General features: G+C 42.5%; 1 protein-coding gene and 1 pseudogene across 1 annotated transcript; both read left to right on the top strand.

Moving 5' to 3' along the window:
- The first annotated feature begins 22,944 nt into the window (after positions 1-22,944).
- On the top strand, positions 22,945-28,387 carry Gm17026 (predicted gene 17026). The gene is made up of 5 exons (NM_001378714.1): positions 22,945-23,152; positions 24,107-24,269; positions 25,525-25,656; positions 26,310-26,493; positions 27,638-28,387. The coding sequence occupies exons 1-5, from the start codon at positions 23,002-23,004 to the stop codon at positions 27,641-27,643; spliced, it is 636 nt and encodes a 211-aa protein (NP_001365643.1). The 5' UTR covers positions 22,945-23,001; the 3' UTR covers positions 27,644-28,387.
- Positions 28,388-50,628: 22,241 nt separating this feature from the next.
- Positions 50,629-55,871, top strand: Gm46449 (annotated as a pseudogene).
- Positions 55,872-72,089: the final 16,218 nt, after the last annotated feature.

Here is a 72,089-nt window from a genome sequence, read left to right as displayed (position 1 = left end):
GGGAAAGATCCTGTTTTGGGGCTTCATCTTCGGCCAGGAGGAGGTCCAAACACCAGATAACTGTGCACCTTCCCTGAAAGAGGAAAGCTTGCCTGCAGAGACTGCTCTGACCACTGAAACTCAGAGGAGAGAGCTAGTCTCCCACGTCTGCTGATAGAGGGTAACAAAATCACCAGAGGAACAATCTCTAAACAGAGACAACTATAACAACTAACTCCAGAGATTGCCAGATGGCGAAATGTAAACATAAGAATCCTACTAACAGAAACCAGGACCACTCACCATCATCAGAACCCAGCACACCCACTTCGCCCAGTCCAGGGCACCCCAACACACCTGAAAAAATAGACCTAGATTTAAAAGCATATCTCATGATGACGGTAGAGGACATCAAGAAGGACTTTAATAACACTCTTAAAGAAATACAGGAGAACACTGCTAAAGAGTTACAAGTCCTTATAGAAAAACAGGAAAACACATCCAAACAGGTGATGGAAATGAACAAAACCATACTAGACCTAAAAAGGGAAGTAGGCACAATAAAGAAAACCCAAAGTGAGGCAACGCTGGAGATAGAAACCCTAGGAAAGAAATCTGGAACCATAGATGCCAGCATCAGCAACAGAATACAAGAGATGGAAGAGAGAATCTCAGGTGCAGAAGATTCCACAGAGAACATCGGCACAACAATCAAAGAAAATGGAAAATGCAAAAAGATCCTAACTCAAAACATCCAGGAAATCCAGGACACAATGAGAAGACCAAACCTAAGGATAATAGAAGTGGATGAGAATGAAGATTTTCAACTCAAACGACCAGCAAACATCTTCAACAAAATTATTGAAGAAAACTTCCCAAATCTAAAGAAAGAGATGCCCATGAACATGCAAGAAGCCTACAGAACTCCAAATAGACTGGACCAGAAAAGAAATTCCTCCCTACACATAATAATCAGAACATCAAATGCACTAAATAAAGATAGAATACTAAAAGCAGTAAGGGAAAAAGGTCAAGTAACATATAAAGGCAAGCCTATCAGAATTACACCAGATTTTTCACCAGAGACTATGAAAGCCAGAAGAGCCTGGACAGATGTTATACAGACACTAAGAGAACACAAATTGCAGCCCAGGCTACTATACCCAGCCAAACTCTCAATTACCATAGATGGAGAAACCAAAGTATTCCACGACAAAACTAAATTCACCCATTATCTCTCCACAAATCCAGACCTTCAAAGGATAATAACAGAGAAAAACCAATACAAGGACGGGAACCACGCCCTAGAAAAAAACAAGAAGATAATCCCTCAACAAAACTAAAAGAAGACAGCCACAAGAACAGAATGCCAACTTTAACAACAAAAATAACAGGAAGCAACAATTACTTTTCCTTAATATCTCTTAATATCAATGGACTCAACTCCCCAATAAAAAGACATAGACTAACAAACTGGCTACACAAACAAGACCCAACATTTTGCTGCTTACAGGAAACTCATCTCAGAGAAAAAGATAGACACTACCTCAGAATGAAAGGCTGGAAAACAATTTTCCAAGCAAATGGTCTGAAGAAACAAGCTGGAGTAGCCATCCTAATATCTGATAAGGTTGACTTCCAACACAAAGTCATCAAAAAAGACAAGGAGGGGCACTTCGTTCTCATCAAAGGTAAAATCCTCCAAGAGGAACTCTCAATTCTGAATATCTATGCTCCAAATACAAGGGCAGCCACATTCATTAAAGAAACTTTAGTAAAGCTCAAAGCACACATTGCACCTCACACAATAATAGTGGGAGACTTCAACACACCACTTTCACCAATGGATAGATCATGGAAACAGAAACTAAACAGGGACAGTGAAACTAACAGAAGTGATGAAACAAATGGACTTAACAGATATCTACAGAACATTTTATCCTAAAACAAAGGATATACCTTCTTCTCAGCACCTCATGGTACCTTCTCCAAAATTGACCACATAATTGGTCACAATACAAGCCTCAACATATATAAAAATATTGAAATTGTCCCATGCATCCTATCAGATCACCGTGGACTAAAGCTGATCTTCAATAACAAAGTAAATAATAGAAAGTCAACATTCATGTGGAAACTGAACAACACTCTTCTCAATGATACCTTGGTCAAGGAAGGAATAAAGAAAGAAATTAAGGAGTTTTTGGAGTTTAATGAAAACGAAGCCACAACATACCCAAACTTATGGGACACAATGAAAGCATTTCTAAGAGGAAAACTCATAGCTCTGAGTGCCTCCAAAAAGAAACTAGAGAGAGCACACATTAGCAGCTTGACAACACACCTGTAGTGGCTATTCCTGGTTGTCAACTTGACAATATTTGGAATGAACTACAATCCGGAATTGGAAGGCTCACCAGTGACCCTTATCTGGAGGCTTGGAGATCCTTATCTGGATCTTGGTTTGAAGATCTTGAGCCACAGTGGCTATGGATTCCAGAAGATTGAATCTCCGAGTTTAAGGAACACACCTTTAATCTGGGCTACGCCTTTCATCTGGGATTAAAGGTGTGGTGGAACACACCTTTAATCTGGGCTACACCTTCTGCTGGAGACAATATAAGGACATTGGAAGAAGGGAGTCTAGCTCTTGCTCCTTTGCCTGCTTGCTGCGTGAGACTGAGTAACTGCTAGATCCTTGGACTTCCATTCACAGCTGCGACTGAACAATTGTTGGGAATTGGGCTGCTGACTGTAAGTCATCAATAAATTCCTTTACTATCTAGAGACTATCCATAAGTTCTGTGACTCTAGAGAACCCTGACTAATACAGAAGTTGGTACCAGGAGTGGTTCTAGAGTAACAGAAGTACAAGGATGAATCTTTTAAAATACTGGAATTGGCTTGTTGATCCACCAGCACTTTCAACTATTGAAACCTCTCCAGATTCTCTCCCTCCTGGGAGCTCAGAGAATTTTGAAGACCCATGGTTGAAACTATATTCCGAACTTAAAGAAGCTAATGCCCTTGATTTTCTTAATGAATTAGGTGATTCAGTGCACAAAGCTTTCTACAAGATGGGGAAAAATTTGGAAAATGATTTTACTGGCTGGCTGCTCTTAGTATCTGTGGAAAAAATGATGAATGAAAGGAAGGAGTTGTGTGATAAAATCGAAAGGCTCCAGACACAAGTAAATGATCTAAAAGTTGCTAAGTGTGTCCTTGAGGAGAATCTTCTCTCTTGTAGCAATAGAGCTCAAGTTGCAGAAAATCAAACAGAAACTCTCATTGTAAGGTTGGCTGAACTACAGCGAAAATTCAAGTCTCAGCCTCAGAGTGTGTCGACAGTTAAAGTAAGGGCTCTAATTGCCAAAGAATGGGATCCTACAACATGGGATGTGTGGGAAGACCATGTTGAAGCTGAGAATTTTGAATCTTCAGATTCTCAAGGGTTTGCCCCACCTGAGGAAGTAGTACCCTCAGCCCCACCCCTTGAAATAATGCCTTCCCCACATGAGGAAATTAATTTTGCAGAGTCTGATAAACCAGCAATGACTTTCACTACTGATGTTTCTCAAGGCCCACCAATAGTTTCTTCTAGACCTGTAACCAGACTCAAAGCAAAACAGGCTCCTAGAGGGGAGGTAGAAAGTGTAGTCCATGAGGAAATTTGCTACACTACTAAGGAGCTTAATGAGTTTGCTAATTCATTCAAGCAGAAACCTGGTGAATATGTGTGGGAATGGATTTTAAGGGTGTGGGATAAGGGTGGAAGGAACATAAAACTAGAGCAGGCTGAGTTTATTGACATGGGTCCTCTGAGTAGAGATTCTAAGTTTAATACGGAAGCTCGCATAGTTAAAAAAGGTGTCAAAATTTGTTTGAATGGTTGGCTGAGGTGTTTATCAAAAGATGGCCTACTGGAAATGACTTGGAGATGCCTGATATTCTGTGGCTTAGTGTTGATGAAGGGATTTTAAGACTTAGGGAAATTGCAATGCTAGAGTGGATATATTGTGTAAAGCATAATTGTCCACAATGGGAAGGTCCAGAAGATATGCCTTTCACCAGCTCTATAAGATGCAAATTGGTGAGAGGGGCACCAGCACATTTGAAGAGTTTTGTTCTTTCCCTTTTCCTTGTGCCAGATCTTAGCATTGGAGATGCTTCTGCTCAATTAGATGAATTAAATTCACTGGGTTTAGTTGGATTCCGAGGTAACAAGGGCCAGGTGGCAGCATTGAATCGCCGGAGACAAGGTGATTCTAGTTATTATAATGGACAGTGTAGACAAAAGAATGTTTATAATAACATACCCAGTTATGGTCAGCACAGGAGAGGTGAAATTTATAATGGCATGACTCGGTTGGACCTTTGGTACTGGCTAACCAATCATGGTGTTTCCAGGAATGAAATACATAGGAAGCCTACTGCATATTTGTTTGATCTGTATAAGCAGAAAAATTCTCAAACAAATGAAAGAAAGGCTACATTAGATCGTGGTAAACAGCAATCTCGGCCAGTGAATCAATTTCCAGACTTGAGACAGTTTGCAGATCTGGAACCCCTTGAATGAAGGGGTGGCCAGGTTCCGCTGAGGAAGGATCTTGATAAGACACCCAAAGGTTTTGCTGTTACCCTTTCTCCAGTTCTTCCCCAGAGGGACCTACGGCCTTTTCCAAGGGTAACTGTACACTGGGGAAAAGGAAATAATCAGACTTTTCGGGGTCTGCTGGATACTGGTTCTGAGTTGACACTGATCCCAGGGGATCCCAAGAAACATTGTGGCCCTCCAGTTAAAGTAGGAGCTTATGGAGGTCAGGTGATTAATGGAGTTTTGACTGATGTCCGACTCACAGTAGGTCCAGTAGGTCCCCGGACACATCCTGTGGTGATTTCCCCAGTTCCAGAATGTATAATTGGGATAGATATACTCAGAAATTGGCAGAATTCTCATATTGGTTCCCTGAACTGTAGAGTGAGGGCTATTATGGTTGGAAAGGCCAAATGGAAGCCTTTAGAGTTGCCTCTGCCAAAGAAAATAGTGAATCAAAAACAGTATCGTATTCCTGGAGGCATTGCAGAAATTACTGCCACTATCAAGGACTTGAAAGATGCAGGGGTGGTGGTTCCCACCACATCTCCGTTTAACTCTCCTATCTGGCCAGTGCAGAAAACAGATGGATCATGGAGAATGACAGTTGATTATCGAAAACTAAATCAGGTAGTAACTCCAATTGCAGCTGCTGTACCAGATGTAGTTTCGTTACTTGAGCAAATTAACACATCTCCTGGCACCTGGTATGCGGCGATTGATCTGGCAAATGCCTTATTCTCAGTACCTGTCCATAAGGACCACCAGAAGCAATTTGCTTTCAGTTGGCAAGGCCAACAGTATACCTTCACAGTTTTGCCTCAAGGATATATTAACTCTCCTGCCCTGTGTCATAATTTAGTTAGAAGGGATCTTGATCGTTTGGATCTTCCACAAAATATCACATTGGTGCACTATATTGATGACATTATGCTGATTGGACCAAGTGAGCAGGAAGTAGCAACCACTTTGGACTCATTGGTAACACATATGCGAATCAGAGGATGGGAAATAAACCCAACCAAAATTCAAGGACCATCTACCTCAGTGAAATTCTTAGGAGTCCAGTGGTGTGGGGCATGCAGAGATATTCCTTCTAAGGTGAAAGATAAGTTATTGCACCTAGCCCCTCCCACAACCAAGAAAGAAGCACAACATTTAGTGGGTCTATTTGGATTCTGGAGACAACACATCCCTCACTTGGGTGTGTTACTTAGGCCTATTTACCAAGTGACTCGGAAAGCTGCTAGCTTTGTGTGGGGCCTGGAACAGGAGAAGGCCCTTCAACAGGTCCAGGCTGCTGTGCAGGCTGGTCTACCACTTGGACCATATGACCCAGCAGACCCGATGGTACTTGAGGTGTCTGTGGCTGATAGAGATGCTGTTTGGAGCCTCTGGCAGGCCCCTGTAGGTGAATCACAGAAAAGACCTTTGGGATTTTGGAGCAAAGCTCTACCATCATCTGCAGACAACTATTCTCCCTTTGAAAAACAGCTCTTGGCCTGCTATTGGGCCTTAGTGGAAACTGAACGTTTGACAATAGGACACCAAGTTACTATGCGACCTGAATTACCCATCATGAGCTGGGTACTATCAGACCCTGCAAGTCATAAAGTGGGACGCGCACAGCAGCAGTCTATTATCAAATGGAAGTGGTATATATGTGATCGGGCCAGAGCAGGTCCTGAAGGCACAAGCAAGTTACATGAAGAAGTTGCTCAAATGCCTATGGTTTCTACTCCTGTTACAATGCCATCTGCTGCCAAACATGTGCCTATAGCCTCATGGGGTGTTCCCTATGATCGACTGACCGAAGAGGAGAAGACTAGGGCCTGGTTACTGATGGCTCTGCACGTTATGCAGGCACCACTCAGAAGTGGACAGCTGCAGCATTACAACCCCTTTCTGGGACAACCTTGAAAGACACAGGTGAAGGGAAATCTTCACAGTGGGCAGAACTTCGGGCAGTACACATGGTATTACAGTTTGTTTGCAAGAAGAAATTGCCAGATGTACGATTATTCACTGACTCATGGGCTGTAGCCAATGGATTGGCTGGATGGTCAGGGACTTGGAAAGATCACAATTGGAAAATTGGTGAGAAAGACATCTGGGGAAGAAGTATGTGGATAGATCTCTTCAAATGGGCAAAGGATGTGAAGATATTTGTGTCCCATGTAAATGCTCACCAAAAGGTGACTTCAGCTGAAGAGGAGTTCAATAATCAAGTGGATAAGATGACCCGTTCTGTGGACAGTCAGCCTCTCTCCCCAGCCATCCCTGTCATTGCTCAATGGGCACATGAACAAAGTGGCCATGGTGGTCGAGATGGAGGTTATGCTTGGGCTCAGCAACACGGGCTTCCACTCACCAAGGCTGACCTGGCTACAGCTGCTGCTGATTGCCAGATCTGCCAACAGCAGAAACCAACACTGAGACCCAGATATGGCACCATTCCTCGAGGTAACCAGCCAGCAACCTGGTGGCAGGTTGACTACATTGGACCACTTCCTTCATGGAAAGGACAGCGTTTTGTTCTTACTGGAGTAGATACTTATTCTGGTTATGGATTTGCCTTTCCTGCACGTAATGCCTCTGCTAAAACCACCATTCATGGACTGACAGAATGCCTTATCTATCGTCATGGTATTCCATACAGTATTGCTTCTGACCAAGGAACTCATTTCACAGCCAGAGAAGTACGACAGTGGGCCCACGATCATGGAATTCACTGGTCTTACCATGTTCCCCATCATCCTGAAGCAGCTGGTCTGATAGAAAGATGGAATGGCCTTTTGAAGACGCAGTTACAGCGCCAATTAGGTGGTAACAGCTTGGAAGGCTGGGGTAGAGTTCTTCAGAAGGCAGTATATGCTTTGAATCAGCGCTCGATATATGGTACAGTTTCACCCATAGCCAGGATTCATGGGTCCAGGAATCAAGGGGTGGAAAAGGGAATAGTTCCACTTACTATCACTCCTAGTGACCCTCTAGGAAAATTTTTGCTTCCTGTCCCCATAACTCTAGGTTCTGCTGGCTTAGAAGTTTTGGCTCCAGAGAGGGGAGTGCTCCTACCAGGAGCTACAACAAACATTCCATTGAACTGGAAGCTCAGACTTCCCCCTGGTCATTTTGGGCTTCTAATGCCCTTAAACCAACAGGCTAAAAAAGTAATAACAGTGTTAGGAGGGGTGATAGATCCAGATTACCATGGGGAAATTGGATTACCTCTTCACAATGGTGGTAAGCAAGATTATGTCTGGAGTGTAGGAGATCCCTTAGGGCGTCTCTTAGTACTACCATGTCCTGTGATTAAAGTCAATGGGAAACTACAACAGCCTAATCCAAGCAGGATGACAAAGGACGCAGACCCATCAGGAATGAAGGTATGGGTCAATCCTCCAGGAAAAGAGCCAAGACCTGCTGAGGTGCTGGCTGAAGGAGAAGGAAATACAGAATGGGTAGTAGAGGAAGGTAGTTATAAATACCAATTAAGGCCACGTAACCAGTTGCAGAAATGAGGATTATAAAGTAATATGAATGCCCATTGTAAATTTACTAATGTGTTTGCCATTGTACGAGGGATAGTTATATCATGTTAGGCATATTTACAACCTTGTTATTGTTTCATGTGAACATGAGATATTATTTGTGTCAAGTTGACAAGGGGTGGATTGTAGTGGCTATTCCTGGTTGTCAACTTGACAATATTTGGAATGAACTACAATCCGGAATTGGAAGGCTCACCAGTGACCCTTATCTGGAGGCTTGGAGATCCTTATCTGGATCTTGGTTTGAAGATCTTGAGCCACAGTGGCTATGGATTCCAGAAGATTGAATCTCCGAGTTTAAGGAACACACTTTAATCTGGGCTACGCCTTTCATCTGGGATTAAAGGTGTGGTAGAACACACCTTTAATCTGGGCTACACCTTCTGCTGGAGACAATATAAGGACATTGGAAGAAGGGAGTCTAGCTCTTGCTCCTTCGCCTGCTTGCTGCGTGAGACTGAGTAACTGCTAGATCCTTGGACTTCCATTCACAGCTGCGACTGAACAATTGTTGGGAATTGGGCTGCTGACTGTAAGTCATCAATAAATTCCTTTACTATCTAGAGACTATCCATAAGTTCTGTGACTCTAGAGAACCCTGACTAATACAACACCTAAAAGCTCTAGAACAAAAGGAAGCAAATTCACCCAAGAGGAGTAGAAGGCAGGAAATAATCAAACTCAGGGGTGAAATCAACCAAGTGGAAACAAGAAGAACTATTCAAAGAATCAACCAATCAATGGAGCTGGTTCTTTGAGAAAATCAACAAGATAGATAAACCCTTAGCCAGACTCACTAAAGAGCACAGGGAAAGCATCCTAATTAACAAAATCAGAAATGAACAGGGAAACATAACAACAGATCCTGAAGAAATCCAAAACACCATCAGATCCTTCTACAAAAGGCTATACTCAACAAAACTGGAAAACCTGGATGAAATGGACAAGTTTCTAGACAGATACCAGGTACCAAAGCTAAATCAAGATCAGGTTAATGATCTCAACAGTCCTATATCCCCTAAAGAAATAGAAGCAGTCATTAATAGTCTCCCAACCAAAAGCAGCCCAGGACCAGATGGGTTTAGTGCAGAGTTCTATCAGACCTTTAAAGAAGACCTAATTCCCGTTCTTCACAAACTATTCCACAAAATAGAAACGGAAGGTACTCTACCCAACTCATTCTATGAAGCCACAATTACTCTGATACCTAAACCACAAAAAGACCCAACAAAGATACAGAACTTCAGACCAATTTCTCTTATGAATATCGATGCAAAAATCCTCAATAAAGTTCTTGCTAACCGAATCCAAGAACACATCAAAACAATCATCCATCCTGACCAAGTAGGTTCCATCCCAGGGATGCCGGGATGGTTCAATATACGGAAATCCATCAACGTAATCCAGTATATAAACAAACTCAAAGACAAAAACCACATGATCATCTCGTTAGATGCTGAGAAAGCATTTGACAAAATCCAACACCCATTCATGATAAAAGTCTTGGAAAGATCAGGAATTCAAGGCCCATACCTGAACATGATAAAAACAATCTACAGCAAAACAATAGCCAACATCAAAGTAAATGGTGAGAAGCTGGAAGCAATCCCACTAAAATCAGGGACTAGACAAGGCTGTCGACTCTTGCCCTACCTATTCAACATTGTACTTGAAGTCCTAGCCAGAGCAATTAGACAACAAAAGGAGACCAAGGGGATACAAATTGGAAAGGAAGAAGTCAAAATATCAGTTTTTGCAGATGATATGATAGTATATATAAGTGACCCTAAAAATTCCACCAGAGAACTCCTAAGCCTGATAAACAGCGTCAATGAAGTAGCTGGATATAAAATTAACTCAAACAAGTCAATGGCCTTTCTGTACACAAAGGATAAACAGGCTGAGAAAGAAATTAGGGAAACAACACCCTTCTCTATAGTCACAAATAATATAAAATACCTTGGCGTGACTCTAACTAAGGAAGTGAAAGATCTGTATGATAAGAACTTCAAGTCTCTAAAGAAAGAAATTAAAGAAGATCTCAGAAGATGGAAAGATCTCCCATGCTCATGGATTGGCAGGATCAACATTGTAAAAATGGCTATCTTGCCAAAAGCAATCTACAGATTCAATGCAATCCCCATCAAAATTCCAACTCAATCCTTCAACGAATTAGAAAGGGCAATCGGCAGATTCATCTGGAATAACAAAAAACCGAGGATAGCAAAAACTCTTCTCAACGATAAAAGAACCTCTGGTGGAATCACCATGCCGGACCTAAAACTGTACTGCAGAGCAATTGTGATAAAAACTGCATGGTACTGGTATAGTGACAGACAAGTAGACCAATGGAACAGAATTGAAGACCCAGAGATGAATCCACAAACCTATGGTCACTTGATCTTTGACAAGGGAGCTAAAACCATCCAGTGGAAAAAAGACAGCATTTTCAACAAATGGTGCTGGCACAACTGGCGGTTATCATGTAGAAGAATGCGAATTGATCCATTTCTATCTCCTTGTACTAAGGTTAAATCTAAGAGGATTAAGGAACTCCACATAAAACCAGAGACACTAAAACTTATAAAGGACAAAGTAGGAAAAAGCCTCGAAGACATGGGTACAGGGGGAAAATTCCTGAATAGAACAGTAATGGCTTGTGCTGTAAGATCGAGAATCGATAAATGGGACCTCATAAAATTGCAAAGCTTCTGCAAAGCAAAAGACACCGTCAATGAGACAAAAAGGCCACCAACAGATTGGGAAAGGATCTTTACCTATCCCAAATCAGATAGGGGAATAATATCCAATATATATAAAGAACTCAAGAAGGTGGACTCCAGAAAATCAAATAACCCCATTAAAAAAAGGGGCTCAGAACTGAACAAAGAATTCACACCTGAGGAATACCGAATGGCTGAAAAGCACCTGAAAAAATGTTCAACATCCTTAATCATCAGGGAAATGCAAATCAAAACAACCCTGAGATTCCACTTCACTCTAGTCAGAATGGCTAAGATCAAAAACTCAGGTGACAGCAGATGCTGGCCAGGATGTGGAGAAAGGGGAACACTCCTCCATTGTTGGTGGGATTGCAAGCTTGTACAACCACTCTGGAAATCAGTCTGGCGGTTCCTCAGAAAAGTGGACATAGTACTACCGGAGGATCCAGCAATACCTCTCCTGGGCATATATCCAGAAGATGTCCCAAACGGTAAGAAGGACACATGCTCCACTATGTTCATAGCAGCCTTATTTATAATAGCCAGAAGCTGGAAAGAACTCAGATGCCCGTCAACAGAGGAATGGATACAGAAAATGTGGTACATTTACACAACGGAATACTACTCAGCTATTAAAAAAAATGAATTTATGAAATTCCTAGGCAAATGTATGGACCTGGAGGGCATCATCCTGAGTGAGGTAACCCAATCACAAAGGAACTCACACAATATGTACTCACTGATAAGTGGATATTAGCCCAGAAACTTAGGATACCCAAGATATAAGATACAACTTGCTAAACGCATGAAATTCAAAAAGAAGGAAGACCAAAGTGTGGACACTTTACCCCTTCCTAGAAATGGGAACAAAACACCCATGGAAGGAGTAACAGAGACAAAATTTGGAGCTGTGACAAAAAGATGGACCATCTAGTGATTGCCATATGCAGGGATCCATCCCATAATCAGCTTCCAAATGCTTACACCATTGCACACACTAGCAAAATTTTGCTGAAAAGACCCAGATATAGCTGTCTCTTGTGAGACTATGCCGGGGCCTAGCAAACACAGAAGTGGATGATCACAGTCAGCTATTGGATGGATCACACAGCCCCCAATGCAGGAGCTAGAGATATTACCCAAGGAGCTAATGGGAACTGCAACCCTATAGGTGGAACAACAATATGAACTAACCAGTACCCCGGAGCTCTTGTCTCTAGCTGCATATGCATCAAAAGATGGACTAGTCGGCCATCACTGCAAAGAGAGGCCCATTGGACTTGCCAACTTTAGATGCCCCAGTACAGGGGAACGCCAGGGCCAAAAAGGGGGAGTGGGTGGGTAGGGGATTGGGGGGGTGGATATGGGGGACCTTTGGGATAGCATTGAAAATGTAAACAAGGAAAATACCTAATAAAAAAAAAAAAAGAAAAGTCCCATGTTGATTTTCTGGAGCTATCATTACAAAGTACCACAAAGTAGATGCCTTAATCAATACAGGATTTTTATCCTCTATTCTGAAATTCAGGAGTTCAAAACTATGGTGACTTAATTTCTTCTCCTGTTGCTGTGATATAATATCCTTAGACAAGGGCTAGCTTTCTTTGCTGCCCAGGCAATTTGCAGGGCCTGCTCTCCTGAGTGCTTCAGCTTATGAGGAGTAGGGACAGCTGTGACACTTGTATGGCCCTAAGTCCTGCTCCCATATCTGGCACAGGGTTGGGAAATTGGGGACAACATCTCTACCATGCCCACACCACAGCTCAGCTGACAATTGGCAGAATCATCTCTGCTGTACTCACATTCTTGGGGCTGATATGCTGGGTGTGCTGCTCTAACAGCTATAGTTTGAGAGGGGTGGGTAAGCTGTCCCTCTCTCTTGTCCCTCAGGCTTCATTCCTGTCTACCTAAGGTGGCAAAGTGTAAGGGCAGGAAAAGTCATCTCCCCTGCATTATGGCTAAGTCACTGCATATGAATGGCAGGACCAGCTCTTCTGTGGTGAAACTGGGAAAGATTAAGAGATGTGGCGTGTGTGTGTGTGTGTGTGTGTGTGTGCGCGTGTGTGTGTGTGTGTGTGTGTGTGTGTGTGTGTCTGTGTGTGTCTGTGTGTGTCTGTGTGTGTCTGTGTGTGTCTGTGTGTGTCTGTGTGTGTGTGTGTGTGTCTGTGTGTGTGTGTGTGTGAGCGCTCATGCACGCGCAAGTGTGTTCACTGGGCTCATGGCATTTCTAGTGTCCCTCTCATTCTCAGGTTGAGGATAAAGTTGTAATCTCTCAGCTACTGCTCTAGCACAAGGACTGACTGCCTGACTGCCTGATGCCATACTCTCTAGCCATGATGGCCACAGACACATTTTCTGAAAATTTAAGTTCCAAATATTCATTTAATGGTGAATTTCTTTTGCAAATTTACTGAATTAAGAACTACCTAGTGGGCTAGGTATGGTGGCACATGCCTTTAATCCCAGCACTCAGGGTGTGGAGGGGTGGGAAGAGGCAGTCAGATTTCTGAGTTCTAAGCCAGCCTGGTCTACAAAGTGAGTTCCAGGACAGCCAGGGCTATACAGAGAAACCCTGTTTCAAAAAACAAACAAACAAACAAACAAACATACAAACAAGAACTGCCTAGTATCTGAATGAAGTAAAACCTACAGATATATGTATGAGGATATTTCCAAAGAAGATTAACTGGTTACAAAGGACCCACCCTGCAGTTTGGTGGCTCAGTTTTATGACCTTAAATCCCAGACATATAATTGAAGAAATATTGTTAAAATGGAAGAACTTAGAGATATTAATTTTCCTTGTAGAAGAGATTTTGACATGCGCTGGAGATACTGTTCTGTTGTTCTTTCCTGGAAATTTTCTACTTTTTTTTTTGATTTCTTCTTTAATATATCATTATCCAGCACTGAGTTGTTTAATCACAATGAGTTTTGTTCTTATTAGAGATTTGTTTGCTATTGGTTTTAAATGTTATGGTACTGTGTTGCAATAGGGTATATGGATTTATTTCTGTTTTGCTCAAATTTGTTTTGTGGCCCACAAATTTCTCTATTTTAGAGAAGAGTCCCTGGATTGTTGAGTACAATGTTTATTCTTTGGTACTTAGGTAGAATATTCTGCACATATCCGTCCATTTGATGTGTAATATCATTTAATTCTCATGTTTCTCTATCTTTTCTCTTGATGACCTGTGTTCTGGAGAGTAGCATACTGCAAAATAGCTCACTATTATTCAATTGGTATTAATCTGCAGTAACCATAGAAAACAAAAATATAAATGGAGAATATGGGAGTAGAATAGGCTAGTAGGATACAGGTAATAAGGTGATATGAAAAGGAAAATGGATAAAACAGGGAGAGGCTTATTTGAGATGGATGAAGGGGATAATACAGAAGGAGAGGGAATTCGTAGGAATAACTAACACTAAATTGTTTGAAATAGACTTAAGGGGCCATATTAATTTACATATATAAGAAAATTGTATAACACACACATACACAGTCACACACAGTCACACACAGTAACACACAGTCACACGGGGAGAGACAGAGACAGAGAGAGACAGACAGACAGACAGAGAGAAAGAGAGACAGAGATAGAGAGAAAGAGAGTTATGCTAAATGGATAAAAATTCTTCCCCAAGAGCCATAGGCTATCGAATAAAAAATCCCAATATAAGGCATGGAAGTCATCCTTTGGCTGTGTTTGTCAGGAGACTCCAAGAGTCTCTTAATGAATAATAGACTATTGATTTTTGTGAGGCCAGAGAGCTAGGGGCTGAGGGAAGCAGGCCTGGAGCAAGAGGCAGTTGAGGCATGTCCAGACCCTGGAAATTTCATCTTCAGAGTGACAGCAATAGAATACCTTTTAGAGATTCAGACGGATTATCTGAAAAGGTGTAACTGTATATCATGTAGCAAAAGAGCTTTTCAGAGAATTCTACTGGTTGTAGTGTATAACTGCAGTCATTCATTTCTCCAAGTTGTAGGGTTGGACAAGGTCACTATAAGAAATAACTGTTTATGGACAATAAGAGCTTCTACCATGCTCCAAGCTGAGAACCTAAGAAACTTTACTATTTGCAGCTAATGAAAAATGTGTGGACTTGGGAATGAACAAAGCTTTGAGTTCATTAGGCTCAACAGCCATTTCAGAGAGAAGGGAGCAGTACCATACTCAGGTCTGTGCTGCTGTGTGTAGTACATGTCAGAAAAAGGGAGAGGAGAGCTATGTGCTTCCAGGACAAAGCGTCAAGAACACTTAGGTTGCTAGAATTTGTATTCCATACTATATCGTTTATGTATATTATATTATATTACATTTATGCTATAAAATTATTGTTGTACATCAAGAAGACATTCATCTTCTTAGGAGTTGAAAGACATGAGCAGAGATTAGATGATGTTCCAGGTAAGCAGGGGCAGTGCATTTCCACACAGAGGTGTGTGGGCTTCCCCTCTTGCTGAGGTTGCACCAGGCAGGGCTTCAGAGAAGGCAGAAGCACATCCAGAGCTGCTCAGCATAGAGCAGAAAATGTCTAAGACTGTAAATTAAAACTTGTCCTCACCTACCACCAAGAATATTTAATGGAGGGTTGTTAAGTAAAGTTAAAAGACTTTGAGCAAAACCCTGTAACATGTGTCATCCTTGTTCTTAGGAAGACTTAAACTACAAAGGCCCCAAAGAAACATGGCAACGCTTGCCTTGATAGGCTACTACATCTGAAACTGCCTTTCGACCTTGTCTTCACGGTTGACCACATGTTGTAATTCAGTGCCACTAAACTGCCCCTGTTGGTTTGGGTTTTGTTTGCTTAGGGGCTTAGCGTTTTTGGTTGCATTAGTTTGAGAATTTGATATTTATTTTCTCTTTCTTTTTTCTGGTCACTATTTTGATATTTTGCTAAAGCTGTATACACTGCATATACTGATCCAGCTGAGTAGAGAGAGGTTATTTTTAAACCCGTAGTGAGTGAAATGTCTGTATTTTTAAGAATTAAAAAACAAACAAACAAAAAGGAAACAAGTTCAAAGCCTACACACTCAAGCCCAGCGTTTTTAGCCAGGTATGGTGTCACACTCCTGGATCTCCAGAATTCACAGGCCGAGATGGTTTTCTGTAACCTCCAGGCATCATGGTCTAAATCGAGAATTCCCAGTGCTTCACAAGGGTACATTTTGGGGGGGGGGGCGTGGATGTCATGGCCTACTCTGTGGATAAGCACTTCATGATAGAAAATGGATCTATACTGTATCCTGTAGGTCACATATTTAGATATCCCTAAAATGTGGTATATGGCATTCACATGTTCCTGTAATAGTCATGCTGAGCAAATTAATGAGAGTCACAACTCTATTGCTCTAAAGCTTCTTAGGAAATGAATATTCATTTGGGGTTCATAAGAAATCAGGAAACCCAGAGCTATCTGCCTCTCATTTCCTTGAAATACAGCATTGGTGATAACTGTAAAGCAGAAATACTGACTTTCCAGAGAAAGATCTCCCAACTAAACATGTGGAGATTTCCCAGACATGTTGAGATATGGCTTTCGTTTTAGGTAATATTAGTGTGACTACACATTTGATGCCTTTTTGGTTTTTGTTTATTTGTTTGAATTTTGATCATTGCTATTTTTTTTATTTATATATATGTTTTGCCTGCTGCAACCCGCACATGGTACCAGCAAAACCTGCAAAAAGCAAGTCAGCCAGGTGCGAGGAGCAGGCCCCCATGGGCACCCAAAGGGGGCTCTAGAAATCCCCCCAAGACCACATCTGTGCACTAAATGCATGCAATTTCTCCAGAGGCCAGAAGAGGGCATGGTGTTCAACCCAGAGACTCATTAATAGGGTTGTTAGATGCACTCTGGGTCCTCTGGTGGGTAGAGAAATGTTCTTAATGGAAGAGGCTTCTTTCCTGTCCCTACTCTACATTTCTTCTATGTCCTTCCAGATTGTGTGGTTTCTAATTGAACAAGATCATCCACATCAAAGATGGAAGTTTCTCGAGACCTATAGGTTCAGATGCTTGAAATTGGAATTCTAATTTTCCTAGGTTACCTGGCACCCATGCAGAGCTCTTGTGGGTTCAAGATAATGCCATAGAATTGTCAAAGCTGAAGCAAATCTGTTACCTCTCATGTAGGATAACCATGCAGAGTAGGCATGAAGTGCCTAATTGATGAAATGCAGAATTGAGAAGTTCCTCAGTAGGTAGGGTTAGAGGAAGGAATAACCATTTAAGGGCAGCTCACCAGTGTTGGGTTGAAACTTCAAACTCTCCTGCAGGGATGGATCCTGAAATAGAGGTCACATGGCTATGGTGGGGAGCATGTCTGTGCAAGGCTAGGAAGGGAGAGCGATGGATGATATTGATCTTAACCATACTAGATCTCAGAGTTTATTGAAGAAGTACTACTTCCAGTGGATGCTTCATTCTTGTGAAGGTCTCCTGGAACAGATCTAATTTCTGAGACTAAATGTGAGTCTGAGAATTAATGTGTGAAAGAATTAATCCCCTGAATCCCAAAACTGGTGCTGTCAAACCATGACTTTTAAGCAGAAGCCTGAGAAGGATTGGGGAAAGAGTTAAGTTGCCTACTGTATTTTGTCTCCTCTTTCTTTTTTCACAGAAAGGGACAGTTTTAAACACATAGGAAAACAATCATCATCAAGTGATATGGGTCTTCTTGTCCATCTTTCAATTCTCTGGTGGATCCTGAGCCTTATTTACTTGTAGGTCTTCAGTGTAGTGCTTGGCTGTTTTGGTAGATGCTACCTGTTGGGTAGCTTAACCTGATATTTAGTAATGCTATTTGAGCAGGTAGATAACAGCTTGATATCAGTCTTTAAACGACTAAAATGTCCTGAGTATGCAGTGTGGACTGAGACACTTCCTTTACTCTTTCAGATAGATATTCCTAGGCTTGAAAGCATTCTGTCAGCCACTCTCAAGGACCAATCTTGTAGCAGCCAAACTGACTATGGAGTCCCAAATTGCCACTTGCCTTGTAGTTGTTGTAGCAGATGACTGAAGTTACAGGCCTGGAATATAACTCAGGGAACATGGCCTTTTATTAGGTTCAATCATAGCACTGGGAGGTCAAAGAGAAGGAAAAATTATCCCATCTCATCCTGACTTGTTGGAGAAAAAAACTGAGGCTCCATGGAGGCTTTTAAAGTCTGCCACCCTCCTCATAGATTCCTCCCAGAGTCCATTTATTGCCCTTAATTGAGTAGATATATTCTCAGGGGAAAGTTTTCATAGTTGGGGTATAACCCAGAATATAAATACTAATACATAGATCATTAAATTCTGTGTCTGTGGTGACTGGCTGATGAGATGGCTCAGTGGAAAAGGTAATTCGACCAAGCATAGAGACCTGAGTTCCTTCCCTGTGACCCACATCATAGGCAAGAAAAAACTCCATCAGTTGTCCTCTGACTTTCATGTAGGTGGGGGTGCCAGGTCTTAGCAGCTCAATTTTCCCACTGCTCACTTACACTGAGAACTCTCCATCTGATACACACATGTAATTATATAACTCTGTGCACCATTTGAGAGGTTCAGTACTTTTTTATTTTCACTTTTGTTGCCCAGAAGCTAGAGAAACCAAGGAGGCCAGCATCAGACCAAAACCTGAAACATTGGTTAGGGATTATGGATATAGGGAACTTGTAACTAAGGTGTGAACATCATGCGTTCCAAACTGCTCTAAATGGTTTTCAATACATGCATGGTCAATTGTAGTAGATGCTGTTATTTCATTGCTGTTTCTTTGTTGCTATAGTTTTGTTTTACTGTCTACCTCTGATTACATCAAAGAGATTCAAAAACTGTGATGAAATTTGTACTAATCCCTGTGGCCTGTTGAAGCCTCATTAGCTGTCAGAGTCTGCTTTAGTGAGGATGCTGGCCTGGATGATGTACAGCTGCTTCGGGTCACCTGTACTGCCATATGCTAATATCTTCCTCTGACAAAATAGCAGTTATCAGTGACACAGAGTGAAACGATTTACAATGCTAGCACTCCTAGGTTTAAGCAGACACCAGTTGCAAAGTACAAAGGACCCTAAGAGGGAGGCATATGCCCAGGCTGACAACAGTAGGCTATGAAAAGATTAAATTGACCTGGGAGTTGACAGTGGACTGTGAGGTGCAGGCAGAGGCCTAGTACAGAGTGTCTGACAGTTTTCCAGGTAGAAGGTATTCCCACCACTAGAAGGTCTTTGGATCTGTGCTCTAGGCAGCATAAGGAGAGTAATGAAAGTCACTGTCTTGTGAAATTGCTGCTGAGACAATTGCTTCCTCTTCTGAATATACACAGTGGAGTTGGCTCAAGGTCAAGAAGAAACAGCCATAGCTGTAGTTCATTCCTCTGTAGAACATTCTCCTTCTCTTTTCAGCCCACATGGATTAATCATGTACCACCTTGTTGTCTGGACACTCACGTGACAGGGATATGGTCCTACTTTCCTGTTATGTGTACCAGAAGATCACTTTAAAATGGCCCAGATGATCTAGTTCAATCTTGCAAGACACAATGATATAGCCTAGTATGATGGCACTTGCCTTTAATACCAGGAGAGGCACAGGCAGAGAGAATGCTATGAAATCAATGCAGTCTAAACAGTGGGTGGAGATTATGTTTTTGTTTGTTTGTTTGTTTTTTGTTTATTTTTTATTCAGGATGAAGTCAAATAAGGTCCTGAGGTTGGGAGGTTTTAGGTTTACCTGTCAAGGGGACTTTGTACTTGTAGGAAGGGATAATGCAAATATTCACAGATAAATTGTGGAACCCAGGCCTTCTTCAGCTCCAAGGCAAGTGCATCCAGGGGACTAATGAATAATCTGCTTTGGGGATTCTGACCAGCCTAACAGAAGAGTATTAAACATAGTAATTATAATGAAATAGTCCCACTAGTTCATATACAGTAAGATGCATACCCCACATTTGGAAGGGTTTTTGGCACCATGTATTTCCATGACTGTTGTGGGTACATGGTGTCAGGAGACACAGAAGAAGGCCTCACATCCCGTGAAACTGGAGTTACTGACATCTCACACCATTGCTTGAAATCCCAGCACTTAGGAGAGGAGGTCAGAATCAGGAGTTCAGGAGCATCCTTGACTACAGAAGGAATTTAAGTCACCTTCATTACTCTAAGAACTTCATGGAGTTTCCATCTGTTGCTATGTATTGTAATGCTAAATTCTGTTCCTAGGAAGGTCTGGAACTAGGAGAGAATTCTATCAAAAGATTTTGTTGTGCAAATATTGTTGCTTAACTTAAAACCATTGGTAAAATAAAATTGGCTACTGGTGTTTACTGGAGGGATTAGACATATGTGAGGTTTTAGTTATCTGGTTGTGGGTGGAGAAGTGAAAGAAAAGAGGAGAAACTAGAAAAAATGGAGAATGCACCATGGATGAGCTGCACCATGAGGGCATATGGAGGAGAAACAGCAAGGATTTGGGGTGCACCACTGGAAAGGTAGCCAGGTGAGCTGTTAGAAAAGCAAATTAGGGGTCACCCCACCCAACATAATTGTCTCTATTTTTGTTTTTTTAAGACAGGGTTCCCTGTATATCCCTGGCTGTCCTGGAACTCACTTTGTAGATCAGACTGGCCTCAAACTCAGAAATTCTCCGGCCTCTGCCTCACAAGTGCTGGGAGTAAAAGTGAGCACCACCACCTCACAGTAATCATCAAGCCAAATGATATAAGCACAGTCTGAGTCATTTGTTTGGAAGCAAGTCAGGATGAGTTTACATTGGTTCTACTAAAACTTTGTCTCAAAACTGAAGGTGATGGGGAAGGAGAAGAGCATTGCCTGAAGGGGAGGGGAGGGGAGGGAAGACCATGGAGAAAATGGTCAAAGACATACTTGAACAGAAAGTCTTCAAGAAACAAAGGATGTGCATTTTTTTCATTGAATTATTTATTTATTTCCACCTGATCACGGCCCCTCCCTCTCTTCCCAGTAAGACTCAATGTCCCACTCCCCCCCAATTACCTATCCCCTTCTCCCCAGAGAAACGGACCCTCTTTTTTTTTCTAGTACCAACCTACCCTGGCATATCAAGTTGCATCAGGAATAAGTGCATCCTCTCTCACTGAGCCCAGACAGGGCAGCCCAGCTAGGGAAAAGAGGTCTAAAGGCAGGTAACAGAGTGTAAATCCGAGGCAGCACCCACTCCAATTGTTAGTCACCCACATGAAGACCAAGATGCACATCTATTTCATTTATGTAAGGGTCCTAGTTCAAGCCCCTACATGGTGTTGGCTCATTGTTCAGTCTCTGTGAACCCAAGGGCCCAGATTAGTTGACTGTAGGTCTTCTTGATTAGTTGACTGTAGATTAGTTGACTGTAGGTCCTCTTGTGGCTTCCTAACCCTTCTAGCTAATACAACCCTTCCACCAACACTTCCACAAGACTCTCTGACCACAGCCTACTGTTTGGCAGTGGGATAGCATTTTAAATGTAAATGAAGAAAATATCTAATAAAATAAAATAAAATAAAGAAGAGGAAACTTCTCAAGGAGTAGCTAAAAAGCTCTTGAAGGTACTGGACCAACAGTTTTTACCAGTCCCTTTGAATTGTGTCAAACCATAGCAAAGAATTCATAGCCAAACCTTGTCAATAAACAGTGAATGATTTATGAATAGATGGGAAACTTCATGGTGCATGCAGAATTCAGAGTTCTGGTCTCAGGAAGTAAAGAATTTTTCTTGAATGGAAACACTACAAAACTCTCAGTAGAGTTCAGGAAAAGGTGGATGGGCCTCATTCTTACTTTGGGCCTATTGTACCCAAATACAGGGAGGATTCATCCCTATACTATTTGATTGGAATGCCTGCTGCATTGCTTTCCAGGCTCAGAGATAATCAGCTACCCAAACTATAACTATTACTTTTTCATTACCTATTTTCTCCAGTTCTCCATAAAGGTTATTCATCTGACTACCTGAGAGACAGAGTGGGCTTCTAACTACCCCACCATCCCCCCAGACACCTTGGACCTTTGTCATAGTGATATTGCATAGCTCATGATGGTAGACAAAGACAACACAATCAATTTGGAAAGGCTTTACATGATTTTTCCACTATTTTACTGGAGAGTTTAGGTAGCATTTTAGCATGCATTCAGCACACCCAGGTCAACAAGGCAGAAGGAACAGATGTCAATGCCAGAGCCCCTCCTGAAATTATGGATCCATTAAAATTGAGGTTTCACTGGACCCGAGGCCTATTCATCCTCGATCCATCCAATTGAGTCTTAGGTATCTTATGAATACAGGATCATATTATCTCCAACAGACTCAGGCCTAGAACTGGGAACTCAAAAATGTAGAAACTGGAGAAGTGAGAGCTAATGGGACTACGAAGAAGCAATCCAATGTCCCTGTTGGCCTTTGTTCACAGATGCCTATTTTGTCTGGTTGTTTTGGAGATAGAGAGAATGTGGGATTTTAGCTTTTGAAGAAGGGACATAAACTTTACAATTTGATGTTGCCCCTGTCCCTGACTTCTTCTATTGCCAAGTACAAGGGTGTTTTCATTGCAAAGAAATGGGGTTGTAAATCAGAGATTTCATGAAAACCCATTGCTCACTTTATTGAAACAATGTCTCCTCTCAAGGCAGTTGCACACTAATACATATACTCCAACTTGTGTAAAGGTAAAGGTGCAGGAGTAGGTTTCTGTCCTCTGGGAAACAGAGACACCTGGGTAAATCGACTTTTTGTTACATGACTGGACCCCAGTAGTAGATTTATATTGGAGAAGAATCTCCCTCATAAAAGGATCCTAAGGAAGATGAGCTAGCCATGCCATGGCACCAACAAACTCTCCCCATTCAAAGCACTGGACTTGTAGTGAAGCAGAGAGAAATCTCTAGCTTTGGAAGGAGAAGATGCTAAGAGGTATCCCCAGGGGCAAAAGAGAGACTCCAGGAAAGGGCACCTCAGAAACTGGTCAGATGGGGCAAGCTGGTAAGCCGGTAGGCCATGGAAGTTCCAGGTGACATCATCAGTAGCCACTTCCCTGGACAATCTCTTGTATCCAAGAGAACCCTAGAATCTTCTGTGATGTCGCCAGTGTTGTGGTAACCAGCGCAGCTTGTGGGGTATTCCTTCAGATCCTCATGGGTTCCCAAGCAGGCATGTTGTCCATGCTCCTCAGGGTATTTCAGAGAGAGAATAGAATACACACAGACACCAGACCAAGGCAGAAGGAGGCCGGCCGCCCATCATGGTGGGAAAGGGCAAGAAACAACTGGTCATGGAGAAGGCACAGTGAGTCCTGGGCAAGGTTTGGGGAGCTCCCTGGGGGATGTGGGCTTCAGCTGGTCCTTCCAGGAATAGGGATTGTGATCTGGATCCTTCAGATTCCTCAATGGTAGAACCAGAGTCAAGAGTGTCTGATGATTAGTCTTACAGACAGCCTGGTATTGACAAGCCTGCAGGGGCTTTGCTGAGAGATCTTAATTTCCCACTGAATGGCAAATTATGCAAAGACCAAGCTCTGTGAGAATAGAAAAGTGTTGTTCTCAGGATAGAGTGTTCATGTACTTCATCTTTTTTTTTTTAAAGATCTACTTATTTATTATATGTAAGTACACTGTAGCTGTCTTCAGACACTCCAGAAGAGGGAGTCAGATCTTGTTACAGATGGTTGTGAGCCACCATGTGGTTGCTGAGATTTGAACTCCGGACCTTCAGAAGAGCCCATGTACTTCATCTTAATATAGTTTCCTCTAAGATACATAAGCATGTGATGCCAACAACAGAGAGGGCAATTCCCCTGCCTATGAATCAAGGTCTCAGACAGTTTGGTATTGAACTCACATGATGTGGACTGATTCACAGTCTGGTTTCCTGTAGCAGTGTACGAGCTCTCATCATGCATTTGAAGAAGACGAGAAAAGCGTTGGCTAGTATGCTGAGAGGTACGGCTTTGGTTGTCAGATATGAGCTGACAATGCCCTCCATTTATTCTTGCCAGGCCCAGCTTATGCATTTCAGGGCTAGGGCGATTACAATAGGAAGTCGGGCATATGTTTAGTGATGGTGGTTGTGAACAGGGACATAGCTGAGGAGCCCAGCTTCAAGACAGCTATGATGCACTATCAGGGATTCTCAGTGTCTCTAGATTTTCCTCTTCCTCAGGCTTCTGTGTGGGACAAAGCATGGTTTCCCTTTCCCTGCCCTATTATCTCTACAAGGTTACTAGTGTTTTTCTACCTACAGGGTCTGCTGGGGCAGCATCACCCCAAGCCCCCACCATCAATGATCAGGAGAAGAGACACGAGAGGTTGGAGAAGCTCAAAAGAGAGCTCCAGAACATAAAAAATGCCAGAGACGAACTTCAGGGAATCCTGGCCAACTACACTAACAAGGATTTAAATGACAGGTAGTCATTATGCCCAGTTCTTTGCTGACTATCTTGGGCCATCCCTGTTAAGCCCAGATTCCCTCATACCGCAGGTGGCTACAACTCCAGGCTGTCTGCATACCCAAATCAATTTTGCTGATTGGATTTTCGATGCAGAACTTCAAGTTCAGATAGGAGTGAGATGGGGGTCACAGGAACTTTTGATTCCTCCAAAAGTAAATCAGAGCCTGTGGCATGAATCACAGTCTGGGGATGAAGGTAGTAATGTGTGAGCTCCCCTCCTGCCATTTAAGAAGCTTACACAGGTTTTGGTTGGTGGGAGTTGCTAGGTAATGTTTGTTTATAGCCAATCCTTTCCATAATTGACCAAGTGGTAATTTGGGTCCAATTGGTCCTGTCAACAGCTGGAGGGGCCTGTCCCACATACTGCCTCTCAGTATGACTGGATTGGCTGCAGTTCATAATGGCTTTTCTCAAATTTTGTTCATTATAATCTCAGATAAACCGAAATCAACTTATTTATTTGGCATTCTGATTGACTGTGTGTGTGTGTGTGTATCTGTGTCTCTGTGTGTGTTTATGTGTGTGTGTAAAAGACAGAGCTAGAAAGAGACAGAGAATGAGAGAGATACTGGGTGCATGTAGCTTGTGTGTGCATTTGTGGATGTGTGTGTTCCTGTGTGTGTGTGTTCCTGTGTGTGCAGCTTAAGATCTAGAGAGTCTGTATCATGTGATATATCCTGAGGTTGTGCCTGACTCCATTTCCAGGCAATAATAGTGAAGAAGCCAGGGAGGTTCATTTTTAGTAGCACAGCACTTAACCTCTGTGCTCACTGTGGATGCACATTGGAATCTCCTGGTAGGTTATAGAGGCTTTTCCCTGTAGATATGATTATGTCCTTTGGGAATTGATGTAGCAATAGAGCCAAGGATTGTCAATTCCGTGTCTAAAACCAGGAGGAGAATCATACAGATTTAATGTGGACCCAGGCCTGTGACACAGATTCCTGGAAAGTTCTGGGAGAACTAGTCTATTCTTTCAAACCCCTACAGGAAGCTGAGGCAGATCAGCACCCTGCCTTTACTTCCCTGGGCTTACTGGCCCAAGCTGAAGAGTAATAAGTTTAATAAGCACCAAGTGGAACCGGTAACAAGGAGCTAGGTCAAGTGGCATATATGGGGTGGGGTAGTGCATGATTCAGCTTGAATTGAAATGATCCTTGTATCCTTAGTTCACGGGACAATTTGTTCCTTGGGCCATGCCCTCCCACAGGATCAACTTTGAGACATTCATGCTTCAGATGCAACATGACCAGGTGATGACTGACCTGAAGAGAATGCCCCAGGACATCAGTGAGGCCTTGTACAAGTGCAAGCAGTTGACTAAAGAAAATCAGTTCTACTGGTGAGTGACTAACAGGGTCATGACCCAAGACGTAGGCACAGGACATGTCTGCCAATCCTTGTCCTTGAACTAAAGTGAGGACTCAGGTTCTATACTGTTAGTCTCTAATCAATAAGCCTGCATCCTTCAAACAAGGCACTAAGATTTTAACATCTTGGATCATTTTGACCAAGTGTGAAGAGACTGGGAGCCCCTCAAGCCACTGTCCTTTCCAACTAAGTATCCTCAAGATCGAAAAGGTGTCCACCATGATGGAGATATCAATAAGCCTTGGTCCTCTTGGGCTCTGAACATAGATTTATAGATGGGGTTTCCAGGAAAGACATAGAAAGATTCTGTGATGCTTGCGTCTCTTCACTCCTAGAGAATTTTGCCCCAGGTGGGTTTTTTTATACCACAGACTTATAAGCACATATAGACCCCATGTTCTTTTCTGAGAGATACATGAGTCCCTGTTGGTGTCAGGGATTTCAAAAGTACCTTGGGTCTTCTGGAAAGTGGCAGTCCTCTGGATTTGATCTCCCTCTATGGCCAATCTGGATACTTGTTTGGGGCTGCCTGGGGATCAGGGCCAATGATGAAGGAATGGTCTTTGGAGGAATGGGAGGAAGATGGATGCTTCCTGGATTCACCATGTTTTGTTTGTGGCTCAGCTTCAGGAACTGCCACCTCCTGATTGAATCTAACCTCATCCAGCACAAAGTCAGGATGTTGAGGAAGGAGAACAGACAGCTGCTAAGGGAGCAGATTGCATTGGAAGAATGCAACATAGAAACAAAAATACTATGTAAGGAAGGCAGCCAGAAGATCAAAGACCACTATACTAAGCAGCAGCAGGTAGGATGAATGAAGCATTAGGGGCAGAATGCCCTAATGTGTGATCATAAACACAGTTAAGCCTATGTAACCATCCTGCACCTTATCCAGTCTCTCTCCTATTTCTCATCCAGTTTTACACTTCTGTGATCATTTCCAAGACTTTCTGTGGACTTACCCTCTTTTGAAGAAATTGGATTTCTGCCATGCCCTCTCCTCCCCATCCTAGTCGGCCACCTCTAGCTTGCCACTCTAGGCAGAGGAGATCCTGGACCCCTGAAGGCAACCCCTTGAGGCTCTATGGTATGGAGAGGTGCCTCAGGATGCCACTTCCTGAATTATCTAGGAACCAGGTCCTCTGTTCTGCTCTATGGCAACTCATCCTGAGGGGCTTGGGCCTGCCCTCTCCTAGGACAGAAGGGCAGGCTCCAATTTTATTTTGTATGTGTGTGTGTGTGTGTGTGTGTGTGTGTGTGTGTGTGTGTGTGTGTGTGTGTGTCATGGCTTGGCTGAAAAGATGCAGCGTCCTTTCACTGTCTCCAAGATGAGGTACTAGCACAGGATGGAAGTACCTAAGGAGCCATAAGCATAGCAGGGCTATTGGATTTTGTTTTTGTTTTTGTTTTTGTTTTTGTTTTTGTTTCCTTCATGAGTATCCCCTTTAGAGTTCAATGCTTACCCTTGGGAAGATTTGCATGAAGCACACTCTTGCTGATTACAGTATCCTTTCAGTGTGCATGAATTTCCTGTGATTCCCAGATAGAGGGGTACCCAAGGAGAGCCAAGGAAGGATTCAGCACTCCAGAAATAATAAGAGCCTTCACTTCAAAGTTTGCTAGGCTCCCTAGAAGGCCTCTGTTTAATGTTAGATTCAGACACTGATACACACTTATTTTTCAATATCAAGTATTTAGACTATTGGAGAAATGTGGTGTTTTACTTTAACTCCAGCACAGTGTGTAGTTCACAATCCATTGTCAAGCAATTTTTTTACAGTTGAGAATAACATCCAGGCCCAGGTGCTCTCTTCCCCTTCTCCTATGGGGATACAGGAAAGATCTCAGATGAAAAGTGATACTGGATTGTCCTGCTGAGTAAAGCTGGTATTTGCTGGATCGCTGACATGGAAAGATCTCACCAGGCTTTTCTTCTCTCCCTCCTGTAGATCTGAAATATTCTGCAGAAGCTCAAACAGATCAGAGACCAGGTCAAGATCTTGCTCAGACACAACAGTTCACCAGGAGCACTGGGTGTGCAAAGCAAATTAACCACCATTGCATCTAATCCTTGTAACCATGGCAATCTTGGGCTGCATGAGTAATGAGGCCTTTATTTTGTCTAGCCTCTGGTCCAGCAAGACTGCCTGTTTGGAAGGCTTCAGAGAAGTGCTGAGATACATCAAGATCTGCTCGGCATCCAGGAGGGCTCTGAGAATGCCAATTTTGGCTGGTCCTGTTGGGTCATCTAGAATTATATCATGGTGATCAGTCAAGTGAATTTGAAAAACTTTGAGGTAGCATCTGTAACATCTCTCATGTTAGCCTTGGAAGGACTAGTCCATCAGCAGAACACCCACCCCAATGAAGTATGCCTATATTCATCCTGAAGAGATTATTACCATCAGTGACTGCCTTTGCACTATTTCACCAAGGCCAGCAAGAGGCTGTAGGTCTGTGCTGAACATCTGCAGCAAGAGAATGATGCTTAGCTTAATTATTTTGTTTAGTTTTGGTTAGAGTTTTGATTTCTTTGTGTCTTTGGTTTTCCTGTGTTTTCATTTAAAGTTTCATTATATATTCACTATCTTTTTGTTACTGTAATTAATTTGCTTTTTTGCTAAGTCTATATACTGTATAAACTGACTCCCTACTTTAAGTTGTTATTGAATAAAATTAGTGTATTGTTATGGATAAAACATCATCTCTAATTATTTCTATCATAAGGACAATCTGCATTTATGTGTGGTTCATACATAGTCCTGTAACACTAGAAGTTTCAGGCAAGAATGGGACTCTTCAAGTATCATGTTGTTTAGGCTTCATAAGTAGTACCCAGCCAGCCAGAGCTCCACAGAAAATTGAGATAATGTGTCAAACTATGTGGATCCCAAAGTCAGGATGAAAAAAGTATCCATGCTCTATCTCTATAGTCATAAATTTAGCTACAGTTATGATGTACTCTCCTGTGCATGACCACATCGGACAAACAAATAAGATACACAACAGTATTTCACTAATACATCCCAGGAAATAAAAATATTCACATTGAGTAATTAAAATATTCTGAATTATAAAGTAATTTGGATAAAAATGACCTTCAAAAGTCATTTCATAATTGAATGTTTGATACCTACCTCATAAAAATGTTTTAGGAAGGACTAGTAGATATGGCCTTGCTGGAGGAATTTTGGCACTGGAGGTTGGCATTGAGGTTTCAAAAGCTCATGCCAGTCCCTGCCTCTGTCTTTGTCCCTGTCTTTGTCACTATCTCTCTGTCTCTGTTGATCTCACAATGTTTCTCTCTTTTTCTCTTATCTCAGTCTACACTCTCACTGTCTCTGTCTCTGCTTCTGTCTGTTTGTCTGTCTGTCTGTCTGTCTTTCTGTATCTATCTCTTTCCTCTGCCTCCTCTATATGTATCCGATGTAAGTTCACCTACTCCTCTAGTGCCATGATGTCTGTATGCAAGCCTGCCTGCCTCCTGCCATGATCCCCACCTTGACAATCCTGGATCACCCTTTTATATTGTTGGCCAAACCCAATTGAATATTTTCTTTATACGTTATCCTGGTCAAGGTGTGTCCTAGCAATGAAACAGTGAATAAGAAAGCAAAACAAACTCTTAATCATTGGAAAGATCAGCTACGAGATGGGAGAGGAACTTCACTAAGTGTACATATGACAGAGAGTTCATTTCTAGACAATCGGATGGTGTTAAAAACTATACACCAGGAAACCTGCCTGTTAAACATTAAAACATTTTAAATTTAAACATTTCAAAATGTTCTATGGCTGTCCATGGTAGAGCACACCTGTAATCCCAGCAGTCAGATGGCAGAGGCAAGAAGAACTGCATGAGCCTCCGCACAGCCTGGTCTATGTACTAGATTCTGGGACAGCAGGGATAAGTAGAGAGTCCCAGTCTCAAACACACTCCCTTCTAATGTTCTGTCAAACTGAACAGAATCTTCAAAAGAAGAGAAAGAAATGGATAATAGATATGTATTTAAATGTTTAATATCCTTCTTCATCAGAAAAATGCAAATTAAAATAGTTTTAACATTGTATCTTACTGCAGTCAGAATGGCTATTACAAGTAGACTAAATGACCACAACTCTTGGCATGACTGTGGGGTAAGAGAGTATATATTCACATGTACAGTCATTATGAAAAACAGGAGAAATGTTCTGGAAAACATTGCTAGAGATAGATCTTCCATAAGAACCAGCTGTACTATTTGTGGTGTTTGAATGAGAAGAACCCTTATAGGCTCATAGATTTGAATACTTGGTCAACAGGGTATAGCACTCTTTGATGGAATTTTGAGCTGTGGCCTTGTTGTGGGGGTGGGCTTTAAAGTTTCAAAAGCCCAGCTCAGGGCCAGCATCCCTGCTTCCTGCAGATCCAGATCTAGAACTCTCAGCTACTTCTCCAACACAATGTCTGCCTCTGCATGATTCTGTCAAGACAAAAATGTACTAAAGTTCTGAAATGGGAAGTAGGCCCCCATTTAAATGCTCTCGTTAAAAGGTCCATCATGGTCCTGATGTCTCTTTCTAGCAAGAGAACACAGACTCAGACACTATTCCAGGGCATATAGCCAAAGGCATTATCCTAAGTCAGAGACCTGGGTGTGCTCATGTTCCCTCCTGCTTTATTCACAATGGTCAGGACATCAAAACAACCCAGACATAAATATAACTGATGAAAGGATAATGAGTACATGGTTCATATACACAATGGTAAAGAACTATGACAATATAAATGAAATTTACAGGTTAATGGATGGACACATGAATAATATTTTTGAGTGATATAACCCAGACCCAAAAAGACAAATACCACATCATGTGTCTTATGTGGATGGTAAAATTGAATGTCTAGAAATGTGCATTTAAACTGCAGTATCCATAGAAGGTAATGCACTAGTGTTGGGTTATAGGAGGATATTTCAAGAAAATAATAGAACACATAATTTGTGAAGGAGAAAAAGGAAAACAGTAGGACAGAGTGAGGTAAATGTCTTGAGAGATTGCAGAGGAGTGTGGTGGCTTGAATATGGGAGTGGTACTTTTAGGAGTTGTGGCCTTGTTAGAAACAGTGTGTCAGTGTGGAGGGTAGGCATTGAGACCCGCATACTAAACATATGTCCTGGTGTCTCCTCACATCAATAAATCTCAGACTAACACCTGGGACAGTAGACTACCATGTCCAGAATTTGGTAAAGTTGAGTGGGTTGGAAGTCCCAGACCCACAGTAGATGGCAAAAGTGTTACCTGCTTCCTACCAGGCCTCTTTCATGAGACCAAAATCTGTATATAGGAACATGGCCTGTGGTTATTTAGAAGAGAATAGGGTTCTCCCTGCTAATGAGGTAATAGAAGATGGTAGGGTTCAGTCAATAAGCTTCCCTTCCTGGACATTCCTTCCTCAGAAGTTACTTAACTTCTAGTCTAACCTTAAGACATGTTATGCTTTCATTTCCATGAAAAACAATCAATAAACAGTTTACAACCAAGGACTGTCTCTCTCATCAAACCAACTGTGGGTTACATGGATAAAAAGCCTTTGCCTACAGAGCCTTGCCATCTAAGTCTCCAACAGAAGGCCCCTCAATACTCCTGGGCTAGTCACCTCTGAGCTAATCCAGAATTCCCCATTCCCTGATTTCAGGGCTAGTTCTTAGCCTGCTGGCCTCCTCCATGCTCAGCTCCTCTGAGACTTCTAGCAGTGCCTGCATGTCCAAGATTCTGAGAACCCCTTGCCCAGTTATCCTTGCAGGCCAGCAGGGTCAAACCTGCTGTGAACTCTCTGCAACCCAGCACTGTCTGGATGTCCAGGATTTTGTGGGTCCCTGTCCCCAGACTCCTAAACATAGGCCCGTGGAATTCAGGACAATATACTACCCAATGAAAAGCCCAGGGCCAAGTTTGGGTTATCTTGTTTTGGGTTGCTCATCATTAAGTCTCAAACACTGTCCCCAATCATTAAAGACTACTGCCATTTCCTTCCTTCTTTCCTGGAAGATAATGGTAAAAACACATTGCTGAAGAAGATGGTATCTGGCACAGGCATCAATTCAGGCATCTATCTCATTATTTTCTGTGTGTTGAGAACATATTTATCACTCTTTTGCAGTTACTTAAAGATATTTGGCCCATTACAACCCACCACATTTCTATAGACGTGGTAATCCCTTGGTAGCCGAGATTGCAACTCCCTGTGTCCCATCACCCTTCCAACATCTGTCTTAAGATCTGGCAACTGTTATTCTAATTTCAGCTTCTCTAAGTGGGCTAAACTGAAGAGGGAGCCCAGGGCCTCATGTATACCAAGCAGCAAACACTACAGGAAAATACACTGTACTTCACCACAACACACTGCACCACACCACACTACAGTATACTACACTAGAGAACCCCCAGTCCTCCTGTTTCTCTGAGATCAACTTTCTTTCTTAACCCTTTCTCAGCCTTCCTGCATGGATTATCTGCCCAAACAAGTTGAATGTAGTAAACTAAAGTGAACATTTTCTACTTTCATAATCCACATTGAAATTTACTGTGAACTCTGTGCAGAGTTCATGACCACCAGGAACACCTGGCCTCCCTTCTCCCCATTGTCACTTACTGGGTTCCCTCTCCATTTTTTCTGTTGTCTTTCTAATCTGAGGATACAGCCTTGGATACTCAGATTTTGGGTACTTTGTCCTTTCCTTCAGACCTCTGTATTTGCTGTGTCTCCCCTTAGGACTCTGTGCATCAGGCTGAGTACTTAGTAGAGCTGTTTCTAACTCTGCATCAACAGATACTCACAAGAGCTTCTGGCCCTCAGACAGGTGGTTCTTCAAAGCTTTAGAGAAGAGATGTGACTCTGAAGAACACCCTGACTCCTGCAGACGGATGGCTGCTGAACAAACTCCATGACTAGTTGTCCCAGGAGGGTTTTGGGACTCCTCCAAATCTGGCTGCACTGCAGCTTCTCCTAGAATTCAATGTGGATGCCTTACAGGTTAAGAGGATCAGTCAAGTACCAACAAGGTGGCCACATGGACGCATCCAGAAAGGCATGGTACAGGAGAAGCTGAGAGTCCTACATGTTCATGTGAAGGCTGCTAATAGAACATTAATGTCCAGACAGCTAGGGTGAGGGTTTTGACCACACACACAGTGCCCCATATACTCAAACTTGGCCACTCCTTCTTATGTTGCCACTCAGTGGGTTGAGCATATAAAAACCATAACAAATATTGATGCAAAAATACTCAATAACATCTTGGAAACTGTTTCTAATAACACATGCAAATGATCACTCACCATGACCCAATACGCATCATGTATAGGATGTAAGAATGATTCAGTGTTTTGGAATTCATCAAAGTAATATACTATGTAATAAATTTAAGAAATTATTATTTGATCATCTCATTAGATACTCTATCATCCCAGGGATGCAGGAATGATTCAATATATGGACATCCATCAATGTAATCCACTATATAAAATAACTTAAAATATATTGGATAATCTCATCAGATGCCGAAAAAGTGTTTGACAAAATACAATATAACTTCAAGATAAATGCATTGGAGGAATCAGAAAGTCACGTTTCAGAAAGAAATGAGCAAAATAGAGCAACCCAGTTGCCAACATCAAAATATATGGAGAAAAATTTGAAGCCATCCCATTAAAATCAGAGACAAGGAAAGACTTCCCCCTCTTCCCCTACGTATTGAACATAGTCTTTGACATTTTAGCCAGAGCAATCAGGCAAAAATGCCGATCAAAGTGATACAAATTGGAAGGGAGGAATTCAAGACACTACAATTTGAGGAGTATGGAATATTACACATAAGTGAGCTCAAAAAAATCCAGGAGAGAACTCCTACAGCTGATAAACCACTTCAGCAAAGTCAATGGATACAAAATTAACTCAAACAATCCAGGAACTTTCCTCTACTCAAAGGATAATTATCCTGAGGAAGAGATTTTTTAAAACTACATACTTCACAATAGTCACAAACAATATCTTGGTGTGCCTCGAACAAAGCAAGGGAAAGATAATAATGAATGACAAGAACATTAAGTCTCTGAACAAAGAAAACAAAGAAGACCTTAGAAGATGGAAAGATCTCCCATGGTCATTGATGAGCAGGATTAATATAGTAAAAAAGGTCCATCTTGCCAGAAGCAATCTACGGATTCAATGCAATCCCCATCACAATTCCAACTCATTCCTTCACAGAGATAGAAAAAGCAATTCTCAAATTTATCTGAAATAACATAAACCCAGTATAGCAAAAACTATTCCTAACAATAAAAGAATGGTTCAGGAAATCACCATCCCTGATCTCAAAATATACCACAGGGCAAGTGATAAAAATGTCATGTTTCTGGTATAGAGAGACAAGTAGACCAACAGAATAGAATTGAAGACCTAGAAATGAACCTACATTCATATGGTCACTTGATCTTTGTCAAAGGAGCCAAAACCATCCAGTGGATAAAAGACAGCATTTTCAACAATTGGTGCTTGTTCAACTGGCAGTCTGCATATAGAAGAATGCAAATTGATGTATTCTTATCTCCTTGTACAAAGCTCTAGTCCAAGTCACTCAAGGACCTCCACGGAAAACAAGATACATTGAATCTAATACAAGAGAGAGCAGTAAAGAACCTCAAACACATTGTCACAGGGGAAATGTTCCTGTACAGGACACCAATGGCTCATGCTGTAGGACCAAAAACAGTGTCAAATGGGACCCCATAAAATTGAAAAGCTTTGTAAGTCAAAGGATGCTGTCAAAAGGACAAAATTGCACACACATATAGGGAAAACTTCTGTACCAACTCTACATCTGATAGAGGGCTAATATCCAAAATATAAAAAGAACTCAAGAAGTTACACTCCAGAGATCCTAATAACCCTATTAAAGAATGGGGTACAGAGCTAAACAGAAAATTCTCAACTGAGGAATCTTGAATGGCTGAGATGTACTTAAGAAATGTTCAACATCTTTAGTCATCAGGGAAATGCAAATCAAAATGACCCTAAGTTTCCACTTCACAGCACTCAGATGGGCCAAGAACAAAACTCAGCTGACAGGTGATTCTGGCAAGAATGCGAAGAAAGTAGAACATTCCTCCATTCCTGCTGGGACTGCAAGTTGGAAAAACCACTTTGGAGATCAATCTGGCAATTCCTGAGAAAGTTGGAAATGGTTCTACCTCAAATACAGGTATACCACCATGGTACATAAACCCACAAGATTCTCCAATATATTAAAAGGACATATGCACTACTATGTTCATAGCAGCCTTATATATAATGACCAGACTCTGAAAACAACCCAGATGTCCCTCAACAGAAGAATGGATACAGAAAATATTGTACAGTGTACAGAAGTACTACTCAGCTTTTAAAAACATTACGTCATGAAATTCAAAGGCCAATGTTTGGAAGTTGAAATATCATCCTGAGTGTGGTATCCTAGTCACAAAAGGATACACATGGTATGTAGTTATTGATAAGTGGAAATTGGTCAAAAAATGCATGGAATGCCCACAATACAACTAACAGACCAGGGGAAACTGAAGAAGAAGGAAGATCACACCAAAGTGTGAATGCTACAGTTCTACTCAGAAGGGGGAAGCAAAGAATGTTTGGAAGTAGGAGGAGAGAAGGATCTGGGAGGGAGAGAAGAGTAGGAGGTAAAGGGGGTTCTGGCTCAGATATGGGAGGAGATGGGGAAGAACTACAGAGGGAAAGTCATTTGAAAGGAGGTCTGTACCCATTGGGGAGGGAGAACTGTGTGTAGCCACTATAAAGTCTCAGATGCCAGGGACCCAAGAGATTCCCAGAACCCAACAGGGAAGACATTAGCCTAAATACCAAACAAAGGGGAAGAAGGAACTATACAGACCATATTTATTGGATAAGCATGGCAACCTTTTAAGGTTGGGGCTACCCAACCACCTCAAAAGTATTAATCCAGAATTCCTTCTCTCAAAAGGAAATGCAGGGATAAAGAGAGGAGCAGAGCTTGAAGGAAAGGCCATCCAGAGACTGCCCCAACTTGGGATCCATTCCATCTGGAGTCACCAAACCCAGTCACTATTGCTGATGCTATCAGGAGCCTGGTTTGTTTCTTTCTTTCTTTCTTTCTTTCTTTCTTTCTTTCTTTCTTTCTTTCTTTCTTTCTTCCTTCCTTCCTTCCTTCCTTCCTTCCTTCCTTCCTTCCTCTGTCTCTCTCTGTCTCTCTGTCTCTCTCTGTCTCTCTCTCTCTCTCCCCCTCCCTCACTCCCTCCCTCCCCCCTCTCCTTTTTTCCCCTCAGATGGAAGAACATTTTTGTTCCTTTTCCCTATTCACAGTGTAAAAATGATAGATAACATTTGTATCAAGTTAGAATTATGTAGGATTTTGGGTAATCAGGAGATGACTCAGTATATCACTATATAGCAATGGTTCTCAACCTTCCTACTGCTGCAGCAAATCTTTTATGTACTTCTTCATGTTTTGGTGATACTCCCGCCCCCATATCATGTAATTATTGCAATGCTACTTCATAAATGTAACTTTTGGTATTGCTGTCTCTTGAAATGCTATGCATGCAGCCAAACATGAGAACGAGCAAGTGGACCTAGATTCTGAAGTTAGGACAAGGACTGAAGGAACAGAAGGGGCTTGCAACCCCATAAGGAGAACAACAAAATCAACCAAACAGAGCCTCGCAAAACTCACATGCACTAAACCACCAAGCACATAGTACATGAGGGGATATCCAGAGTTCCAGCTGGATACGTAGTAGAGGAATGCCTTATCTGGCATCAATGGGAGGGAATGCCCTTGGTCCTGTACAGGCATGATGATCCAGGGATGGGCAATGCTAGGGCACTGAGGCAGAAGTGTTTGGACGAGGGGGTATAGGAGCACCCTCATACATAGAGGCAATGCTAGAAGTAGAGGGGATGAGGTTTTTGCAGGGGGAACTGAGAAGGGGGATAACATTTGGGATGGAAATACATAAGAAAATCAACAAAGAAAAAGTAAAAATAAAGGTATAAAAATCACAAATGGGGCAACCCTGGAGAAGGACAACTTACAAAAAACATCAGGGTCTACAGATGCAAGCCTCACCAACAGAACATAGAAAAGAGAATCTCAGGCAAAGGAAATACCATAGATGATAATCATAGATGATATTAAAAAGTCACTCAAAGAATATACAGAGTAAAAAATTCCTTACTCAAAACATCTAGCTAATGCAGGACACAATAAAAAGAACAAAACTAAGAATAATGGAAAAAGAAGTGGGTGAGGGATAACAGTTCAAAGACCCAGAAAACATCTTCAACAATATGATTTTTAAAAGTCCTTAACCTAAAGACAGAGATGGCCTTAAATTTACAAGAAACCTACAACACACCAAATCATTTGGACCAATACAGAAAATCATCCTATTACATATTAAACAAAAGTATAAATGTACAGAATAAAGAAAGAAAATATTACAAGCTCTAAGGAAAGAAAGTCAAGTAACATACAAAGAAAGACCTATGAGAATTACATTGACATGTTACCAGAAATGGTAATATCTAAAAGATCTTGGACAAATGTCTTTCAGACTCTAAGAGAACACAAAAGCCAGCCTTGGTTACTATACCCAGAAAACTCTTTATGACCATAGTTGGAGAAACTAAGATATTCTGCGACAAAAACAAATTCAAACAATACCTTTCCCCTAATTCAGCACTACAGAGGATACTAGAAGCAAAATTCCAATAGATTGTGTGTAATTATACCCAAGAAAACACAACAAATGAATAATCTCACAAGACCCCAAAGAAAGGGAAAAGCATGTTGTCTCCATTCCCTGCCCTATTATCTCTACGAGTTTACTAGTGTTGGTCAACCTACATGGTCTGTTGGAAAGGCATCACCCCAAGCCTCCACCACCAATAAGCAGGAGCAGAGAATGAAGAGGATGGAAAAGCTCAAAAGGGATCTCCAGAATATCAAAAATGAGAGAGACGGACTCCAGGGAATCCTAGCCAATTACACTAACAAGGATTTGAACAACTGGGAGTCATTATGCCCAGTTCTTTGCTGACTGTCTTGGGCCCTCTCTGTTAAACTCAGATTCCCTCATATCACAGGAGGCTACACCACCAGGCGGTCCACATATCCAAATTCATTTTGCTGATTGGATTTTCGACACAGAACTTCAAGTTCAGATAGGAATGATATGGGTCTTAGGCACTTTTGACTCCTCCAAAAGTAAATCAGAGCCTGTGGTATGAATCTTAGTCTGGGGATAAGGGTAGTATTGTGTGAGTCCTAATTCTGCATTGTAAGAATCCTATACAGGTGTTGGTTTGTGGGAGATTCAAGGTCCTCTCTGTTTATGGCCAATCATGATTGCAGTTTACATGGAGGTAATTTGGGTCCAACTAGTCCAGTTAACAGCTGGAGGGACCTGGTCCCACATACTGTCTCTCAGTATAACTGGATTGTCCATAGTTCATCACTGCTTTAATCAAATTTTATTCACTATACTATCAGATAATATGTGTTCATTTGGCATTCTGATTGTGTTTGATTATGGGGGGTGGTCAGTGTGTGTGTGTGTGTGTGTGTTCCACTTAAGAGCTAGAGTGTCTGTATAGTATTCTGGGGCATGAGATTTTGCTTGACACAGTTTCCAGCCAAAAACAGTGAAGACCGAGGGAGCATCACTTTGAGCAGCACAGCATATGAGCTCTGTGCTCACCTTAGGTGCACACTGGAAATGTACTATCCTGTAGATACTGATTATGTCCTTTGGGAGTTTATGTAGCAACAGAAGCAAGGATTGACAATTCCTTGTCTACAAACAGATGTGTCATCACAGGTTTAAGGGGGACCCAGGACTATGGCACAGGTTCCTGGAAAGTTCTTGGAGAGCTAGTCTATTTTTCTTGCCCCTTCAGGGAGATAAAGTAGGTCAAATCCCTGCCTTTACTTCCCTGCCTCTACTGACCCCAGGCAAAGAGTAGTAAGTTTGATAAGCTCCAAGTGGAACTGGTAACATGGAGCAATGTAGTGGCATATATGTGTTGGGGTAGTCCACGATTCTGCTTGAATTAACATGATCCTTGTATCCTTAGTTCATGGGATTATTTGTTCATTGTGCCATGCCCTCCCACAAAATCAAAATTAGGACATTCATGCTCAAGATGCAAGATGACCAGGTGATGACTGACCTGAAGAGAATTCCCCAGGACATCAGTGAGGCCTTGTACAAGTACAAGGAGTTGATTAAAGAAAATCAATTCTACTGGTGAGTGACTAACAGGGTCGTGATCCAAGCACTAGGCACAGGATATGTCTGCCCATCCTTGTCTTTGAACCAAAGTAGGGGCTCAGTTTATATACTGTTTGCCTCTAAACCAGAAGCCTGGCTCCTTCAAAGCAAGGCTCTAGGATTTTTACCACTTAAAGTCATTTTGGCCAAGTGTGAAGAGTCTGTGAGCAACTCAAATCATTGTCCTTTCCAACAAAGTATATTTGAATGTAGATACATAGATAAGGTTTCCATGGGACACCTAGAAAGACTGTATGTTGGTTGGGTCTCTTCTCTTCTCCTAGAGAAGGTCTGCCTTCTACCTACAGGTGATTTTTAAATAACATGGACATATAAGCACACATGTGTTCCAGGTCCCCTTGAGAGATACTTAAGTCCCTGTTAGTGTCACAGTTTACAGATGTACCTCGGCTTCTGAAATATGGCTGTCCTCTGGATTTGACCTCTCTCAATATGATGCTCCGTGGCCAATCTGGACAGTTGTCTGGGCTGCCTGGGCACCAGGGTACATTGTGGCAGGGATGGTCCTTGGAGGAGAGGGAGGAAGATGGATGCTGACTTGTGTAATCATTTGTTTGTTTGTGACTCGGCATCGGGCACTGCCACCTCCAGAGTGAATCTAACCATCTCCAGCACAAAGTCAGGATGTTGTGGAAGGAGAACAGACAGTTGCTAGAGGAGCAGATTACACTAGAAAATGCTCCAACGAATCAAAGAGGCTGTGTAAAGAAGGCAGCCTGAAAACCAATGACATATGTACCAAGCAGCAGCAGGTAGGGTGCATAAATCATGAGAAGAAGGTTGCAGTCATGTCTAACCTTAAGCACAGTCAAGCCTAAGCAACCATCCTGTACCTTATCCATGCTCTCTCCTATGTCTCATCCAGTTGTTCATTTCTGTGATCATTTCCAAGACTTTATGTGCAGTTATCCTCCTTCAAGAAACTACATATTTGGGAAGTAAACAATCCTGCTCAACTAAAAGCTGCATTCCTTATGATAGATAGGTTGAACACATAGTATACAAGTACATGCCAGTATGTAAATGGGTTCTATGTGCTTGCCTTCATTGTAGTAGCACAGAATGTTGATTGATGAAGTCATTTGCTTCTTAGGGTTCATGTGAGATCACAGGCAGGACAAAATTTGCATGTATTAGATGCCAGTGGAATTGCCATATGAGTGGAAATCATTGCCTTGGGTGGGGGGCTTGTATGCTTTCTCTCCCCTTTTCCTGCATTGCAAGATGGTCTCATCACTCTGCCTAGATCTTGGCTCACACTGAAAGACAGTGAGCAGGTACTTGTCAGTCCTGTTTTCTGTCAGTGTTGCTAGAGTTCTTTACTAGAGATTATATTCTGGAGCTGACTGATCAACAGGGATGTGAGAAAGGCTTCTCTCAGCCTGAGTGTTGGTGTGAGAGATGTGAGGCTTCAAGAATGAAATTTCACTAACACTCTCAACCTAGTCTAAGAAATGTGCCCCCTGAGAAATGTTAGTGCCCAAGGGATGGACAGCAGAGTCCTGTGTCTCACATTAAACATAAGCCTTCCATAGTCCCCATTCAACTGTTTTTCTACCATCCATTGTTATCTCCTCATACTTTTCTACTCACTTATGATTTTTGGACAGAGAGAGCGACAGGTGTATGTATATATATATATATATATATATATATATATATATATATATATATAGAGAGAGAGAGAGAGAGAGAGAGAATGTGTTTGTGTGTGGCATAAGCATGTGTGTACCAATATGTATATTGTTGGGTGTGTTGAAAGTCCAGTTATTTATGTGAGGTTTTGTTCAGTTTTATTTTTTTGTTTTATTTATTTATTTATTTATTTGTGTGTTTGTTTGTTTATTGGGACAGCTTTTTTTTGTTTGTTTGTTTTTTATTCAGCCTTTCTGTAACATATTCCCTGGAAACCAGGTCTGTCACTGAACCTGAGACTTCCTGTTTTGTTTAAGCCTTCTGACCAGCATCTGTGAATCTACTGTCACCTCCCAGGCAGAGATCTTTGTAGGGTTTGGTCTCAATTAATTGTTTGGAGATTCAATTGCTCATAGCTAGGAAGATCATGGTGTTATTTTCTATAATTTTATACAAACATTTTAGTGTTTTGGGTTTTTTTATTTGTTTGTTTTTGTAACTGCCAATTCATTAACAAGGAGGAAGACAATGCTGTCTGCTTCAGGTGCCAGACACACAACTTGACTCACTGTGCCTTCTCATGAGTTTTATCTCATCATGATGGAAACTTCAGAAAGTGGTAGTAGGGAGGGTGTAGACCAGAGGTGGTCTTACCCAAGAAACCTGGGCTATATGTTTTCCATAGTGGAGTGTTTCAACAATTAATGCCTTTCTTAACCAAGAGAAACCAAGTTGCCAACATTTAAAAGTGAATGAAAACATAGATAGTCCAGCCCACCTTTTCCAAATCTTACCATGTGACCTCAGATTCCCCTTCCCAGTCCTTCCCTCATTCATTACAACTTCCAGACCCTGGGTTTGGAGGCCCACCCATGAGAGAAAAAACCGCAAAGCAGGCATGGTACCCTTGGAATATGAGTATGATATGGGGAACAAAAGGAGTGCTCAAAAACAGCTAGCTGAAGAAATGAGACAAAATGGGGCTCCAAGGATCTCGATGTTCCTATTGAAAGAACACTTAGGAACCTAAAACAACAGCCTATCCTTCTAAGATGGAAGTGTAGGGCTCTTGGAGGTCATAGGGCAGGAGTCCAGGCACCCAGGAGTCACAAAAGATGGTTCCCTGGCCTGGTGGGAAAGCTTTGGTGTTGTTTGAGGAACCACAGAAGCCAACTTACCTGGATTATCGTGGCACTCCATCCACTGGTCCTCAAACTCCAGGGGCCCTGGGATCAAGCTTCTTTGTGAAGTTCCACTTCTGTGTCTGTCTTCTGCTGCAGGGCCTTCACAAAGCACTCTTTCTCTTGCCTGCCTCGTGGATGCTGGCAGGGATCACAGGAGATTCTCAGACCCCTGTGTCAGGAGGTGAGGACACCAGGCAAGATGTGACCTTCGTGGCCACTTCCAATCCAGCCACATGCTCTTGGCCCCTCCCAGTTGGTCACTGCTAGCTTTCCTTCTAGGCAGAGGAGTTCCTGGACCCCTGACAGCAACCCCTTTCAGCTCTATGGTATGGAGAGGTGGCTCAGGATGTCACTTCCGGAATTATCTAGGAACCAGGTCATCCGATCTTCTCTATGGCAGCTATCTCAGAGCAGAGCTTCTTGGGCCCAATACACTCCTAGGACAGAAGGACAGTCTCCAGTTTTATTGTTTTCTAATTAAACTCTTTAGTAATAAAAAGTTAAACATGTAAGCATTTTAAAAATAAAACTTAGACTCCTTTGCCTTCATTGCACTAAGATAAACCCCTGGAATCTAATGAGTGTCTTACTGTCTTCACCGAGTGGATTCATGGAATCCTACACTGCAACCCTTTGCTGATGTTGTTTTGCTGAGTCTATCATAGACATGACTTTGCTTCAGTACAGATTCCCTCTCATTGTTTTGCAGAATGCTGCATTTAAGAAAAATCAAGGCATGTTAAGTCACTAACCTCTTTTTGGCTACCATTATTCAAGTGTGTGTGTGTGTGTGTGTGTGTGTGTGTGTGTGTGTGTGCGCGCGCGTGCGTGCACATGCACAACTGGTTTTTAAATTGGGTACTTTCTTTACTCACATTTTCCCGTTTCCAGGTTTCCCCTCATAAAAAAAAAAAAAAAAAAAAAAAAAAAAAAAAAAAAAACCTCCCCCAATTCCCTTTCCACTTCCCTTTTTACCTTCCTTTTTACCATTCCTGTTCCTGGCCCTGGTATTATATAGCATGAACTGTAATGTGTTGAATTGCAGCTACTGGATAATATCTATGGCTAACTGTTTTTATTGGTGCTAGAGAGTCTTATGAGAAGTAGCTAAGCTAGGTTTAAAGAGCAGAATATATTTCATCTTGGAGCTTGCTGGAGGACGTTCTTCTGAACTCTCTTTTTTAGAACTTTGAATCTTGTGTGGACCCACTTGTGTGTTCAGAGGACCGATTTGTCTGTTTTATATCATACTTGTAGAAGCAGCAAATATCTGCATGGAAAAAGTTCCTGAAAGGAAATCAGCACAGGCCCAGGCAGCACAAGTTGGGTTAATTTAAGAATCGATTACACAGCTCAGGTCCTAATACTTCCTCAGTTGTCAGGAAATGTGCTGTAATATAGCAGTGTTTTCATTGGGGTGTGTGTGTGTGTGTGTGTGTGTGTGTGTGTTTGTGTGTGTGTGTGTATATATATATCTTTGTGTGTGTATGTGTTTTTGCCCAGGTGTTTGTGAGCATGTTTATGTGTAATATTTATGTAATGGTAGCTGCTTGTTGTAGGTGCAAGTATATAGTACTGTTCATTCATGTATTCTTTTCTTTTATATGTGTGTGTATGTATATGTGAAGGCACGTATTCATGTGTCTCTGTACACATATGTACGTATTTGATTGTATATATTCACATAGTCACTCTGTGAGCAAACACCTTAAATGATATAATAGAGGACAACTTAAAAGAGAAAAGTACTCTGTCAGTTCATTTTGCATTGGGGAAACAGCTGGTCATCATGCCTCTCCACCTAGCTCACTAGAACAAATGGAGACAAACATGGTGTAAAGTCAGATTTTGAAGAGTTTGTATAGGGAAAAGTGCTTATCTGTATGAAATCATTTGTAATAAAAGAAAGGAAGGTGAAACCTGGAATTAGCAATGAGCCTGCTGTGTTAAACCCATTTGGCTGAGAGTGAAAAAGGCGGGCTAAGCCTTTGTGTTCCCTCTCTGTACATCATGAATAGTGACTGCACAGTGGAGGACCAGGGGACTTCTTGCATCTTCTTGGCATCCTAGTTTATTTTCATCCTTGCCTGCTACCATTTTCTTTCCAACTTTGTCTATGCTTCTTTGTCTCTTTTGTCTCCCTTCTTTGGAGATTGTTCAGGGTGTTATGATTTGAAAGATTGAGTTGTTTGGATTTGAGACTGTCCCAAGCCAAAGGGCCATAAGTATGGTGAAGTGTAAGAACAGGGCTGCCTCAGACAGCCCCTTAGGCTCATGATAGTCAGAAGAGCAAACAGTCTGTTCTGTCTGTAGCCCTCTGTAATTCCTGTTATTAAAAACAGCTTTAAAATTTCACCAGCTCAGGACAGGTATTCTTGCTTCCTGGAGTTCCAGACACAGAATTCCCAGCACCATGTCTGCCCATATGATGCCATGCTTTTGCCAAGACAAAAATGTACTAAATTTTTAAAAATATAAGCCCAGTTTCAACCTCCCACATCCAAGGCTACATTTTCCTACCCTCTAAGTAGTGTAGCTGCATTTCCATCCAGGTCAATACCAGACAGTGGGCTTATGGCAAATATAGTCTAACATCTCTGCATTTGGTCTGCCCAGTGGCTTTTCCACACCTTTACTGCAGGGCAAAAAAGCAAAACCAAACTAAGAGAAGGAGGTAGTATGGGGGTGGGATAACTGACTGAAGACTTTTGAAAGGGTACATGGAAACCAACAATTGTAGAACCATTATAATACACAAATCCATATAAAGGACTTTAAATAGAATTAATCTCTTATGCTGACAATGCCTCCCCTAAATCCCATAAACTATCAAATGAAAAACCCAGGGGCAGTTTTAGGTTATTTTGTTTTGGGTTGTTCATCATGGAAGTCTAATACCCACTCAGGAAACATTAAAGGCCATTGGGATTGCTCTTGGATACTTTCCAGAAGTCAATAGTAAGATCACATTGCTGAAGATGGTAATTGGCACATCCATCAGGTCAGACGTCTGTCACATTAGTGTGTCTGTGTGTGTGTGTGTGTGTGTGTGTGTGTGTGTGTGTTGTGTGTGGAAAACATACCAATTTCTCTTTATCAGTTGCTTGGAGATATTTGGCCAATTGTTGCCCACCACAGTACTTCTACAGAAGAGGTAATCCATTGGTAGCTGAGTTTGCAAATCATTGCCTTCGGTCTCCCTCTCAACATCTGTCCCAAGATCTGTCACCTGCTCTTCTGATTTCAGCTTTTCTAAGTGGGCATTACTAGAGAGGGAGTCCAGGGTCTCAGGCACAGTAAACATTAAGCATTACATTATACTACACTTCACTACTCTACACTAGCCAACCCCAGTCTTCCTGTGGAGAACTGAGCTGAACACAAGCAAGCACTCAAGTGAGCTAGTAAGCATATATGTGTTCATTTCTCTCTGTTTTGGACTGTCAGTGTGATGAGACCTATAATGTGAACCACCAGCTGTTATGACTTCCTGCAATGATAGACAGTCCCATGAAACTGTAAGCTAAATGAACTGTTTATTCCCTAAGACACTTTTTGTCTTGGATATTTCATCACAGCAAGAGAAATGAAACTACCACCTCTAATGAGCCTTTTCATTTGTCCACCCTGTCACATCTTTTCATTTGGAGACTTTGAACTATTTACTTAAGTTCTCCATAAAATATTGAGTAAGTTTCTTGGGAGTGAACTTTCCCTCTACAGTGTTAAGTACTAGAGTATATTTCTAGAGTATATTGTAGTTTGAAATCTCTTACCTAACAGTATCCATCTCCTTCCTTCTAAACAAATCTCGGCAACAACCATCTCATCAACTCTGAAATCACACCACACATCATACATCCTTGCTCTACTCCCCACACAACCTATGCACTAACCACACCATAACCATAGCTTATGTCTTTTGGCCAAATTATATCCTAAGAGGATATACAGTGGGGTGATACATGGAGGAGAGAAAAATACGTTTAAATAAAGGAAGACCTGGAAAGATGACCCAGACAGTAAGTACTCTCTGCAAGTAATAGGACAGAAAATAATAGAACAGGACACTTCATGTTCTTATCTGACCTAGACATGGCACAAATGTGTGTATCCCTCCATGTTAAAATGTTCATGTTTACTACATATATCAGACACACACACACACACACACACACACACATTTTTATAAAAATTTTTATCTAACAACCACTGAAGAATGTCATGCCCTGTCCCTGACTTTCCATTCTTCAGAGAACGATGATCTGTAAGCAGAGCCAAAAGTTAGAAATGCATAAGGCATTCAGTACTTACAGAAATAAATGCATAAGGCATTCAGTACTTAGTGAAAGGCTTTGGTTCTGGGTAACCCCCTAGGCTGCCCCTACTGTTTTCATTGCATGTCATCTACTCCTCACTATCATGGTGCCTTTCTTCTACTCTGTACAGCTATAGTACTGTCGTCTCCGCATACTTGAAAGACCTACTGAGATTTGTTGAAAGTTTCTTTTTTTGTGTTAATAATCAAAGGAAAGTAGACTAGAATAAAACCTGTGTTGCTGTAAATCTCTCCAACCCAAATATATCCCAGCAAGGAAGGATACAATATGATTACATGCAATGCACCTAGAAGGGCATATCTACTGCTACAATACCATCTTTCAGAGCTTATGAGACACCTTCAAACTGGCAGTTTCTCCAGACCATGTGCATCTGCTCCACTTTTCTCCTTCTTCCTCCTCCTCTGTGTCCTCTCTGTCTTCCATTTTCTCCTTCTCCTCCCCCCTCCTTCTGCTCCACCCTCCCTTTTACCTGCCCAATCATCAGCTCTACAAATTAAAATAGGAATCAGGTTTACAGGAAATCACCTGAGTGCTGAATCATTCCTTGTTCACAACCACTCACAGGAGAACAGAATTAACAACTTATATAATTAGCCCCAGGGCTATCCACAACAAACTTGTGATGGGAATATCTCCAGTTTCTTCTCTATTATTCCTGCTGGGAAAAACCAGGGGCAATGCCCTTGAGCTTCAGTGAATGTCAACCCTGGTGATGCATGCTGACCTCTGGAGGTGTCTTTCTACTAAAGGCTCACCCCTATACTCTACAATCTTTGACTCTAAACAGCAGGGATGGGATCAGGCACAGGTGTCTTCCAGGAAGCTCTAATGACTATTCTAATACTCAGGCACTGCTCTAAGCCACAATGTTACCTTCTCCCTCATTAGAGCAGTATTCTGTAATCCCAAGAAAGAGAGATTTGGAGCAAACTAATAAGAGGTCATCAGGACTTTGAGACAATTGGTCTGGGGAGGTGCTACGTACTCTGGTGGAGTCATCTTGACAGGCAAAAGTTTGGAAGCTATCTCATTAGGAAAAGAGTTTCAGGAAAGCTTCCTCCTGGAGTCTGGTGAAAGCCATGTTCTCCAGTTAGGTCAGTTTGACAAGCGGAAGCTTGGAAGCTGGCCGTGAGGAAAAGAGTTTCAAGGAAACTCCCTCCTGGAGTCTAGCGATCCCCCTAACCCATAAAATTAATTTTCCACTCCCGCGTTAGTCTAGTGTATGGATCCACGTGCCCTCTTCTAAGCATTATCCTATTATAAGTGCCATTTAAGATTGAATTCTGACATAGCTAAAGCCTCTCCCAGTGTTCCAAGATTCCAGATTACAGCGAGGAGTTTAACCTATTCAGTAACTAATTAAGCATTACAATAAAATGGCCATTAGCCCAATTGATCTGCAGAAAGTGCCTGGGAATCTCACTGAGATAGAAATCTTTACTACAGGCTACATTCCATGCCAAGAGCAAGTTGATATACTGTCCTGATAAATGGGGAATTTTCCAGACAAGATAAGATTTTACAAGGCCTAGGAATTTAGGGATACGTGACACTACAATAATCTTGAGGCCTGTCAAGAGTTAAAACCCCCTGGTGCTATTAACACTAAAGTGTGAAATTCTTGCCTGGCATTAGGCTGATCCTAGGCAGGGCTGTTGATCTCTATTGTAAACATTTATCCAGTTCTTGCAAATTCCTTTTTTGCTTGTATCTAGTAAATTTCAGTGTACCTTGTCTTATTGTGATTTGTAGCTCCTGATAATTTGCTGTATTATAAAATAGTCTAATGCTCGACCTGTCATTACATTCAGATTCAACACCTCTCCTGTGTGTGTCTGTTTGTCAATTTAATCCTAAGCTTTGCCCACTTACTCTAGAGACCCGTTCTACGCAGACACAGGGGCCCAGAGGGTCTGCGGCAGGGAGGAAAGGGCAAGATTAGAAATTTTGCATCTGAGGCCCCTTCAGGAGGTGTTCATGTTTTTAAAAAGCCCTTGCACAAACAGTAAAGATGCAAGCCTGGTACATTCTACAGGAAACAAACAGATCCCATGTGAGTGAAGGCTGACATCATTTTCCCTGAAATAAACTTCAGCAAATGTTTGAAGAATAGCCATTTGAAAAGTCCCATGTTGATTTTCTGGAGCTATCATTACAAAGTACCACAAAGTGGATGCCTTAATCAATACAGGATTTTTATCCTCAATTCTGAAATTCAGGAGTTCAAAACTATGGTGACTTCATTTTTTTTCCTGTTGCTGTGATATAATATCCTTAGACAAGGGCCAGCTTTCTGTGCTACCCAGGCAATTTGCAGGGCCTGCCCTCTTGAGTGTTTCAGCTGGTGAGGAGCAGGGCCAGGTGTAACACTTGTATGGCCCTAAGTCCTGCTCCCCTACCTGGCACAGGGTTGGGAAACCTCTCTCCCATGCCCATGCCACAGCTCAGTTGACAAGTGGCAGAGTCATCTCTGCTGTACTCACATTCTTGGGGCTGGGTCACTGTTGCTCCTGCAACCTGGTTCAACTCTAGTGTGCAGCCCAGGTGATATGGTGGGTGTACTGCTCTAACAGCTACAGTTTGTGAGGGGTGGGTAAGGTGTCACTCTCTCTTGTCCCCTGGGCTTGATTCTTGTCTATCTAAGGTAGCAAAGAGTAAGGGCAGGAAGAGTATCTCCCCTGCATTCTGGCTACCTCACTGCAGATGAGTGGCAGGACCAGCTCTCCTATGGTGAAACTGGGGAAGATTGAGAGATCTGGCATTAGTGTGTGTGAGTGTGTGTGTGTGTGTGTGTGTGTGTGTGTGTGTGTGCATGCGTGCGTGCGTGCGTGCATGCGTGTGTGTCCAGAGGGCTCATGCCATTCCTAGTGTCCCTCTAATTCTCAGGTTGAGGATGAAGTTATAATCTCTCAGCTACTGCTCCAGCACAACGACTGACTGCCTGACTGCCTGATGCCATACTCTCCAGCCATGATGGCCACAGACACATTTTCTGAAATTTTAGGTTCCAAATATACATTTAATGGTTAATTTCTTTCGCAAATTTACTGGATTAAGAACTTCCTAGTGGGCCAGGTGTGGTGGCATATGCCTTTAATCCCAGCACTCAGGAGGCAGAGCTCTGAGTTTGAAGCCAGCCTGGTCTACAAAGTGAGTTCCAGGACAGCCAGGGCTATACAGAGAAACCCTGTCTCAAAAAGCAAACAAACAAACAAACAAACAAACAAGATCTACCTAGTATCTGAATGAGGTAAAACCTACAGATATATGTATGGGGACATTTCCAAATAGGATTAACCAGGTACAAAAGACCCACCCTGCAGTTTGGTGGTACAGTTTTATGGCCTTAAATCCCAGACATATAATTGAAGTGAAAGATCCTGGCAGAATGTAAAGGGTCATAGAAGCCCTGAAATTGGTAAAATAGATTTTATTGTTAGTAGAACTGGCTTCATTGATTTAGAAAAATAGAGGTGCACAATGCTTTGGCCACTCCTCGAACCTGTGTGTCTGCCAATGTTCTGACCAGGTGTGTGCCCATTGCTGTACCTTCATTAGATTCTTTCCTTGTTTCCCTCCCATACTCATTTCTTGAGGAATCAATCATTTTAGAATAGATATTGTTTAGATCTGGAAATCCCCTAATCTCCCCCTTCTCCTTTCCCCCCGAGGGCCTATAAAAACTGGAAACTCTTTTCCCTCGAGGACGACTCCTCTACCCCTGCATGGGATATGAGTCGTCCCCAGAGCTCTGGCTTTCCCTGAATAAAGCCTCATGTGGTTTGCAACAAGCTCGGTCTGTCGTGAGTTCTTGGGTGTCCGCTATTGTCCTGAGGCCTGAGCGAGGGGCTCCTCTCGGAGTCTTTCATTTGGGGGCTCGTCCCGGGATTGGCGTGACCACCCACGTCTCCGAAGACCCACTTGGAGGTGAGATTTTTTTGTCCAAAAATATTTCTGTAAGCCAGCTAGGTTCTGTGCTGAAATTTGCAGCCGCGACGTTTCGTGAGAAACAGAGACCTTTGTCTCAGGATGAGGCACTGAGTGTGAACAGCAGACGTGCTGGAATCACCGGCTGCTGCTCGCTCTGGGGACACCCTGAGCGAGGGGAAGGACTCTAGGAGTCCGTCTGGGGCGGGGAGTGTACTCCCTCGACCATCTGTATTTCTGAAGCTCTGAGCGAGGGGAAGGACTCTAGGAGTCCGTCTGGGGCAGGGAGTGTACTCCCTCGACCATCTGTATTTCTGAAGCCCTGAGCGAGGGGAAGGACTCTAGGAGTCCGTCTGGGGCGGGGAGTGTACTCCCTAGACCATCTGTCAGTGTGTGTTTGCTTTTTGTGTCTGTTTTCAGGTACTTGTCAGTGTATGTATGTGTGTTTTTTGTGTTTTTTTTGTGTTTTACGTAGTGTCAACAATGGGAAAGACTATAACGACCCCCCTAAGTTTGACTTTAGACCACTGGACTGAAGTTAGATCAAGGGCCCATAATCTTTCAGTAGAAATTAAGAAAGGACCTTGGCAGACTTTTTGCATCTCCGAGTGGCCAGCTTTTGATGTAGGATGGCCACCGGAGGGGACTTTTGATTTGACTCTTATTTTTGAAGTTAAAGCCATTGTCTTTCAGAATGGACCTGGGTCCCACCCAGCTCAACAGCCTTACATTACTGTTTGGCAGGACCTCGTCCAGAATCCTCTGCCTTGGATAAAACCATGGATTCCCCAGCATAGGTCAGGCTCCCGAGCCCTGACTCTACGAGAAGCAAAAATGAAACCACAGGCTCCACCCGAAACGGAGCCTCCTTTTCAACCCACAGCTCCCCCCAAGATCTATCCTGAAATTGAAGGGCCTCCCGAGTGGCCAGAGTCCCCTTCCCCTCCTCCCTATCCTCTGCCTCCGCAGGTCCCTGCGCCAGGCTCTGGGATTGCTGCCAGTGCAGTCGGAGGGCCAGCAGCTGGGACCCGGAGCCGACGAGCCCAGAGTCCCCCAGCAAATAGAGTTCCTGACACTACTTCTGCTTTTCCTTTATGGGCTGGGGGTGACCCGCCCACAGACCTGCAGTCTCTGCAGACCCTCCAATATTGGCCTTTTTCATCGGCTGATCTGTATAATTGGAAAGCTAACCATGCCTCCTTTCCTGAGAATCCGACCAGCCTTGTGGGGCTGGTAGAGTCTCTTATGTTTTCTCATCAACCCACTTGGGATGATTGTCAGCAGCTCCTCCAGGTTCTGTTTACTACTGAAGAAAAAGAGCGCATTCTCCTGGAGGCTCGGAAAAATGTTCCTGGAGTGAATGGAGCCCCAACCAACCTACCTAATGAGATTAATGCTGGGTTCCCTCTGGATCGACCAGATTGGAACTACAACACGGCTCAAGGTAGGGAGAGGCTGGCAGTTTACTGCCGGGCTCTGGTCGCAGGTCTAAAGGGAGCGGCAAGACGCCCCACCAATTTGGCTAAGGTAAGGGAAGTGATGCAGGGCCCTACCGAGCCCCCATCTGTTTTTCTGGAAAGATTGATGGAAGCTTATAGATGCTATACTCCTTTTGACTCGACCTCTAAGAGCCAACAAGCTGCAGTTGCAATGGCTTTTATAGGACAATCAGCATTAGATATTAAGAGAAAGTTACAGAGACTAGAAGGATTACATGCCATGGCTTTACAGGATTTAGTTAAGGAGGCAGAGAAGGTGTATCATAAGAGAGAAACAGAGGAAGAGAAGAGAGAGAGGGAAAAGCGAGAAGGAGAGAGAAACAGAGGGAAAGAAGACAGGAGAGGAATCTAAGCAGGATTTTGGCCACAGTAGTAGGGGAACGTGAAGGAAGGAATAGGCCAGAGAATAGACAGATAGGGTACCTGGGCAACAAGGAATCCAGATCTGGAGGAAGAAGATCTGTCCAGAAGATTTTAGAGAAGGACCAATGTGCCTATTGCAAAGAAAGAGGACATTGGGCACAGGAATGCCCAAAGAAGGGAAGGGCCCCTAAGGCCCTGACTCTGAAAGATGTTGAATAGGGGAGACGGGGCTCGGACCCCCTCCCCGAGCCTAGGGTAACCCTGATGGTGGAGGGGACCCCCATGGACTTTTTAATTGACACAGGGGCAGAGCATTCTGTGCTGAAACATCCACTGGGAAAAATAAAAAAATAAAAGAACCATAGTGATTGGAGCCACTGGTCAGAAACAATACCCCTGGACCACTGCACGCACTGTAGATCTGGGGAAAGGCCAAGTGAGTCATTCCTTCTTGGTCATTCCTGAGTGTCCCACACCGTTTCTAGGAAGAGATCTTCTGACTAAATTAAAGGCCCAGATCAGATTTACCCAAGAGGGGCCGAGAGTAACTTGGGAATCTCCCACCTCTTAGTCTTAGCCCTGCAGCTTGAGGAAGAATACCGATTGCATGAAGGCATAAAGCAAACAGAGGTGCCAGACCTACAAGACTGGTTGACTGCTTTCCCTAGAGCATGGGCAGAGACTGGAGGCATGGGAATGGCTGTCAGAGTTCCCCCTGTGGTTGTGGGACTGAAGACAGATGCAACCCCTATAGGAGTGCGCCAATATCCAATGAGCCGTGAAGCAAGAGATGGAATCAGGCCACATATTCAGAGACTATTATAATTAGGTATTTTGGTATCGTGCCAGTCACCCTGGAATACTCCTTTACTGCTGGTAAAGAAACCTGGCACGAGTGACTACCGACCAGTCCAAGACCTGAGAGAGGTCAATAAGAGGGTCCAAGATATTCACCCAACTGTTCCTAATCCCTCTAACCTCCTCAGCTCACTCCCTCCAGAGCGAAAATGGTACACAGTACTTGATTTAAAAGATGCTTTCTTTTGCCTGAAGTTACATCCCTCCAGCCAGCCCATATTCACCTTTGAGTGGAGAGATCTTGACACTGGACAAACGGGACAATTGACCTGGACACGGTTACCCCAGGGGTTCAAAAACTCCCCCACCCTTTTTGATGAGGCTCTACATCGAGATTTAGCCTCCTTCCGAGCTGAAAACTCCCAGGTAACCCTGCTCCAATATGTTGATGACTTGCTCCTTGCTGCAACCACGGAGAGAGAATGTTGGCAGGGGACCAAGAGATTGCTTGTAGAACTGGGTGAGTTGGGTTACCGGGCCTCTGCTAAAAAAGCCCAGCTATGTCAGATGGAGGTAGTCTATTTGGGATATATCCTCCGGGATGGAAAACGGTGGCTGACAGAGGCTAGAAAAAGGACTGTGACTCAAATACCAACACCGGCTACTCCAAGACAGGTGAGAGAATTCTTGGGCACCGCTGGGTTCTGCAGACTTTGGATACCTGGGTTTGCAACACTGGCTGCCCCCCTGTACCCCCTGACCAAGGAAAGTGGAGAATTTAGATGGACATCAGAACATCAGAAAGCCTTTGAAAATATTAAGAAGGCCCTGCTGACTGCGCCAGCTTTGGCACTGCCAGATCTAACCAAGCCCTTCATCCTCTATGTTGATGAGAGGGCAGGGGTGGCCAGAGGAGTTCTTACTCAGGCTCTAGGGCCGTGGAAGAGGCCGGTGGCATATTTGTCTAAAAAGCTGGACCCAGTGGCCAGCGGATGGCCCACATGTTTAAAGGCCGTTGCTGCAGTAGCCCTACTCGTTAAGGATGCTGACAAATTAACTCTGGGACAGCAAATAACTGTGGTAGCCCCCCACTCTCTTGAAAGCATTATCCGTCAGCCCCCAGACCGATGGATGACAAATGCCCGGATGACTCACTATCAGAGTCTGCTGCTGACTGAATGGGTCGTGTTTGCTCCCCCCGCTATTCTCAACCCTGCCACCTTCCTCCCTGAAACGGATGATTCCTCACCCGTTCACTGCTGTGCAGACATCCTTGCGGAGGAAATTGGGATCCGAAGTGATCTACGTGACCAGCCGTGGCCAGGTGTTCCAAATTGGTACACAGATGGAAGCAGTTTCCTAGTAGAAGGTAAGAGGATGGCAGGGGCAGCGGTGGTAGATGGTAAGCAAGTCGTGTGGGCTGGCAGCCTGCCAGAAGGTACGTCAGCTCAAAAAGCTGAATTAATTGCCCTGACCCAGGCCCTTCGGATGGCTGAGGGGCAGTCCATCAACATTTACACCGATAGCAGGTATGCTTTTGCTACAGCCCACGTCCACAGTGCCATCTATAGACAAAGAGGGTTGCTGACATCAGCAGGCAAGGACATAAAAAACAAAGAGGAGATTTTGAGCCTCCTTGAGGCTATTCATCTGCCTGCCAAAGTGGCCATTATACATTGTCCTGGACATCAAAAAGGACACGGTGCTGTGACAAGGGGAAATAATATGGCTGATGTTAAAGCTAAACAGGCTGCACTCGGCCCTAAGATTCTGCCCTTCAGGACTCAACAGATAGAACCTTTCCAGAAAGTTGCTCTGCCAGAACTGGAACTGTGTAGCCAGAGTTTTGAGTATACACCTGAAGATATAAAACTAATGGACAATTTAGGGTTTACTGCAAAAAATTCACAGGGCCAACGAGCAGCCAGTAATGGTAAAATAATATTACCACAAAAAGAAGGGAAGAGATTTATTGAAAATATACATCGGCTGTCCCACCTGGGAGTCAAATACCTGCAAACACTGGTAAAAGCATCTGCTTTTTATGTTTTAAGACTCTCTGATGTTGCAGAAGCAGTAGTTAAGAGCTGTGTACCGTGTGCCATGACAAATGCAGGACATTCGAGATATCCCCCAGGGAGAAGACTACGAGGTGATCGCCCTGGAGCCTATTGGGAAGTAGATTTTACTGAAGTAAAGCCAGCTAAGTATGGTAATAAATATCTTTTAGTTTTTATAGATACTTTTTCAGGATGGGTGGAGGCCTACCCAACAAAAAAGGAAACAGCCAATGTTGTGGTTAAGAAAATCCTAGAAGAAATTTTTCCACGATTTGGAATACCTAAAGTAATAGGGTCTGACAATGGACCCGCCTTTGTTGCCCAGGTAAGTCAGGGACTGGCCATCCAACTGGGGATTGATTGGAAATTGCATTGTGCTTATAGACCCCAGAGTTCAGGACAGGTAGAAAGGATGAATAGAACTCTAAAAGAGACCTTGACTAAATTGACAGTAGAGACCGGCGGGAATGACTGGACAGCCCTCCTTCCCTTTGCTTTGTTCCGTGTTAGAAACACACCAGGAAAATTTAAGCTTACTCCATATGAAATTCTGTACGGGGGGCCTCCCCCGCTCACTGAAGTAGGGAGAGTGATGGATTTTCTAGAATTTAACCCTGGTTCTTCATTGTTTACACGCATGAAAGCCCTAGAAGTGGTCAGAAACACTGCCTGGGAGCAGCTCAAGGAGGCCTACGAACCAGGAGATTTGATGGTACCTCACCAGTTCCAGGTGGGAGATACAGTTCTCGTCAGACGACATCGAGCTGGCAATCTAGAACCTCGTTGGAAAGGCCCTTACATCGTGCTACTGACCACCCCCACTGCTGTCAAAGTAGAAGGCATCTCTGCTTGGATTCACGCCTCTCACGTAAAGCGAGCTCCTGGAGAACTTCAAGATGAATGGGAATTGGAAAGGACTGATAACCCTCTTAAGTTACGCCTACGTCGTCGGCGCCATCCTGAAAGAGAAGAATGACAACCCACACCAGCCTATGACTCTCACTTGGCAAGTGTTATCCCAATCAGGGGAAATACTATTTGCCACCTCAAAATTAGAGCCTCTGGGGGCATAGTGGCCAACCCTGTATTTTTGCCTCCGCCAAATCATTCCTGCAGCCAGGATTACTCCTCCTAATGTGGTTCGAAGCTATGGGTTCTATAGCTGCCCTGAGCACCTTAAGAGCTCCTGGTGTGGGGGGCCTAGGTGGTACTTTTGCAGTCAATGGAGTTGTGTTACCTCAAACGATGGAGATTGGAAATGGGCCGTTGAGCCATCTGGGGATGGATTAGAATTTTCTTTTCAAAATAAGGGGCCAGGCAAGCGTGCAGTAATGAGGCTATACAGAAATCAGGAATGTAAGCCTACAGATTTAGACCGTGTGAAACTGCAGTTCACAAACATGGGAAAGAAATATGCTCTTGCCCAGTGGATTGGAGGCATGACCTGGGGAGTTGTGTTCTACAATTATGGTAGTAGACCTGGTTCATTGCTCCATGTCCGTCTAAACATTGAAAGTCCTCCAGCCCTGCCAGTAGGCCCTAATAAGGTGCTCCCTGAGCCAAATCGACCTTTTCTCCCAAGACCAGCCCCGACCTTACCCCACACTCAAAAGACTCACCAAATGTCTTCCCCACAGAAAAATGTTTCGAGTCCTGTTCTGTACTCTATAGCCCCAGAGCAAGTTGAACTATCACCCACCCGACAAAGACTGTTAGGCCTCCTCCAAGGAGCTTTCTCTGTGTTAAATGGTACCAATCCCAATGCCACCAAGTCTTGCTGGCTGTGTCTAACATCTGGACCTCCCTATTACGAGGGGATGGCAGTAATGGGAACTTATAATAATACCACCAGTCATGATCACTGCAGTTGGGGACGTAGCCACACACTCACCCTCACTGAAGTATCTGGCAAAGGCACATGCATAGGAAAAGTGCCTCTGAGTCATCGACACTTGTGTAATGTTACCTATGAGAGCCCCCGGACCAAATTGACTTATTATTTGTCACCTGGTCCCAATAAGTGGTGGGCTTGCAGCACTGGATTGACCCCCTGTGTATCGACGTCAGTGTTTAATGACATTAGAGACTATTGCATCCTGGTGCAGTTAGTGCCCAGAGTCATCTACCATCCCTCAGAAACTTTTGTTGATGAGTTTGATAGACGGCTGACTCGCCTTCGCAGGGAGCCTGTGACTATGACTTTGGCCGTGCTTTTAGGGGTAGGAGGAATAGCGGCAGGAATCGGAACTGGAGCTGTGGCCCTAGACAGCGTGCCCCGCTATTATAATCAGTTAAGACAAGCAATGGACACTGATATTGCGGCCCTAGAACAGTCTATTACTAAGTTAAAAGAATCTTTAACATCCATGTCAGAGGTAGTTCTTCAGAATCGCAGGGGGTTAGACCTGCTTTTCCTTAAAGAAGGAGGGTTGTGGGCTGCCTTAAAAGAAGAATGTTGCTTTTATGTAGACCATTCTGGAGTCATAGAAGACTCCATGAGCAAGTTAAGAGACAGACTAGAAAAGAGAAAACGAGACCGAGAAGCACAAACTGGATGGTTTGAAGGACTTTTTAATAAATCCCCTTGATTGACCACTCTCATTTCTACCTTGATGGGCCCTCTAATAATTTTGCTTTTACTGCTGACATGTGGCCCACTAATTCTTAATAAACTAATGACCTTTGTTAGAGAGAGGATTAGTGCTGTTCAGTTGTTAGTATTAAGACAACAATATCAGTCTTCATAGACCCTTGAAGAGGTTGCAGTTTAGTTCTAAGATTAGAACTAGTAACTAGAAGAAGTGGGGAATGAAAGATCCTGGCAGAATGTAAAAGGTCATAGAAGCCCTGAAATTGGTAAAATAGATTTTATTGTTAGTAGAACTGGCTTCATTGATTTAGAAAAATAGAGGTGCACAATGCTTTGGCCACTCCTCGAACCTGTGTGTCTGCCAATGTTCTGACCAGGTGTGTGCCCATTGCTGTACCTTCATTAGATTCTTTCCTTGTTTCCCTCCCATACTCATTTCTTGAGGAATCAATCATTTTAGAATAGATATTGTTTAGATCTGGAAATCCCCTAATCTCCCCCTTCTCCTTTCCCCCCGAGGGCCTATAAAAACTGGAAACTCTTTTCCCTCGAGGACGACTCCTCTACCCCTGCATGGGATATGAGTCGTCCCCAGAGCTCTGGCTTTCCCTGAATAAAGCCTCATGTGGTTTGCAACAAGCTCGGTCTGTCGTGAGTTCTTGGGTGTCCTCTATTGTCCTGAGGCCTGAGCGAGGGGCTCCTCTCGGAGTCTTTCAGAAGAAATATTATAAAAATGGAAGAACTTAGAGATATTAATTTCCCTTGTAGAATAGATTTTGACATGTGCTGGAGATACTGTTATTATGTTCTTTCCTGGACATTTTCTACTTTTTTTTCTTTTTTGATTTCTTCTTTGATATATCATTATCCAGCACTGAGTTCTTTGATCACAAGGAGTTTTGTACCTATTAGAGATTTGTTTGCTGTTGGTTTTAAATGTTACTGTACTGTGTTGCAATAGGGTATATGGACTTATTTTGGTTTTGCTCAAATTTGTTTTGTGGCCCACAAACTTGTCTATTTTAGAGATGAGTCCCTGGATTGTTGAGTAGAATGTTTATTCTTTGGTACTTGGGTAGAGTATTCTGCACATATCTGTCCATTTGATGTGTAGTATCATTTAATTCTCATGTTTCTCTATCTTTTGTCTGTGTTCTGGAGAGTAGAATACTGCAAAAAAGCTCACTACTATTCAATTGGTATTAATCTGCAGTAACCATAGAAAACAAAACTGTAAATGGAGACCGTGGGAGTAGAATAGGCTAGCACGATACAGGTGATAAGGTGATATGAAAAGGAAAATGGATAAAACAGGGAGAGGTTTAATTTGAGAAGGATGAGAGAGAGAGAGAGAGAGAGAGAGAGAGAGAGAGAGAGAGAGATGCTGCTGGGAAAAAGTCTTCCCCAAGAGCCATAGGCTATCGAATAAAAAGTCCCAAAAGTCCCAATATAAGGCATGGGAGACATCCTTTGGCTGTGTTTGTCAGGAGACTCCAAGAGTCTCTTAATGAATTGTAGACAATTGATTTTTGTGAGGCCAGAGAGCTAGGGGCTGAGGGAAGCAGGCCTGGGGCAAGAGGCAGTTGAGGCATGTCCAAACCCTGGAAATTTCATCCTCAGAGTAGCAGCAATAGAATACCTTTTAGAGATTCAGACGGATTATCTGAAAAGGTGTAACTGTAAATCATGTAGCAAAAGAGCTTTTCAGAGAATTCTACTGGTTGTAGTGTATAACTGCAGTTATTCATTTCTCCAAGTTGTAGGGTTGGACAAGGTCACTATAAGAAACAATTGTTTATGGACAATAAGAGCTTCTATCATGCTCCAAGCTGAGAACCTAAGAAACATCACTATTTGCAGCTAATGTAAAATGTGTAGACTTGGGGATGAACAAACCTTTGAGTTCATTAGGCTCAACAGCCATTTCAGAGAGAAGGGAGCAATACCATACTCAGGTCTGTGCTGCTGTGTGTAGTACTTGTCAGAAAAAGGGGGAGGGGAGCTATGTGCTTCCAGGACAAAGCATCAAGAACACTTAGGTTGCTAGAATTTGTATTCCATACTATATTGTTTATTTATATTATATTATATTATATTATATTATATTATATTATATTATATTATATTACATTTATGCTATAAAATTATTGTTGTACGTCAAGAAGACATTCATCTTCTTAGGAGCTGAAAGACATGAGCAGAGGTTAGATGATGTTCCGGGTATGCAGGGCAGTGCATTTCCACACAGAGGTGTGTGGGCTTCCCCTCTTGCTGAGGTTGCACCAGGCAGGGCTTCAGAGAAGGCAGAAGCACATCCAGAGCTGCTCAGCATAGAGCAGAAAATGTCTAAGACTGTAAATTAAAACTTGTCCTCACCCGCCACCAAGAATATTTAATGGAGGTGAGTTAAGTAAAGTTAAAAGACTTTGAGCAAAATCCTGTAACATGTGTCATCCTTGGTCTTACAAAGACTTAAACTACAAAGCCCCCAAAGAAACATGGCAACGCTTGCCTTGATAGGCTATTACATCTGAAACTGCCTTTCTACCTTGTCTTCACGGTTGACCACATGTTGTAATTCAGTGCCACTAAACTGCCCCTCTTGGTTTGGGTTTTGATTGCTTAGGGGATTAGCGTTTTTGGTTACATTAGTGTGCAGATTTGATTTTTATTTTCTCTTTCTTTTTTCTGGTCACTATTTTGATATTTTGCTGAAGCTATATACACTGCATATACTGATCCAACTGAGTACAGAGAGGTTCTTTTTAAATCCATACTGAATGAAAAGTCTGCACTTTTATGAATTAAAAAACAAACAAACAAAAAGAAAACAAGTTCAAAGCCTACAGTCTCAAGCCCAGCGTTTTTAGCCGGGTATGGTGTCACACTCCTGGAGCTCCAGAAATCACAGGCAGGGATGGTTTTCTGTAACCTCCAGGCATCATGGTCTAAATCAAGAATTCCCAGACAGCCAGTGCTTCAAAAAGGTACATTTTGGGGGGCGTGGATGTCATGGCCTACTCTGTGTATAAGCACTTCATGATAGAAAATGGATATATACTGTATCCTTTAGGTCATAGATTTAGGTACCCCTAAAATATGGTATATGGCATGCACGTGTTCCTGTAATAGGCATGCTGACCAAATTATGAGAGTCACAACTGTATTGCTCTAAAGCTTGTTATGAAATGAATATTCATTTGGGGTTCATAAGAAATCAGGAAACCCAGAGCTATCTGCCTCTCATTTCCTTGATAAACAGCATTGGTGATAACTGTAAAGCAGAAATACTGAATTTCCAGAAAAGTACCTCCATCTACCCATGTTGAGATTTCCCAGACGTGTTGGGACATGGCTTTCTTTTTAGGTAATATTAGTGTGACTACACATTTGGAGCCTTTTTGGGTTTTGTTTATTTGTTTGAATTTGGAGCATTGTTTTTATTATTATTATTATTATTATTTATATGTATGTTTTGCCTGCCACAACCCGCACCTGGTACCAGCAAAACCAGCAAAAAGCAAGCAAGCCAGGCTTGCAGGGCAGGACCCTAGGGGTGCCCAGAGGGGGCTCTAGAAATCCCCACAGGACCACAACTGTGCCCCAAATGCATGCAATTCCTCCGGAGGCCAGAAGAGGGCATGGTATTCAACCAGAGACTCATTAATAGGATTGTTAGATGCACTCTGGGTCCTCTGCAAGCCTGTAGGTGCAACAACATTATGAACTAACCAGTACCCCGGAGCTCTTGACTCTATCTGCATATGTATCAAAAGATGGCCTAGTCGGCCATCACTGGAAAGAGAGGCCAATTGGACACGCAAACTTTATATGCCCCAGTACAGGGGAATGCCAGGGCCAAAAAATGGGAATGGATGGGTAGGGAAGTGGGGGGGAGGGTATGGGGGACTTTTGGGATAGCATTCTAAATGTAATTGAGGAAAATATGTAATAATAAAAAATATTAAAAATAAAAAAAATTAAAAAAAAAAGAAAAATGTTCTTAATGGAAGAACCTTCTTTCTTGTCCCTACTCTATATTTCTTCTTTGTCCTTCCAGATTGTGTGGTTTTTTAATTGAACAAGATCATCCACAATCAAAGATAGAAGTGTATGGAGACCTATAGGTTCAGGTGCTTGAAGATGAAATGCTAATTTTCCTAGGTTACCTGGCACCCATCCAGAGCTCTTGTGGGTTAAAGATAAGGCAATAGAATTGTCAAGTTTGGAGCAAATCTGTCACCTCTCATGGAGGATAACCATGCAGACTAGGCATGAAGTGCCTAATTGATGAAATGCAGAATTGAGAAGTTCCTCAGTAGGTAGAGGTAGAGGAAGGGATAACCATTTAAGGGCAGCTCACCAGTGTTGGGATGAAACTTCAAACTCTCCTGCATGGATAGATCCTGAAATAGAGGCCACATGCCCATGGTGGACAGCATGTCTGTGCAAGGCTAGGAGCAAAAAACAATGAAGAATCTGTCATGCTAGAAGACCAAATAATTTAGAATATGCAGTGTAGATGTTTCGACTGAGAAATTCAACTCTAGTATTCTTACTAGAGAAATAGAAACCTCTAGAGAACATTCTTCTTAGTCAGAATGAATGGTATATATGGAGAAATTTTTTCATGAAGCCTCAAAACTCTCACACCAAACCTGAGATTGTGAGAAGCCTTTCCTACATCCCTGCTCATTCAGCCAGCTCCAGACCACAAGGCCCAGGAACTCCAACTCCAACAGCACTCAAAGAAAATAGGACTGGCAAGCTGCTAGTCAGTCAGTGTGAATCAAAATCTACAGGGGAAACGGTGGGGGTGGGGGACAAAAACTTCCAAAAGGCAACATTAAATCCACTTATTTGTCAATTCCACTAAGCTATCATCCCTGCAAATTACTTCCTACCTGGAATCTCACATGATCTCCATAAAGCAAATGGGCTACAAGCCTTTACATCTTCCTTCAAAGCTCTCTACTATTCTAAAGAAAGGCTCTAGCCCAACACCATTCAAACTTAATAGCATGTAGAGTTGTGATGTGTAATCAACTAATCTCCCCTAGTGAACTGCAGATTATAGCAGGGCAGAAAAATTTGTTTGCTAAACATGCAGTTTCTTGAAAAGTCTACCTCCACAGAAAGCCTTGTAGATGATCACCTAAATAAACACTTGGAGGAGACAGAGGTGAGTGCCTGGATAAGTTGGTGGACTGTTACATTGGATTGTCTATATGTATGGTTAGCCATGAGGGCAATCTGCCTCTGATACACATCATCCTACCTGCTGCTGCTTTGCACTTGGGATGTATGTTCTTGCTGGTCTCATCACAGAACTCTTTTCTTCACCAAAGGATGCCTCCTGGTCAGCCTGCTCTACCAGCAGCTTTCTGTTCTCATTCAGCAACATCCTTACTATTTTCTTCAATTGATTGCATTCTTTCAGGAGGTGGGTGTGCCTGATGCTGAACCACAAACAAATAAAACATAAATGTTGATTCCCAGCTATCTTCGATTTGCCTGCCACTCTTCCAAATATTATGATCCCTGCAAGGACTCTGATCCCCAGACAGCCCGAGACTAGAGTCCACTGTATATCCATAAGTACCAAATAGAGGCAGGTCAAATCCAGAGACCAGCCACATGTAACAAGTCTCAAAATATTTCTGATAACCCTACACCAAGAGTGTTCCATATACATCACAGAAGAGGAAAACTTCCTCGTGGTTGCTCATATGTGTGTAGTACCAGAAAACCATCAGTATGAAGAGGGCAATGCCCTCTTAGGGAGGACAGAAGACCCAAAAGGTATAAACTCTTTCCATTTTTTGTCATGGATCCCAGATCTTGTAATCTGCTGTCACAACCCTAGAAGTTCAGGGTTGCTTGAGATTCCCAGCATGGTGGAAATGGTTTCTATGCAGAAGATCCTGAATTTGGAAGAATAAACACTGGAGGGTCTTGGACAATATTCACACTTAGGAAAACTGAGTCCAAGAGGTACAAATCCAAGACCCATGACTCAAGGGAGGGCTCCTATTAAGAAACAGAGAGTATAGAACTAGAGCTCTCACTTTTGTACAAAGTCCTAGAAGGCCACAAGCATTCCCTGCCTAGTGCTGGGTCTCAGCTGTGTCTGGGACTCACCTGTAGGAATCTTTATCTTCTATGAATTCCTTGTACTTCTCAGTGGTATCACTTATTGACTGCATCATTTTTTCCATATCCAACATTGTCTTCTCATGTTGTGATTTAATGATGGTGAATTCAGTGTTCATCCTGTGGCAGAGCATGGACCAAAGAATAAATCATCCTCTGAACTAAGCAATCAAGTATCATGTGCAAAAAGGCTGTATCTGGACTACCCAAGCCAGGGGAGACCATTCTGAGTCCCAAAGAAAAGGTTGAGGAAGAGAAAAGCTAGAGACAGGATTAATCACTGAAAAAGCAGAAAGGCTTTTTTTGAGCTGGTCTGCTAAGCTATATTCCTCTTCCCAACCACCACTGTTGGTCCCAACTACCACCACAGTTCTTATAGCATTCCCCCTTGCCCTGAAATCCAAAAGCTGCCTCAGACATAAAGGTTTGGGGAACATTTCCAGCTCATGTCATATGTTATGCCAAGAAAACCTGAAGTTCATAGTGCTTAGCAAAGGTCAACCTGGACTGTACAAATTACTGCATCGTAGACTCCTGGCCATCACTTCTCTAATATCTGTCTTCCTGAATTCCCAAGTGCAGGCATGAGGATGCTGGGGGTTGTACCATAATACTTTACTCATCAATACATAATCATGTGTGTTCAAACTCAAAGTGTCTGAGACTTCAACACATGACCAAGTTAGAATCCTTCTCTGTTCTCTGCATCAGAGACTCATGTATCCTATAATAATCTAGAAGATGAAGTGCTTCAACTCCCTACCAATAAGGGATACATTGTTATTCTCATAGTGCCTTCACAGGGCAGTCTTTGACACTAAATGAAATTGAATAGCTCCCAGAAAAATAGCTGCTGGCTTGTCAATTCCTGGCTCTGTCAAATGAATTATCAGGAATTCTAGACTCTGGGTCTGTCATTAAGAAACTCCAAGGCTCCAGCTTGTAAGATCTACTCAGGGAAGGCTAGCTCAAGCCTACCTGTTCCAGAAATTTCCCCAACCCTGCCAAGGACTCACCGTGTCTTCCCCAGAATGATTTCATTCTTCCTTTTTCATAAGAAAGGATGCCAAATTCCTTCTGCCTTGGTCTGGTCTCTCCTTGATCGCCATTCTCCCTGTGAAATAGCCTGAGCAGCCGGGAAAACATGCCTGATAGAGAATAAAAAAGGCACTGAAGGAATATCCCACAAGCAGCTTTTGTAACCACAACACAGGTGATGTCATAGAAGATTCTAGTTCTCTCATAGATACAACAGATGGTCCAAGGAAGGCATTACTTATGATGTCACTGGGAAAGGCTAAGGCATATTTGATAACTAGTTCTCCCCAAATTGACCAGTTTCTGTTGTGCATTTCCTGGAGCCTCTCCTGTGACTTGGGAAATACCCTTAGCAATGTCTCTACTTCCAAATTTAAGAGATTTCTCATCTACTTCATTAGAAAACAAGTGCTTTCGATGAAAAGCATTGATTAGGACCCTGAAATGCATAAGAGGTTTTTGTTAGCACCCAAATCTCTAGGGACAGTGAATATAAGAGCTATTTCTCAATAAGAAATATACCACCTGAGTAAATTCATGTGACATACAGTCTACTTCCCCAGGTTTTCCCTGTTTCACAAAGGTCAATATCTTTCTCCTATACCTTTAATTGTATAAAACCTGGATAATATTTTCTTACTGTGCATATCTTGATAGTGGGCATTGTTCCCACATACATATCCATGTGTTTCACAAAATCTCCTGTTTACAATCCCATCTTTTGCAGGAAAACTCCCCTTTCTTTGGAACATAGGGGCTCAACGACAGGACAAATATAAAATGGTAATCGTTCTGTCCCATCTTCAAAATATTAACTTGCACACCCTCCCTTTCTCAAATACAACCAGACTATTAAAGTGGGCATCAGTGAGCAAAGGTCAACCTGGACTGTACAAATTACTGCATTGTAGCCTCCTAGCCATCACTTCTCTAATATCTGTCTTTCTGAATTCCCAAGTGCAGGCATGAGGATGCTGGGGGTTGTACCATAATACTTTACTCATAGCAAACACGAGTTACTCCCTACTCAGGAGGTAGGGCAGCCAGTGGAATGGCCTGAGATGAGGTTAAATCTCAATTTTAATGTGTCCATAAGTTCAGGATGGAGTCCCTTTGGCCCTGTCATCTGAGGCTTCTGTGTTCTTATGCTGAGTGTGCTGAATCTGTGCTATAATGCATCCTGTCCTCACAGATGTAAGATGAAAAACCATATATGTCTTTTACTGGAAGACATCTGCCTTTGACTACCATCTGGAGCCACACAATACCAATATGCAGAGCTCAAAATTGGGGGAAAATTGTTGATGCGTTAGAATTTGAGGGCGCTTTCTTCCAAAATGGGGCCCATATTGTGCCAATGTGATTTTTCCTTTGGTTTTTCACTAACGGTGGCTTGGTTGTTTCCTGGCCTAAAGATTCTGGATCCACCGGGAGTGGTGGGGCACGCCTTTAATCCCAGCACTCGGGAGGCAGAGGCAGGCGGGTTTCTGAGTTCGAGGCTAGCCTGGTCTACAAAGTGAGTGCCAGGACAACCAGGGCTACACAGAGAAACCCTGTCTCGAAAAACCAAAAAAAAAAAAAAAAAAAAGATTCTGGATCCACCAACAAGGTCTACTCCATACATGCTCTTTTTTATCAAGAAAAGGATTGTTGCAGAATCATGCCAGGCAGCAGGAAGGTCAACTAGGCTGCTCTTAGGTCCAGCTCACCTGGTACAGGACTGAAGACCTGAGGTATCTGGGGAAAGGAAGCAGCACACAGAATCACACAGCTCCCTCTACTGCAACTGCTAGAACTGTAATAGGGTATTTTGTTGTTTTTTTTATTATAAATACATATAAATCTAGCCAGAGTGGGTACAAGCCTTTAATCCCAGCACTCAGAAGGTTTTTAAAAAAATGTTGTTAGTATTCCTATTGTTTCCTTCGGTTTTTGTTGTTAACTGCCCCAGTTATTTGCACTGTACCTAGAACGTTAAGCCCATGCTCTGTACAGTCCTATCATTCATGTTAGTCAGGAGTGGTTACTCCTCAGATGATCTCATTACTCACTTTCAAAGAAGGAAAACAGTCACAGAGACATTAGTTACCTTGTATGGTCTCATGTAACCAACTCATCATGAGAAGTGAATTGCATAATTTTGCACTGGTATCCATAAGTGAAATTCAGAAGTTCTTTCCTCGTTGAGTCTTTGTGTGGCTTTGGTATCAGTGTAACTGTGGCTCCATAGAGCACATTGGGTATTATTCCTTTTGTTTCTATTCTGTGGAATGGTTTGAAGGGAATAGGTATTAGGTCTTCTTTGAAGGTTTGAAAGAATTCTGCACTAATCCCATCTGGTCCCGAGTTTTTGTTGGTTGGGAGATTTTACCCATTGCTTCTATTTCTTTAGGGGTTATGAGACAGTTCACATGGTTTATCTGATCCTGATTTAATTATGGTACCTGGTATCTGTCAAAAAAATTGTCCATTGCATCCAGATTTTCCAGTTTTGAGTACAGTTTTGTAGTAGGATTTGAGGGTCTCTCTCTCTCTCTTTCTTTCTTTCTTTCTTTCTTTCTTTCTTTCTTTCTTTCTTTCTTCTTTCTCTCTCTCTCTCTCTCTCTCTCTCTCTCTCTCTCTCTCTCTCTCTCTCTCTCTCTCTCTTTGTTTTTATTAGCTTGGTTTCTGTCATTATGTCTCCCTTTTCATTTCTGATTTTGTTAATTTGGATACTGTCTCTGTGCCATTAGGTTAGTCTGGCTAAGGGATTTTCTATCTTGTAGATTTTCTCAAAGAATCATCTGGTTTTGTTGATTCATTGTATAGTTTTTTTGTTTCTTTGGTTGATTTCAGCCCCGAGTTTGATTACTTCCTGCCATCTACTCTTCTTGGGTATATTTGCTTCTTTTTGTCCTAGAATTTTCAGATGTTCTGTCAAGCTGCTAGTGTATACTCTCTCCAGTTTCTTTTAGGAGGTACTCAGAGCTATGAGTTTTCCATTTAACATAGTTTTCTTTGTGTCCCATAAGTTTGGGTGTGTTGTAACATTGTTTTCACTGAATTTTAAAAAGTCTTTAATTTCTTTCTTTAATTCTTCCTTGGCCTAGTCATAATTGAGGAGAGCATTGTTCAGCTTCCATGTGTATGTGAGCTTTCTGTTGTTTTTGTTGCTATTGAAGACCAGCCTTAGTCTGTGGTGATCTGACAGGTTGCATGGGATTACTTCATTGTTTGTATCTGTTGTGGCCTGTTTTGTGAACGATTATATGGTCAATTTTGTAAAAGGTGCCATGAGGTGCTGAGAAGACAGTATATTCTTTGCATTTAGGATGAAATGTTCTATAGATATCTGTTAAATCGATTTTGATCATAACTTCTGTTAGTTTCACTGTGTCTCTGTTTAGATTCTTTATCCATGATCTGACCATTGATGAGAGTGGCTTACTGAAGTCTCCCTCCAGTATTGTGTGAGTTACAATATGTGCTTTGAACTTCAGTAAAATTTCTTTTATGGCTTTGATTTCTTTTGCAATTGGAGCATAGATGTACAGAATTGAGAGTTTATCTTGGTAGATATTTCCTTTGATGAATATGAAGTGTCCTTCCTTATTTTTTTTGAAAACTTTAGGCTGAAAGTCGATTTTATTTGATATTAGAATGCCTACTTCAGCTTATTTCTTGGGAACATTTGTTTGGAAAATTGTTTTCCAGATTTTAATTCTGAGGTAGTATCTGGGTCCTGTTTACTTTTCCACTCTTTTACTCTATGTCATTTTATTTGGGAACTGAGTCCACTGATGATTGAAAAACACTCTGGAAATCAGTTAGGTGGTTCCTCAGAAGAGTGGACATAGTACTACCTGACGACCCAGCAATACCACACCTGGGCATGTACTGAGAAGATGCTCCAACATGTAATAATGACACATGCTCCACTATGTTCATAGCAGCCTTATTATAATAGCCAGTAGCTGGAAAGAACCCAGATGTCCCTCAACCGAGGAATGGATGCAAAAAATGTGATGTAATTACACAATGGAGTACTGTTCAGCTATTAAAAACAATGGATTAACAAACAACCAGGAAAAACCAAAGTGGGGATACATTGGTCCTTCTTAGAAGGGGGAACAAAATACCCATGGGTGGAGACAGAGAGACAAAGTATGGAGCAGAGACTGAATGAAAGGTCATTTAGAGGATGTCCTATCTGACTAATCATTCCCTATAGTGTCACTACACCCAGGTGCTATTGTGGATGCCAACAAGGGCTTGCTGACCAGAGCCTGGTATAGATATCTCCTGAGAGGCTCTGTCAGTGCTTGCAAATACTGAGGAGGATGCTCTCAACCAACCATTGGACTGATCACAGGGACCACAATGGAGGAGATAGAGAAAGGACCCAAGGTACTGGAGGGTTTTGCAGCCCCATAGGAGGAACAATATGAACCAACCAGTACCCACAGTGATCTTAGGGACTAAAGCACTGCCCAAGAGTACATATGGAGGGAACCATTTCTCTAGCTGCATATTTAGCAGAGGATGGCTTTGTTGGTTATCAATGAGAGGAGAGGCCCTTAGTCTTGTGAAGGCTCAATGTCCTAATGTAGGGGAATGTCAGGACCAGGTAGCTGGAGTAGGTTGGTCAGTGAGCAGTGGGAGTGGGTAGGGGATAGGGGTTTTTCATATGAGAAACCAGGAAATGGGAAAACATTTGAAATATAAATAAAGAAAATAATTAATTAAAAATATTTTTAAAGTAATAAATAAACCGAACTTCTAAATTATACAGAGATTATGAGACTTGAGAAGATCTTGGCTAATCTTCCTAACCTGTGTGTCCTTGTATAATTAAGACAGGTTTCTTTGTGTGCTGGGGAGGGTAGTTGAAGGAAACAATTTTAATTTTCATCTGGAGGTGGCTTATTCCCTAAGGATAAGGATGAATTCTGACCTTGTGTGTCAGGAATGGCACGGAACCATACATTGTTGTCCCGTTTCCAGGTTGCAGAGCCCCACTGGTTTCTGAGCCTTACTGGCTGTTTGCTCTTCTTTACAAACCCTGCTCTCTCTTTTGGAGTAAATTGTCCCCCATTATATCTACTTAATTTTGTGTTTAGTCTTCCTACAGGATGTTGAGTAACTGCTTAAGTATTTTCAGGACCACTAATCTTAGTGCTTTTATATAAGATTGAGTGGGATTATCATTTCAAAATCTGCACATGATCTCCAGAAAACAAAGAAAAGGAGTCAATTTGATAATCCAGAAATAAAATAACATGGGAAAAGCTTAAAAACCAGTGAATGAATTCTTTGCAAACTTCTATGATAGTGAAAGACTGTGGAAATCCCTGGGAATTGGAGTATGAAGTGAGACTTAGTACAACGTGTATAGGCACAGAAATCAAATGTTGAAAAAGCTTAGAAGACAGATAGGACAAAATATATTGAGTCCAACTGATGCTGGGGAGTCAATTAACAATTCAGAGAACATTGGCTCTGAACAATGGCCTCCCTGCTCCTTTCCTTCCAAGTAGGATAGGAGCAGGAGGAGAGGTACTTGGACAGGTCTTGAAGTTAGCCTTTGCTAAAAATGAGTAAAAAAATCAATTTTTCACAGTCGGTGCATTCATACAGGAAAGGAGGAGATGACTCAGCCACTAAAGGTCCTGAGAGGCCACACTGAGCTGGCATTCATGAACTCTCCATTATTCAGTAAGAACAACTTCACTTGATTAAGATGCTTACATGACCTTTATACCCAGCACTTCCCTCTCTGCTACTATCTGTCATGGTGGAGGATTTTCTCAGGGTTGTCTCTTCTGAGCTGTCAGGACAAAAGCAGGCTTTTCCTCTGATATGTTTTGGTCTCCACAAACTCTCCCCTCACCAGCCAGAAAATCTCTTCTTGAAATTTCAGCCTCATTATGAAGCAGCAAGAAAGTGGAAACAATCTATGACAGTACAGATGAGACCTTTGGAAGGGAATGTGGGTTAGATAATGTCATCAGAGTAAATCCTTGCCTTTTGTAAAAGCCTTCTAAACAAATGGTTCCCTAGGATATTTCCCAACCAGAGAACAGGATAGCATGCGGCTTATGTATTTGCAATATGGTGTGTGGGAGACAGGCAGCTGATTTTAGATAGTCTTAAGTAGCCAGGGCTGGTCTTGTACAAAACGCACTAATGTGGTCAAGGTTGATTTGGATCCCAATAGCCACCCTAAATATTTGAGTATCAATAATTAAGAACCACTTCTTCATTTCTAAAATTAGTAAGTTCTTCTAGTCTAAAATAATTTACCTTTACCTTCTCTTTTTTTTCTTTTTTTTTATTACGTATTTTCTTCAATTACATTTCCAATGCTATCCCAAAAGCCCCCCCCCCAAACTCCCCTACCCACCCATTCCCATTTTTTGGCCCTGGCATTCCCCTGTACTGGGGCATATAACGTTTGCCTGACCAATGGGCCTCTCTTTCCATTGATGGCCGACTAGGTCATCTTTTGATATATATGCAGCTAGAGTCAAGAGCTCTGGGGTACTGGTTAGTTCATAATGTTGTTCCTCTGATAGGGTTGCAGATCTCTGTAGCTCCTTGGATATGTTCTCTAGCTCCTCCATTGGGGGCCCTGTGCTCCATCCAATAGCTGACTGTGAGCATCCACTTCTGTGTTTGCTAGGCCCCGGCCTAGTCTCACAAGGAACAGCTATATCACCGTCCTTGCAACAAAGGCTTGCTAGTGTATGCAATGGTGTCATCGCTTGGAGGCTAATTATGGGATGGATCCCTGGATATGGCAGTCTCTAGATGGACCATCCTTTTGTCTCAGCTCCACACTTTGTCTCTGTAACTCCTTCCATGGGTGATTGTTTCCAATTCTAAGAATGAGCAAAGTGTCCACACTTTGGTCTCCTTTCTTCTTCAGTTTCGTATGTTTTACATATTGTACCTTATATCTCTCTATACTAAGTTTCTGGGTTAATATCCACTTATCAATGAGTACATTTCATTTGAGTTCTTTTGTGATTGGGTTACCTCACTCAGGATGATGCCCTCCAGGTCCAACCATTTGCCTAGGAATTTCGTGAATTCATTCTTTTTAATAGCTGAGTAGTACTCCATTGTGTAAATGTACCACATTTTATGTATCCATTCCTCTGTTGAGGGACATCTGGGTTCTTTCCAGCTTCTGGCTATTATAAATAAGGCTGCTATGAACATAGTGGAGCATGTGTCCTTCTTACCGGTTGGGACATCTTCTGGATATATGCCCAGGAGAGGTATTGGGGGATCCTCCGGTAGTACCATGTCCAATTTTTGGAGGAACCGCCAGACTGATTTCCAGAGTGGTTGTACAAGCTTGCAATCCCACCAACAATGGAGGAGTGTTCCTCGCCAGCATCTGCTGTCACCTGAATTTTTGATCTTAGCCATTCTGACTGGATTTGTACTGGGGCATAT

The sequence above is a fragment of the Mus musculus genome, chromosome 14, assembly GCF_000001635.26.
Source record: "Mus musculus strain C57BL/6J chromosome 14, GRCm38.p6 C57BL/6J".
NCBI lineage: Eukaryota > Metazoa > Chordata > Mammalia > Rodentia > Muridae > Mus > Mus musculus.
The sequence above is the reverse complement of the archived record's forward strand: the minus strand, read 5'-3'. Positions and strand labels throughout refer to the sequence as shown.

Bases quoted from the DNA above. Each gene is read 5' to 3' on its own strand.
- Gm17026 (NM_001378714.1), top strand. From the start codon at position 23,002: ATGGGTTCCCAAGCAGGCATGTTGTCCATGCTCCTCAGGGTATTTCAG. The intron at 23,153-24,106 runs GTGAGTCCTGGG...TTCTACCTACAG, and splicing joins CTGGTCATGGAGAAGGCACA to GGTCTGCTGGGGCAGCATCA. The intron at 24,270-25,524 runs GTAGTCATTATG...GCCCTCCCACAG, and splicing joins AACAAGGATTTAAATGACAG to GATCAACTTTGAGACATTCA.